Source organism: Falco cherrug, chromosome 2, assembly GCF_023634085.1.
Source record: "Falco cherrug isolate bFalChe1 chromosome 2, bFalChe1.pri, whole genome shotgun sequence".
Classification (NCBI taxonomy): Eukaryota; Metazoa; Chordata; class Aves; order Falconiformes; family Falconidae; genus Falco; species Falco cherrug.
Window position 1 is genome coordinate 27,712,893 of NC_073698.1, and position 53,713 is coordinate 27,766,605.

At 36.8% G+C, this 53,713-nt stretch overlaps 1 protein-coding gene across 10 annotated transcripts; it reads right to left on the reverse strand.

Moving 5' to 3' along the window:
• Window positions 1-7,560: 7,560 nt before the first annotated feature.
• On the reverse strand, window positions 7,561-45,644 carry POSTN (periostin). 10 transcript variants are annotated; one of them, XM_027815564.2, is made up of 24 exons: window positions 45,420-45,644; window positions 43,812-43,910; window positions 36,837-36,901; window positions 35,355-35,512; window positions 34,553-34,717; window positions 33,590-33,736; window positions 30,880-31,021; window positions 29,473-29,685; window positions 29,184-29,318; window positions 28,168-28,316; window positions 27,507-27,643; window positions 26,615-26,745; window positions 23,650-23,780; window positions 23,372-23,474; window positions 22,969-23,036; window positions 22,334-22,379; window positions 20,113-20,160; window positions 16,751-16,846; window positions 16,051-16,140; window positions 14,362-14,439; window positions 13,652-13,732; window positions 11,365-11,451; window positions 9,340-9,381; window positions 7,561-8,791 (listed from the first exon to the last, which is right to left on the reverse strand). In XM_027815564.2, the coding sequence occupies exons 1-24, from the start codon at window positions 45,539-45,541 to the stop codon at window positions 8,751-8,753; spliced, it is 2,574 nt and encodes an 857-aa protein (XP_027671365.1). In that variant the 5' UTR covers window positions 45,542-45,644; the 3' UTR covers window positions 7,561-8,750. The 10 variants fall into 10 exon arrangements, with proteins under 10 accessions (XP_027671365.1, XP_027671367.1, XP_005446551.1 ...); XM_027815566.2 differs by lacking the exon at window positions 11,365-11,451 and having other exon boundaries at window positions 45,420-45,640; XM_005446494.3 differs by lacking the exon at window positions 20,113-20,160 and having other exon boundaries at window positions 45,420-45,636.
• Between the last annotated feature and the right edge of the window lie 8,069 nt (window positions 45,645-53,713).

Consider the following 53,713-nt stretch of genomic DNA (forward strand, 5'->3'; position numbering starts at 1 on the left):
TGGAAAGAGAAAGCTCTCCCATGTTCTCCTGTTCAGGTATAGGTATGATGTTCTCCAAATCAAAGCAGCAGGTTTGTTGTTTTTTTTTAACAGCATAAAGGAGGTCTAGTGTAAGAGAAAAGTGTTAAAAATATCTGGACAAATGTCAATTGTGTTGAAAACTGTAGTAGATAGTAACTTTTAACCAGGCAGGTCTTCAGAGGAAGCTCTGTGTGGCCGTGTGTGATTGCCTGAACAGCCTCGTGCCGCTTGTTTATCAGCCCTGAGCACCTGTGTTTTCTTGGCTCATAGGCCTTCTGACTGTGCTGTTAGCTAGCAGCTATATACAAGTGAATGGTTCTGCTTCAGGGATGCCATGCCATGTGAGGACAGTGGTTGTATCCATGTTGTTCAGGGACAGCTTCCTTTCCAGTGGATTGGCTCACCCACACAGTGCATGAATCCAAGGTTTCTCTCAACCTTCCAATTCTTTGGTCTGTGCCATTCAGCCCAGTGTCAAAACTGATGTGAAGTTTGTGTTGCTACTCACTAGAACAAGGTGTCATGAGACTGAAGGCAGGTGCTGAAGGCATACCATGGGGTATGGTATGTAATCATGTAAGAGGGAGGAAGGATGGAAAGCCCACTGGACATCTGTACATAGGGCAGAGGGAGCACACTCTGCACGCCAAGCTCCGTGGTGCCTATGGACTGAGGACCCAGAGTGAACTATCAGCTGGTGACAGCTAATTTTCATCTTAGAGGGAGTGCCAAAAGAAACTGTAAGAGTAGACTAACACTTCTATGCAATGAACAATCAGGGAACTCAGAGACATCTGCGGAGATAAGTTTTTGATTGCATAGAAATACAAAACAGTCTGCCCATAGTCTACTTACCAGTGATCCTCCAGTTGTCCTGTAATGATTCCTATATGTTTGCCTTCCTCTGAAGTATTTTTTTGCTTGCTTCTGTTTTTTTCCCAGTAACACCATTCATTCAACCTACATAACCCCACCGTAACAATCCCTATAGCAAGGTTGCATCCAGCATTCATAAATTGTTACAGTTCCATGTCTGTCACCTGATTAAAATCCAATATGTTCACCTTAACCTCTTACAAGTAGTTTTGAAAACATAAAAGTGACTTACTGCCAAGCTGCTAAGAGTATCTGACGTGATGAAGCAGATGATTGTGTCAGGAGGGAAAAAAAATCCTAAGAATAAATTTTTGGGGTCTATTCCAGGGGAATCTGGAGGGCTATTATCTAAAAAAGACACTCTTTCTTTGTTAGAAGCAACACCAACAAGTCAAATTCCCCTGTTACACTGCCCTTTCAGGAACTCATTCCCTTGAAAAAAACCCCCAAACATGAGTAATTTACACCAAGCTGTGCTGTAACTAACCAGATCTTAGACAATAACCCAAATGTTCCATTTCTCACGCTGGCATTTGAAGGCCAGTCACTTCTGCAGCTCTGTATAGGTGACAGTCATAACTGCAGACCTTACTTTTTCCTGGATACTGTAAAGACCAAGAACCATAAACTGTTTACTGCAGAGCAGATGACATACATAGACATCTAACCCAGCTTCTAAGTCCAGAATGATATTGACCCAAACCACTCACCCTCCAGGACCTCCCACCCACAGCTTCCTTTGTTGGAGTTAGCAAGTGCTGCAAGCAAGACTATCTCATGTATCAACCCACTGACACCATGTGTTCAAAAGTTTTATTCAGATTTGGAGTCATAGGTCCTCCTTTTTAGGTAATATAGTAAATTAAGATTTGAAAGGCAGTACAAAAAGAAAAGAAAAAGACGATGTAATCCTGCCTCCACTAAAATTAGTGACAAGACTCCCACTGGTGTCTGCAGGGGTAGGATGTCTCCTCCCAGATAATATCAACCTACTGTCTCTAATCTACAGCTGGTAAGTTCTTTGTCCAAGCCACACTTTTTGCATCTCCCAAATCAAGCTTATGAAGTGACCTATCCTTCTGGTACTGTGTGGGTCAGGTAATGAATCATTCCCTTTCAGTCCTGACGAAAGGCTTGTGTACCTGACAGCTTGTCTGTTACTTGCAGCTATAGTCATTGCCCAAGGAAAGTTCTCTTGATTTCCTGTAGATCGTTGAAAGTGACAAAGAGAATAAAAAAGCATTTATGGTATCGTAGTGGGAAACCTAAATGACTAAATCACAGAAATAAATGTTTGCCTCACTGAATAGTGCAGAGATACAAGCATGGGGGGATCTCTGCTGTGTACTAGGGAGCAGGTCAGTTAACCTGATCATGATGTTCTGTGACCAGAGACTGCTTCTAAGGTGCTGGGTTTGTGCATGTCCTGTCATCACCCTCCTGTTCAGGTGAGCCTGGGTCATGCAGGCATTTCCTCCCCACACCGTGGTTTCCCTGATGGGGATGTTGTGACCAAGGGGGAGAGCAGAGCCAGGTCAGCTTCTGATAGTGTTTCTTCACCCACAAATAAATAAAAGAGCATCCAGGAATAGAAGACATACAAAAAGTCTGGTTTGTATCTTCAACATTTGTTACTTCTTATGTGATAATTTTCCACTGCAGAAATATTTTTAATAGCATTCATACTGAAACCACAAAGACTTAGATCATAGCCTCATAATCTGATTAGGCGGCAGTGTGGAATTTTTGATGAAAGAAAACAAAAGATCCAAAATAACTGTTTAGCACTGGTCCTAGGATCTTAGTGTGGAAGGTGTCATTGTTGTCAGTGTAGTGTTTTTTAACAATTAAATCAGAATCTACCACTGAACTATCCTTGAGTAGAAAGGGGAGAGACCATAATAAATGGCTTGGTTGGGTTCTTTAGCATTTCTAAGCCACAGGCACATAGGTAGCATCTGACTCTGGTTGCTTACATAAAATGTAGAGGTTTTTTTTCACTTAGCACTTCAGAGTGTCTCGTTGCTGTCCTAAGCTCATTTAAATCATACTGTAGAACTAGGCTGCAAATTTTGACTTTTGCACTTGCGTACACAGTTAGAAAATGCACAAAATGATCCACATGGTAAATTTGTGGTGACTGGGTACGCAGTCTGTATGGATAGATGAGGCAGACACAATCTTCCCAGTGAACAAACTGCAGATGCATATACGTATGACTTACTTCTCTTTAGGATCAGCTAATACAGCCTGATCTTCTCTTGTTATTTCAGTCAGCTGTGCTCCTACTCACAGGCAATTCTGGCTGCAAAACCCAAAGCCTGGGGCCTTTCTTAACTTTAAACCTCAGGATCCAGATGCCAAGAGCCAAATGACTTGAAATGGTTTTCTTCTGCCTGACTTTTGGGGCAGCCCTGGTCCTCTGGCTGCCTGTGGGTGAAGACTTTCAGACCAGTAAGATTTTCAATGATGAAACTGAACAGAATGCTGAATTTTATAGTCATTCACTGCCACACTTCTACTGACATAACTCTACTTGATTCACGAGGAGTGCTAACAATTACATTAAATAGTTTACCATTGAACTTGTGTTTGAAAAATGCATTTGATTTTGGCACAAGAGAGGAAATACATAGGGGCATTTCCAGCTCATAAGAAATATCTCACAAATGCAATTGAGTCTTTAATTATTTTTTAGAACTCTAGCTGACCCTGCTGGAGTAGGGGGTTTGGCCCAGAGGACCTCCAGAGGTCCCTTCCAACCTTAAACATTCTGTGACTGTGATTTGCTGAACCACATATCCTGAACAAATAAGCCATCATTAAGAAGGAAAAAAAAAAAAAAGAAAAAAAAAAGTCGCAGACCTATGAGGCCATCCACAAACTAAATCAAAGTCAGTAATTTGTTCAACAGCAAAACAGATCTCCAATTGTACGGATTTTTCAGGAAAGTATGAGCAAGTTCATAACTGTGAGATTAACAGGGATGTTCATCCTTGTTATAGCTAAAACAGTTCTATTTTCTACTGAAGGAGTACTTCATGGAATATATCTGCCTAGTCTGATGGCAGCTAAGCCAGGAAGGGGAGCAGAATATGGGAAAGTGGCTTTGAGGAGGGTGTGAGAGAATGACTGTGGGAAGGTACCATTCGCCTGGGCAAAGCATTACAGACTGTAAAAGTGGGGAACAATCCAGCTTTGGCAAGGAGATCGATAACATGATCTAATAAGACTTTTCCATTTGTAATGTCTCTGATCTGCAGCTGGAGAAATAATAAATACACATTTGATGTACAGCTGTTTTGTTCCAGACTTGCTTCTGTTTGGATTGTGGTATGACATCTCCCTGGCTCATGTTTTCAGAGCCCTTTCTGAGGACTAGAGATGGAGGAGAGTACACATTCAGGTATTGTCCATCAGAGTCTGGGCATATGTGGGACACACGTGAAGATCCACTGTCTTGGAAATGTTCCTGTGGATTCTGCAGACTTGTACAGGAGTTTTGCAGTGCCTTGCAGTGGTCACATAGAATTTTGCTAAGGTCTTGGCACTACAGAATAAGCCTTTCAAAAGACAACCTCATCCATACCCAATTTCATATGAAAATGCAAAAGAAAAAAAAAAACAAACCATATATTTTATTTTAAAAAGCTCTTTACCAGAATTCCTCTTTTAAAATTGTACTTACTCTGTTTTCTGTCTCTGACCAGCTGGGATCCAGAAATGAACCTCCATGGAAAGAACAGTCTTTCCCAATTAAATCATAGCTGCTTTTTTCTAGAGATGGAACAAGGGAGCTCAGCAGTCTCACTCACCACTTTATCTGTATCTTCTAACCCCATATGGGCACTTTGTAATCAAGGTCTTTGTAAAAGACAGAAGCAAGTCCTGCTAAGTCCTCCAGACAAATGGATCTAGGTGTCTGTAGACAGATAGATCTGTACTTGCCAGAACTGTGGGGTCTGGATTTGCTGTTCATCATGGTGACAGACTGATAGTGACAGGCAGACACCTGAGCTCTGGGGGATTGTGGGGACACTGATGACCTTAAGAGTTTCTTAGACCTCATTTACAGTACAGTCAACAGCCTGAAGACCCTGGGGTAAACTGCAAATCATACCTCAGGTCACTCCTGTCTATGTCCCTGAAATTTTCCCTGTCTCTTGCCAGTAGTTTTTGCACTAATGTATTTTTTTTTTCAATTAATAAACACACTGATTTAATTCTGTTTAGCATCACATTCACATCACATGGCTTCAATGTGGCCCTGACTCAGGCCACATGTTCCATTGTGGGAAATACAGCTGTTGAAAAAACTGTTAAATATTTTGCTGAGGAAAAAAAAAAAAAAGGTAATTGGACTAGCAATTAGAGGGATAAATGCCTGTGATTCAACACAGACATGACTAAAACAACTCTAAAAAGCCCAGCAGAAGTTACAATGAAATGAATGATTTTAAAGCAGGCATGCAGCAAGCAGCACTCTTCACAGATTAAACATCCAACACACCGTGACCAGCAGCATCTTTCATTTCATAGTGGTGTTTTCCAGGGGTCAGTACTGGGCCCAAAACTGTTTAACATCTACATCAGTGACCTGGGCAGTGGGACAAAGCGTAGCCGCAGCAAGTTTGCAGAGACTAATAAAATGAGGCGATTGTTCATCATTCCGAAGGCAGGCTGGAGAAATTGGCTGACAGGGATCTCCCCAAGTTCAACAAAGGCAAAAGCCAAGTCATGCCCCTAGGGAAGAGTAATCCCAGGCACCAGTACAGGCTGTGGGCTAACTGGCTGGAAGGCAGCTCTGCAGAGGAAGGCATTGGGTCCTGTCGGACAACACATGGACCATGGGTCAGCAATGTACCCTCATGGAAAAGAGGGTCAGTGGCCTCGTAGCTGCACTAGGAAACACACTGTCAGCATGTTAAGGGAGATGATCCTTCACCCCTACTCAGCATCAGTTAGACCACACCTGGAGTGTTGTGATCAGCTTTGGGTTTCCCAGTACAAGAAAGAAATGGAGCTACTGGAGTGAGTACAGGAAATGGTCACTAAGATGATGAAAGGGCTGGAGCACCTGGCATAAGAGGAGAGGATGAGGGAGCTGGAACTGTTCAGCCTGGAGAAGAGAAGCCTCAGAGGGGTTACAGCATTGTTCACAAACACCTGTAGTAAAAGTGTAACAAAGATGGAGCCAGGCTCTTCCCAGAGGTTAGCAATGGAAGGACAAGGGGCAATGGGCAAAAACTGAAACATAAGAAATCCCATTTAAACATAAGAAAAAACTTTTTTATTCTGAAGGTGGTCAATTACTGCCAGAGGTTGTCCAGGGACATTGTGGAGTCTCCATCCCTGAAGATACTCAGCACCTAACTGGACACAAGCCCAAGCAACTTGCTCTAGCTACACTTGCTTAGGCAGGGGAGTCGAACTAGATGATCTCCAGAGGTGCCTCCCAGCTTCAACCATTCTGTAATGCTGTGATGTCCAGGCGAAGCATAAAGTTTGCATTTTTTCCTACAAATAACCTAAAGTATGTGGTTTGTAGGTAAAAGTGATAACCTCTCACACAGATGAATCCCACAGATTTGTTACCAGACATGAATTAATTATTGCAAATTAAAAAGGAAGACAGCAGGGCAGTTGATAAAAGGATGATTGAAAATATTATTTTTTTCTTTTTTGTCTTCTGCCTCCACCCACCCCCCTGCCTCCACATTTCTGTATGCCAGACCTGTACAAATATTACAGCACCTAATTTACACCAGCTCAGATGAATTGAAACATGAGGTACAGTACATAAAAAGAGGGAATTACAACTATCCTAGTCCATAGCTACATCTATAATATAAATAGTATATGGGAATGAGATAAAGCACCAGACAGAGTACTCTGCTGATATAGCACTCCATAGCATGGTTTTGGCTCACACCAGCTTGCACTTTTTGAGCAAATCCCATGCATTAATCTGTGAATAACAGATTCCAGGAAACATTCCAAGAGATAGCATAGACAAAGCTGCACAGATTTTGCTTGCTTTCTTCCTCCAACCCTGCCTCAGCAGGCTTTGCACTCAATGTTAGCTCATGTATGCTTTATCACATTGCATACAATGGAAAACTTCTGTGACATCCTAAAACAGCATCCTCGAAAATACCATGTTATTTCATGCACTCTAAAGTGGGGAGAGAAAAAGAAAGTTAATGCTTTAATGACAGTCAAAGGCCCTGGGGAAAGGTGACAGCTTCAGTTCTCCCCCTAGGCAGTCCTAAGAGCTCTCATTCTCAGCTAAAAGCTACCTAGCTCTTACCCGGGTTAAAAGCTGTCCTTCCACCCAAGCACTAGGATAGTAGATACTGTGGTCACCTTTTTGAGAGATTCTGACAGCCCAGTAAAGCTACACAACATATCAATGCGATTTTTAGATAGCTTTACAATTCAAGGAGTAGCGCTCATGGTATGTAACTATGAAATTAGGGAAGGTTTTTAATTGTGTTTGAGTGGTGCAGTTTAAGTGCATTAGCATGTGTTAAGTAAGAAAGGGAAGCATCAGTTTGTTTCTGTGAAAATATTTTTTTAAATTAAAAACTACACTAAAAGCTTAAGAATATTTAGAGTTTGCTTTACTGCCCAAAAAAGTATTTACAAATGAAAGAAGCACAGTTCAGCCAAATTCTTTATTGAGTATTTGTTTCAAAACAGAAGTATAAAAGCACATTAGATAACTCCTCTGAAACTTTGGTCTGCAGAATAAAGGCACTTTGAACATGTTTTCTCTACTCCATGAGTAATTGTTTTACAACTTTTCTTGAGAAAGGCAAACAACTTTTATGAGTAAAAAACTAGAGTTATAAAATTGACATAATTTACAGACAACTCCACATTAGTACCAGACATTAGCAAAGCATGTTTGATATAAAAGCTTTCAGACCTAGCCTCAGTTTTGTAAAACCTTTTTCCATGCTGAATTAACTGTTTGCATGCATTTTATTTATCCCTTTTATAATTCACTTTTATAATCAAAAGACACATTTAGGGAAAAGTGGAAAAACACTTAGGAATCTCGGTATATGTATTACTACAGGATTCCTTTAATGGGAATTATTTTTTCTTATAAATAAAGAAGTCAACATGATCTCAAATACATTTCAAGAAGCTCATAATGTTTGCTTTTTTTCTTTTTAAGAGCTTCCATTAGCCATGATACTAGAAGGCATTTGGATATGCAATGTAGAACAACAAGAAAAGATACATTTACTATAAGGCATATTTGCTTGTTTAGAAAAGGTAACTTTACTGGTGTCATTATGATATTAAACAAATGATGAATTTTGTCTTATAAAAAGTATACAATACTACTGAACCAAAAGTGCTATGTTAACATCTCATATTTCCTTAGATTACTCTAAAAGTCACATGAAGTGATTTTTTTTTTCTAGAAATTATCTAATTTCATTTATATTTCTTATTTAGTGGAAATAATAATAATAAAAAAATACACTCTGTATTGTTCCCTGCTCTTTTTAAATCCAATCCTGCAAACACTTACTAGCCAGCATAAGAAGGAATCCTGGTTCTACAGAAGCTGATGACCTTCAGTTGTTCCAGGACTCCATCCTGCATAGTGATTACTATAAAGAGTAGTTAAAGCACCCCAGTGGACTACTCCTAGTGAGCACTGTGCTATCAGTATCTGCAGCTTCACATCCTTTTGTGCATTTGTGGTTCAGTTTACATTATGTTATCAAAACAACATCGTTTTCTCATGTTCTCATTTTTTTAAAGAAGTTTCTCTTCCTCTTAAACACCATGCTGTTAATTTGTAATTCTGTGGATTTTCTCTTAGAAAGTTTTTAGTGATAAGCTAGTCTTGTCCTCCTTCTTGCTGTTCCCCCTGGGAAAAATGGAAAAAGAACCATAATTATTACCTATAGCTATATATAATATAGTTACACTATATACTGTATTTACTTGTGAAACAGACATGTGAAGAGGAAAGGTGAAGACTGATGCTGAATCTTTTACTCTTGTGCTGGCAGCTAGGAACTGGCAATGATCTCTCAGCTTCTGAATTGATCAAAATATGTAGAAGCAGTGAGTTAGAAATCCCATGGTGGGGAATTCCAAAGTGCCATTTTCAGTGTTAGACTTCAGAGTCAGAACTCACTTTGATGGCTTTAATTCAGTCTGAAACACTGTTTGACCAAAGTGCATAATTAAGTTTTTTTTCAGATAGAAATATATGTAAGAAAACAATCTAGAAACCCAGTAATTAACAATATCAAGCTTTGTTAAAATTTATTTTTGTAAAAGCATAAATTCAACCCTTTCAATGTCTGTTAAGAATTCTTAAAGGTATTTTTTTTCCCTCCTGACTTTTACCATAACTGAGAGTGACACTTGATTCATGTTAAAATGTTTAAATATATGTTTTGCATCTACCTTGTGTCCTCCTGGTTGGTTGTACTTTCCGTACAGGTGCTTCTAGAAAACAGAAATGTTACAGTCAGAAGTTATTTGTAAAAGCCTTTGAATTAAAACTCATTAGAAAAGTTGGAAACCCACTGCTGATTTATGAAGTTTGTTCTTTATGGTTTTCAGCAGATTAAGATTTTTTTCCCATTAGCATGTTGACTTGATCACCTGAAACATGAATGCTTATAATACAATTAACGCATTTCTGTCATGTGCAGTCATTCATAAAAAATTAGCAACATTTCAAAAGTACTTTTACATTTTAACAGTATGAATTCATTATTCACACTGATCTCCTAACAGATGGTTACATGGTGTAGGCAGGTTCCGGGATGTTTTGCCCGTGGTCTTCATTCAGCAAATACCATCTGACACTGTCAGTGACATACAAGCTCAAGTTAATGTACAGGCCAGGACTTGGCCTCAGCTTTTGGCAGAAGGTGGCCAGGCCTGCCATATAGACATTACTTCAGGAATTATAAGTGATATGCTTGAAACTCAATCATTGCAAGATGTTGGCCACGTTTCCATCTGAATTTGAGGCTTGATGTGTAATTGCATTGTGAGTCCACAGTATGATTTCCACATTTAGAGTTCAGTTAATTTCTCAGAGATTTCCGTTTTGAAGGGTAGAATAGAGCAAGGGCTATTGAATAGGTATCACCCTCATTAGCAGATACATCTGTTTTCCAAACTATTGACTGAGTGAAACTACAGACACTTTTTCCACTTTCTCATCAAAACCTGAGAAATTTTTTAAACCAGATGTCTCCTCATTGGAAGGAAAAACATTTCACAAGCATAAGAGATAACTCTTCTGTTACTATCACAGAAATGTTACCGAGGTATTTTTCCTTCTTTACAACCACGAAGTGCTTGCATCTTCACTTAACCAGCTGCCATCAGTTGTCTTTTCATCCTAAGGTACAGCTTATATAAATGCATAGCCCTGAGACACAGGCTTTATGTCATTACAGCTGATACTAAACACTGAGTATCTGCAGCAGTGTGATAGAAAATTTCAAGCTCTGCACTGCTCTGACAAGGACAGAACACGGTCCATCCAAAGTATGTTTTCTCTACTTACATGCTCTCTGACAATTATGCTTTCAGGTAAACCTCATGGTCAAAGATCACACCTGTCTGTCATTTTCAGGCAATAGTTGACTTCTCCAAACACTATGGTATACCTTCAGTATTTAGCACAGACTTCAAAATTGAAGAAGCAGAAACATATTTTTTTAACCTTTTTCTTTACAAGCCATAATATTTTTTCCTATGAATTCAGTTCAAAGGCTGACAGAACAACTTATTCTGCATTATTAGAATTAGAATTGGAAAAGGACATACGTACAAATAAACAAAAGAAATGTGAATAACAAATTTCTGGTAGAAAGCCAGGCTGAATTGTATTTGGGTCCTTTAAGGCATTAATTTTGGATCTCGACATCTTTCAGTTTTTTTCAGACTCAAGAGCTTTCCTCATTTAAGCACAGGGTAAAGGTAAAGAAATTTTAAGATCCTGTGAGATATTTACTCAACCCCAGAGTTATACTTCCTCCACCCCACCTCCCCTTCACCAAATTGAGAACCCCTCACATCAACAGATTGCATTAACACTGACAAGAAATAATTCAAGTTAAAAACAACTCACGTGGTCTTCTTCTGGATATGCTGCTTAGAGAAAAGGCAATTCTTATGGCGCGTGTTCCTTCAAATGTTTTACCTAAACTTTGTGGTTAGACATTTCCTCTTGTCCATTATGCTTGCCAAATCTTTTAGTTACTTTTAGCCACAAAATAAGCCTCAACATTTTTGTCTGCAATGTCAGGGAAAGAATTCTTTTTCCAAAACAATTATGAAACTCTTCTTGCTAAAATACTGGCTTCAGATCCAAGTAATTTTTGTGAATAGATAGTATAAAACCACACCTGGAAAGATCACTTCAGACAAAGCAGGTCTTAGTGATACTGGATTTTTAGACAAACTAACCTTCCAGATGGACCTTCTTGATTTCTCTCTCGATAATCTGTGGCTCTCCCTCAATTACTTTAGTAACCTTGGTGTACTCAGTTCCAGCTATGATAAGCATCAAAAACAGATGAGTTAAATCTAGCAGAGCATTTCTCCATATGCGAAGAGCCTTCAGTGGAAGCAATGTCATTTTGCAGGTGTAGGTTTATGCAGGCCACCATGTTATTCATGACGTAAGGTCCTGCTGATTTCCTCAGCCCTGCCACAGGCGATTCCTTCTCTAGGGCTGGGACTCGTTCATTGCAATCTTGGCTTGAAGTTTTGTTTCAGCAAAGACTGCCAGTGGTAATAAGCAGTGCTGGATATTGTATGAGTAGAATTACAGCCCATATGAAATCATTCCTTTTACTTCAGACAGTGGTAATACATTTGCCTGTGACTGGACTCAGATTTAAACGCTTAGGAAATTTCAGTAAAAGAGAAGTAATTTGATGTATACAAGAAGGCCATAAAGCATAATCGCCATTAACACCAACAGCCATAAAGCAGCATGTGTATCTGCTTTTATTGGCTAAACATATGGTAAGGTATTATCAAGGCAGCCAGGGGTAGCTGACTGCATAAATCATGGAAAAGATAAAGAAAAATCAAATTAAAACAAGAGACAAATCTGCCTATTTGGTCCGTTCTGTAAAGTAGGATGCTTATGCAAACTAACATATAATAGCAAGGAAAAATAGCAAGAATTCAAGAGACAGTATTCTTTTCCAAATTTACTACAAGGAAACTATTCATCATCTTTCCATACACCTATAGGGTCACTGTAAAATGCATCTTTACAGATTGTATCTGTTGTATATATCTGAGGTATTGTATACCTCTCTAACTGAAGTTGGTTACAATTACAATTGCAATCGTTAGATTCTGGCATCAGACCTGTCACCAGAATTTTGAACAATTCTAAAGATGAAGTTTGATCCTGCTCTTTATTGCCTGGTTGACACCAATAGAACACAATCCAGTACATGGAAGGATTTACTTGCTATAATTTCTTTCATTTTCAACTTTCCTTTTAAATATTCAAAACTGAAATAGGCATCACCAGAGAGCAAGTCTATTCACATAGTTGGGACACTTAAGATAGGAAAACATGAAAACCCTCTGGAAGTTCCTATTTCTCTCCAATTATTATAGGTGAATCCTGACTTAGATCGGTAAAACTAAGACTTAAAGCAGAAGAAAGAAATATAGTCAACAGTATTCATAATGATATCTTGGCATTCCTCTAAGACTAGCTATATTATCAACTAGCGTGGTTTTGTTTGGTGGAAAGCCATCCTCCATCACTATATTTTTTACTTAACCAAAGTAAAGGTTGGTATCAGTCATATCCACAGAATAGTGCTGTTAAAGGACTACAAGATAGCTCAGTGAACACACAGCTGGCTGTGAAGTACTTCACAGGTATTCAAGTCTGTAAATTACTAAAAAGTGAACATAAAATGAAGTGGATTCACTTAATTTATGCCACGAGAAACATCTATACATATTTTTGAGCTTCTGACTCAGGTTTACACTAACATGTACTAAAACCACACCACTTGAATTCTCTTTTTTTATTCCCCATTGCTATTACAGATAGTTTTTCTAATCTACATGAAGCAAAGGACATTCAAAATTCATAGATAAAGATTAATTTCATAAGCAGAAGTTCTTTTGCCAATTTTCTACAGCTACGGGTTATTTATTGCCAAAACTGTTAGATATAAGAGAGCAAGAAGGAAAGAAAACCATTCCTTGGAATGCTATATTTGAAGAGAATTAAAGTTAATGCCTTGATATCCATCACCTGTAAGCATTGAAAGAAGGATGCTAAACATGCCTTTGATTATTAACTTGAGGGCAATGAATATTCATTTCTGAAGAACTAATCAGATGAATTTGGCCTACTACAATACTTTCCACTTCATTAGTGTTTTTCACAAATTTAAATTTGCTGAAAAAATGTTCACAGCTAGTGGAATAAATCTTCATTGCTCCCCTGAGTTTTAATTAGATAACTTTTTAAAGACTGAAAAAAATGATTTTTTTTTCAGGATCAATATCATAAAAATTGATTAATCAAACTTTGGTACTTATTTCCATTTCGCAGGCATCTGGCACTTCATATACAGCATTTTATTTTTTCTGCCATTAAAATTACACTTCTGCTAGGTCAGTCTTTAAAATGTGATCAACGTATCTGAGAGGGGTTTCAGGTATCATAGCCTACTGCAAAAAGGTTAGTTGTTATACACTGTATTACCTCCCTGCAGAAGTCTTTTGATTTCTTCATCTTCAAGTAAATGACCATCACCTTCAATAAATTTGGTCACCTTGGTAACCTCTGATAGGATACAGGTTATGGCAAAATTGATTTACAGAAAACATTTGACAATCCTGTAACAGCATACTACTGAATTAATCCTGTCACAGCATTTTGCTGAATTAAAAAGTTCATCTGTTATGATATTAAATTCCATGTAATCACTAAACCCACCATATTTTTTATGACAAACATAGCATAGTATGTATTAGACCAGGGGTCCTCAAACTTTTTAACCAGGGGGCCGGCGCGCGGATGCAGTGGCAGGCAGTCATCTGCGGCTGCTTGGTTTCCCCCCCCCAATCCCCGGCGAGGGGTGGGGTGGGGTGAGGTGCGGGGGGGTCTGTAAATACCAGGAGCTGGATTGAGAACCCTGGGGGGCCGTATCCAGCCCGCAGGCCGTAGTTTGAGGACCCCTATATAATTAGACTCAGGCAGCCTCAACTCTTGCTGACTGAAATGTGAAGATCAGACTCTCAAAAACAGAATGTTAGTTTTGGACATTTGTCAGGTTCTGAGGTTTAATCTCTAGGTATGATTGTGCAGTATGAGCACCTTTGCTGAAGACATCGACTATCTATTCAGTCATTACTTAAGTAATATATATGTTATTTTTTATTAAAGGAAGGAAAGAAAATAAGGATACTAACCTTCTTCAAGTAATTTCTTTAACTTTTCTTCATTGTCTGGACTACCTGCAGTAATTCTGGTATATTTTATTTCAGGACCTGTAAAAAAGATATGTAAGACAGCGACTTTAATTAGATAGGATTGCCTTCTAAGTTATTTTTTCCTATATAACACTTAGGATGGTTTCATGGTTAATATGCTTTAATCTGTTTTTATGGTCGTTTCATCTCTCACTGTGTCCCAAACTAAACTGAAAGAGGGTTACAAATATTATTTAAAGCTATTCAGGAAAGTACTCAGACAAATTTAACATATTTATAGTAAATATCTGCTCACATTCTTGAAGTAAGACACAGTTTTCAACACTTTGTTGTATTAGGTCATAGATCAGATACTTCCTAGGTGCAAAAAGAGTTTGGATCCACTGTTGTAAGTATACATTGTTGCTTTTACTACTGCTATGAGTAATTTCAGAGCTTAACATTTGAGATTTTTTATCAGTTTCTACTACAGAGGGATGATAAGGAAATATCAGGTCTCAAACTCTGGCATTTTACATTATATTGAGCATTTTACATGGGATAATAGTGAAACTGGAAATTGAGAAATGAGAATATGGTTGGGTTTTTTCCTCACCAAGAAATTTTGAATTGAAAAATAGTCCTAGGTTTATTCAGAAACCACCACTGTTTTGCATTCAATTATTTCCATTGTAGTAAATAGCTGAGTGAGAATAACTTAAGTCTGGTTCGTTACTTCTCTCTTCCTTGAATGCCTACTTAAACTGAATTTTAAGATTTTCTAAATAAACTTAATATTAAGACTTTCTACTAAGTCAGAATGTTCCTGTAACACTGTCTTTTCTTTACAACTTCTCTGGCAATCAAAATTTTAATGGCAGCATTCCAAATGATATTTTAAGCAAGGGGATCAAAACATGTTAGCAGAGAATTTGTGACTGCTTAAATATGCCTCACTGCACTTTCCAATTTCTGTGAAGTTTCTAGGTTTCTTAAAGAAATGTCTCTGTAGTAGGTCAAATGAAATTGGACAAAGAGTTTTAAAGTTACTGTGGGAGAAGATCCAGGGACACAGATTCATGTAAATTTTATCTTATATTAGCTGAATACAAATCTCTAACTTGTGGATGTCAGACCAGTCAAGGCCCCTCCTTACAGAGAAACAGAGAAGTTTGGGTGGTTTTTTTTCTGAAATGATTGTCAAGGGACCCAGGCCTGGGATTACATACAAAAGTAGGTATTTACACACTAAAGGTCTACCTTTGGTCAAATGACACCTATCTTGAGATATAAACCCCAAAAGTTCACACACACGGAGTGGGTGGGGGTGGGGGTGGGGAAGCCATCTTTCTAAAGTAAGCCAGACTAAAAGAATTCAGTAAAATCAGTCTCATCCTGAAATGGTAGCAAGAAGCTTTCAGAAGCAGACATTTCACAAATATATTAAAAAAAAAAGGGCAAGTTTTCATTGTTTTGCATGCTGTTAAAATATTGTTGCAGTTTCCATATATGTGTATGTAGCACCCACAGCCAGAATTTTAGCCATACATAGGCAGCTCTCTAAGAAATGTAATTTAGGCATTTCCCTCCAGGCAATGCAATTCAGGCATTAGGACAGAATTTAAGATGCATTACTTTTGTACGTAATAATGAACTTATACTAAGTGTGAATAGCTCAGTGTAATTTACCTTGAATAATTCTTTCTTCTGTTACTTTTTTCTCTGTCACTTCCACAGGTCGCCCATCAATGATTTTGGTGTATGTTTTAATAATTGGTTCTACAAGGATTTTTAAATCGAAGACATTAATCAAGCAGTGAATAGTGTTACAAGTGCTGTTTTTGAGATGGAAACTTAATCAAGCTTACACAAGGAAATACTATTGCATATTTTATGAAAAATAAAAATGGTCAGAGGAGACCAGAAACTAAGTTTCCTCAAAACTTAGGATGGCTACATGCTGGTTTTCCCTTAAAAGCATCCTAGATGTGAACTTCTCAATGTCCCTAGCAAAGCAGAAGGCAAAGTTTATCTCTCTGTCTGATAAAATTGCCTGTCACAGAATTATCTACTGCATTTTTGATGCAGGACAACACCAGCAAATAATTCTTAACAGAGAGAGATCTTATGTCAGCATGCAGAGCATTTCTAAAGCTGTCTTGGCTGTAGCTATGGGACACAACTAGACAAAAACCCTAAATTTTTAAATTCATGAGAAGTAAGAATGAATTGATGCAATACAATTACAACACTTCCAGGTCTTGTTAAAAACAGAACAGTTGTTTAACATAACACACATGAATCACCTACATAAAGTAGAAACAGACTGGGAATAATGAATGTTTCAAATTTTAACTAATACAAATTGAGTTGCTAAAAGTATACCAACCTCCATGAATCACTTTAGTTATTGTCTCCCCTTCCCTGACTATTTTGAACTCAGGTTCCCCTTCAATTAATTTAGTGATCTGTGTGATAGATGGGTCTGTGACACAGGAAAAAAACAACACATTACAAATAGTCATAAAAATATTTATGGTGTTCCATGGGGCTGAGATGAAGCCAGAATTATGCCCCCTTATCCTAAAGAAACCCAATGACTGTAATGGAGGATTTTTTAAATCTGCAAACCCATTTGCAGCAATGATATACAATCTTGTACTTCCTCTCATGCCATCTTAAATTTAGATCCTATTGCACACTTACTATTTACCTTTTTTTTAAAAAAAAACACTTTTGTGTATCTGATATTTTTAACATCTGTTGACAAGTCTCAGGCAAAAAACAGATCCTCAGCAGCTGAAAGAAAGTGTTCCTCTATATATGTAAGAAGGATACTCTGAGGCACTGTTGGAATATTATTGCTATTGTTCCACTAGTGATCAGCATGCAAACTATTGTATGAAAGCTTAAAAAAGGACTAGAGAGAGGAATATTTGTCATGTTGTTTGCTACTAACTGTATAGATATCCAAGAGGAAACTAGGACTTTTAATCAGAATTCCCTTATGTTGTTTTGGGTTATTTTTATTTGTTGTTTGGGGTTTTTTTATTTGGTGCTTTTTTTTTAGGCTACCGAGACTTGGCCAGTTGTCATCAAGCTTAAAGAAAAAAAAAAAAAACACGCTTCACATATCAACTGGAATTGCTGTAAGGATATTTGTCAGCATTATTCATTTGAGTTGCATGGGATTGGTCATCTTGATTGCAATGCAAACACAAACCTCTTAATATTGTGCAATCCCTATAGACCACACTGATCCAAATGTATCTCTGTCTGACAGGCTGGAGCAGCAGATAACAAGCAAATTAGGAACACACTATTGATGCAGTCTATTAACAGGAATAATACAGTTCTTCTGTAACAAGTGTTCAGCAACACCTGCTTAAGAAGTTGCTGTAACGCACGCTTCCCTTATTCCCTATTCAGAGTTAGAAACTTAAGACAGTTCATCTCTCCCACTTTCCTTAAAAATCCCTTAAAAATCTTTCTTCATATAAATTTATGTAGGATTAGATACTGTATATTTTTATTTTTATTTTTCCAATTACTGATCAGGATTTAACAATAGCTTTTTAATATGTGTGCCTGGTGTTGATTGTTGAAAACAGTACAATTTAGGCTAACTAGTGTCCTTCACTAATAACAAATCCAAGCATACATTTTTGTTTGTTTTTGCAGCAGACTATTGCATAGGTTAGCTAGAGCTGAATAACTCATTTATTTGCTGCAGTTGAGATGATATGATAGGATCAGAATGATGCCCAGTTATTATAGAGCTCTATTCATCTACTCTTAGTTTTAAATAGCTGAATAACCCATTGCTTTTCCTTTTATTTTCTAACAATTCTGGCTGAAAAAAACATTCATCAATATTTCAAAGAAGCATTCTTACAAGATTCATTCACTTGCTTGTGTTTTAAATTTAGAGGCATTTTTGTGTGTTGAGAATACATACATTGATGCAAGTGATGAATATTACTGAAAATGTCAAAGGTATATTTATGAATATTTATCAATCGTTTTACATTTTTTAATATTTCTAAATTACTTTACCTTCCTATGTGGTTGATACAGCAAATGTATGCAAAACAAAAGGCAAAGCCATAGTTTGCTATACTGCCTAGTCTAGGATCAATCTTTTGAACATGTAATCCATTAAGATCTGGGTTTCAATCAGATTTAACTATTTAGATCCCTTTAACTTGCCTATGCATGGACAATGGAAGCACAACTAAAGTACAAAACATTGAGACAGGCATCACCCTCTAAACGTGGGGGTGCTGATGATTCTGGTTTTTTACTGAAATCTCCTTTCCATCATGATCTGCTAGAACTTCCTGACATATGCCGCAGAAATTAACGTGCAGCGTTGCCAGCTTTTTTCTACAGATAATTGTGGGCTTATATGGTTTTGATGCAAGCTACTGCTTACTACCGTTACTACTAGCAAGCTCAGAAGGACCAGAAATTACTTTATTTGGTCTATTTCTGAATCATCAGCAGAAAGGCTGTATTGGCCAGGAATCATTCCCTGGAGTACATCCCAAAGCAGAAGTACTGTACTGGCAATGGAAAGGAGTAACTCTTCAATACTCACTAACATATTTTTTCTGTCTGTGGTGAATAAAACTTAGCTGTATATATAACTGTAGAAGTGCTCAGACATTTCATTTTTTCCTCAAAAGAGGGGCTTTTTTTCGGTTAACTATCAATTTCTGAACAACATGTAAATCACCTAAATTATATGCCCTGTTTCTGGATTTAACATAGAAGAACAGGTACTTTCAGAGTGATTCACCTTCATCACAGGAAAATTTCCAAAATATCTTGGGTAAATTACCGTGTGGAATAACCTATCCATTTATATTGCTCTGTGGATCTGTTTTAATGATGGAGACTAGGCAACAAAGATCAATATATATGTTGGATGATGTCTAATCCTAAATGAGATTGAAGCACAGGCAACCTGCAGAAAACACAAGCTCATGTCACTTCTGTTGGGAGGAAGTCCTCCCAGAAACAATGATTAAAAAGGCTGGATAAAATTGTTGTTGTGAAACATTTTTAACTGCTTTCCTCCTCAGTTGAACTCAACCCTTTGAGCATTTTTGTTTCAATGAGAAACTGGAGCTCATTAGTAGTGATCTAGTGAAATCAATGGATGTTTTAATTGTTATGAATCATATGAGGTTTTGACAGTCCCAGCCCCACTTTTTGATCTCTTCAGTCCCACCACTAATCTTCAAGTCATGCTTTTGCCTCGAGAAATTAAATAAGTTTGGCTAACTGCCCTTTCCAGGCATCTGACAGATATTGGTATTTAGAACTGATTGAACACTATAGAAAAATTAACTGATTGGTTTTTCCTTCAAATTATAAGAAACAAATCTACTTAATTTTTTAAAATAACAATTTTAATTTAAAAAACGAAATTATTTTATTAAAGATATAGTAATATTTCAGGCACATAAAAGAAATGGTTTTAAAAAAGATTATTTAAAACGTATTTTTAAATGCCCATAGAAAAAGGAGAAAATCCACTTGGGGAGAAAAACTGTAGGAAATCTTTTTATGTAAAATATTTCAGCCAGTTCTAATTGCAATATTTGTATCTTTGCTTTTTCAGCAAAGTCTTGAATGTCCTGGAGTTATTTGGTACAATTTGCTATTAAGGAAATAGATACAATATATATTCTGTATATGTACATGAACATATACAGAAATATATATACTAATTGCCTCATTTACCTTCCTTTCTGATGATGGGCTGGACGTTGCTTTCAATTATATTAATTTCTGAAAGTATAGAAAATGGAATATAAAGTACATTCCATTTGTAGTTTCCTTATAGTAATGATCAGTTAGATTTGGTCTGGCCATTGATGTGGATAAAATCACAGATATTAATGGATGGAAAAGTAACTCAAAAGGTTTTAGAATACAGATCTTTGTTCTAGTTACTAAATGGTGGTGTATACAAGTCATCTGCAGGCAAAGTCTGTTGGCGTGCTCTTTGCCTTTCTGCCTTATGAAACCCACTGGTCATGAAACCCATGATTATGAAAGCTACGTAATAATAATGGCTCATACAATTCCCTGCATAAAGAATTGCACAATTCCCTGACACAAATTAAAATCTTGCCCTTTTCTTTTGATTAGGGAACCAACCTGGTAAACAGAGGAAACCCTCTGACATTCAGAACTACTCTTACACTTGATAGAACATCATGAAGAGGACAAGTGTGGTGCCCTTGGAAGATGGAGTTGTTCCTCTATACCTAAGACAGACTCTAGTATTCATTGAACATCTCTGATAGATTGTTATTTGACTCATATCCATTCACTGGTAGAGAAGTCTTTACTGGTAGAGGTCCCAGCTTTCCTGTTCCTGCATTCAACTAAATGAACAGTTACAACTTTCCTCATGTCTGACATTGACCTTCTTTGCTTCAGTTTACAGACATCGCTTCTTGCACTACTCTCGCTGGCCATTGGAGATAGAATCATAGAATAACTCAAGTTGGAAGGAACCCATAAGGATCATCAAGTTTAACTTCCTTCTCCTCATGGGACTACCTAAAACTAAATGATATGACTAAGACTGTCCAGATGGTCCTTGAACTGTGGCAGGTTTGGTGCCATGACCACTTCCCTGGGGACCCTGTTCCAGTGATGAACCACCCTCTCGGTGAAGCATCTTTTCCTAAGGTTCAGTCTGAACTTCCACTGACACAGTTTCATCCCATTTCCTCCTGTCCTATCACTGGTCACCAGAGGGAGATCAGCACCTCCCCCTCCGTGGTTCCTGTTGAAGTTGTAGACTGCGATGAGGTTACCCCTCAGCCTTCTCTTCTTTAAGCTGGACAAACCAAGTGGCCTCAGATGCTCCTTATAAATCTTGCCCTTGAGACCTTTCACCACCTTGGATGTCCTCTTCTGGACAGACTCAAATAGTTTGATGTCCTTCTTGTATTGAGGTGCCCAAAACTGCACACTATACCCAAGGTGGGGCCACACCAGTGCAGAGTGGGACAATCACCTATCTTGACTGGCCAGCTAAACTGTGTTTGATGCACCCCAGGAAACACTTGGCCCTTTTGGCTGCCAGGGCACACTGTTGACTCATATTCAACTTGCCATCAGAATAGATAATTGCATTTTTTGTTCCAAGCGTCTTTTAACTTTAGTGCATCCATTTTCTGTTTTCAAAGGTCTAATGTGATGGTTTCCATTTCTACAGAGAAATGTGAGTAGATCCTATAGAAATTTTATCATGTACCTAAATTCAAAACTCAAAAACCAAAGCTTCAGGAGGACCTTTGTCTTCTAACAGTTGTTTTAACAGTTCTACTTTTTATTCAGAAACTAAATGCAAACCCTGAAAAAGGCTGCAAAAGAACAAGTTATTCCTTTTTTACATTTACTTCTTAAAAGGAAAATGGTCAGAACAACTGCCTCTCATGCAAGCCTCATATTTGCACATATGGGAAACAAGTGGAACAGGTGCACTCTGTCCCTCTAGAAACATCAATGAAAAAGAAAGCATCTCATTGCAGAGTTTGGTCAATGCTACATCTTGAAGAGTCAGCACAGTACAATGTTACATCTTGGAGAGAGAGACAGTACAAGTCTGTTACGCACCAAACACTGAACCTTGGCTAAAAACTGGAAAACAATATTTTCCATATGTATCTTGCCTACCCCAAAGAGTTTGAACAGCTTACTTCAGGGTTACTTTCCTGTCAAACATCTGGAAAGGAAAGAAAATGCATACAGTAGCATAACTGCCAGAAACATTCTAATTTGAGTCTTTCTCTTCCTGTGATTCATGGGCACATCTTACTTTCCCAGAATTCTCTTTCTTTTTAATTGAAAAAAAAAAAAAAAAAGATCTACAATTCAAGATTGAAATTGGCAAGATTTAAAAAGCAATCTCAAACCCATCTGGATGTATTTAGAATGAACTTACTGTAAAACGTCAGTGGAATCTCTTTGAAGGTACTGTCACGAACAAACTATAAATACAGAAAAGTAATTTTAAAATTTAAAAGAAAGTATACTTGGCTTCTAGTTTCCTAATGAATGGGGGTAGGATTCTCTGCTTCATTGATGTAAAAGTTAAGCTATGCTATTTTTCAAGGTCTTTTCATTCGTTGTTGAGGGAGAATATAATCTCAAGAGGTTAGCTGAGTTAGATAAGAGTGCCTGTTTTTCTCCACAGGCTATTGAGGCTGGTGGTTTTAATGCCATAGCATTAATTTTTTTTTTACTCAATATTTCCTTCAAAGACAAATTGCCTCAAGGATTTAGAAGTGATTTATTTTGCTGGAGTGATAAAGTGTACTTGAAACAAAGAGCAGATTTGGGCCAGTTCACATTGGAGTTATCCAAATACAAATATTCTACAGATATGTGGTGTTAAAAACATACATTCTAACTACTGAGTGCAGTGTATCATTCATTTTTATATTTGGGTAACTGGGAGCTATTGAATATGTTGTCTGCTGAAGAAACATAGGGACGAGAGAATCACTTACGAATTATAATGTACATGATTTCACAGATCCTGCCAAAAAGATGAAGGGATAATTATTTAAAGAGTACCTTAATTTGAATGTACTTAATCAACTTCTTCAGGATTGTAAGCAACTGATCATTTCCAACAGGCAGATCTGGCAAAATAAATAGGCATATAAGAGTAAACATACATCTGTGTTCGTTTTAATTCCATTTACAGTGATCAGGAGATGTATGTGTGCACTTATACCACTGGAAAAGATAGCCTACAGCATCTTGTCTTCCACATATTTAACTTTCACAGAATTTCAGAGTTGCCATGGTTTCAAGCAAGGCTCTTACACAAAACAGTAGTGAGGTAAATTTGCTGTTTCTTTTTCCACATACGAATTGTCTTTTTACAGGAATTAACATTTTTAAGTTATTGCACCTGCATAACTTGTAAATAGATTCAGAAGAGTGTGTATAAATTACATGAACTAATACTCACCTGCTGGATATAGGAGTTTATCAATAACATGAATGACACCATTGGTTGCCATGAGATCAGATTCTCTTGACTTCAGTTCATTAACCAGAAGAGTATCATTTACCTGGGATAGGATGAAAAGAGACCACAAGTTATTAGCGACATTAAAAAATATCCCCAAACCTTAATATAGCATTCATAGAAGTGCAGCCCACTCTGCAACATGGATAGACGTGAAATGTCAAATCCCTGTTACAAGGCTGTATCAAAAAGACTTTTTTTTTTTTTCAACACGTAACTGTTTTCAAGTAGAGTTTCCCTCCTTGGATGGTTTTAAGAATGTTTGTCACCTCAGGCTCAAAGCCACTTCCAATGAATACTCCTTGTGTCAAGTGGTAAAGAAGAATATTCCTGAGAGCATTTTTGTCTCCTATTTAAAAAGAAAAGTAGAATTAAAAATTAAATGGTAATGTATAATTCTTTCTGGAAATTTTAAGGATTCACACAGACTTGAGCCAGAACTAGGCACAGTATGAACGAAACTATCATGAGCACATACAATTTAGTCTGTTAAGATGATGATAAAGGGGAAAAAACAATCACATGACAAAAAGGTTCTTAGAACATAAACATAGACATTATGAGAACTTTCAAGCAAAAGAACAGAAAAGGAGTCAGCATTTTCTTATTTTTCTATATTATTTTCTCTTATTTGCTTGCACATCTAATCAGATTTTTTGCCCTTTTCTTAACTATGCTTCACAAAGCATTCACAAACACAATGATTTCAGGACCACTAAGCAGTGAGCAATATGAAATTTCACCAAGCTACTAGACAAACTCCAGCCTTAACATAGCTGCAATTAAAGGTAACCATAGCTAACAATTAATATAATTTTTCTCTTGTCGTAACATGCTTTTGAGATGACTGGGGATAACTCACAACTCTTTATATACACACATCTTTTCCCATCTGGGGAAGGAGGGAGTTGATATTTACTTCAGGCAGAAAAGAAGTCTTTTAGAGTGCTGTTTTTCTCTGTTCTTACAGAGACCAGATGCAGCTTGGAGAAGCTGGGAAAAGGGAAAAACCTCTATTCTAGGGATGTTTCTCATATTTCAAAGTTTGACATTTTTATTTAGGAAGAAAAGAAAAAACTCAACATTTCCAAAATTGTCTTAAATGGAAATGGATTCTGGAGCCCAAGCTGGTGTCCTGACAAGGCTGTCTGGTGCTCTGGGTCCATGGAGATTCAGTCATAGGATAGGCTGTAGGAATACCCATAATCTCCCCAGGAGGCAGGGTACCAAGCAGAGCAGTTTTGAAATACATGTGCCATTACGTGGAATATTGACTGTTCTGTTACAAGTTTCATGTTAACATTACATGCTGATGTTGATTGTTAATAGGACTTTCAGCCTTGATGAAACTGCAGTGGAAATACTGTCTGGTTATAAGTTTTTCCTGGTATGTCTTTCAGTGAACATTTTCCTTTTTCTGCTTTTTGCTTTGATGACTTATTTTACTGGAATTCACTTTACTACTGAAATGAAATTAAATGCTCTTTTTCTTCCTACTAAAATCAGCACTCAGATTTTGTGACTGGACCATTCATAAACAGCATCAAGTTATACACAAAGCCTAAGCATGACCATTCAAAAGCTGTTTTCACAAACTGCTTACCTTTGTTTTCTGCCACAATGGTTACTGGCTACAATAATCTTTGTTTTCTGCCTGTCTTACAAATAAAGTATTTCTTTATAGTCCTTCAAAATTTACATATTCTAAGGTTTAATTTTTATGGTGAAATCAACATAATGCCTTTAAAGAAAGCCGAGACAGAATTCCAGAAAGTAATCTCTGCTTACAAGAATCTCACTTACAAGACAAGAAATGGACTTTCTGCTGCAAAAGGATAGGGAGGTAGACTAAAATCTCATCTACCAAGGAAAGTAAGTAGAAACTGAGTCAGAATCATAGGAAAAAGTAGAACATAAAGCCCCTTGAAAAGCAGAATGGCATATAAGTGTATTTTTAATTATAGAAATATTCCAAAATACCATGGCACTTGGCTACAAAGTCAAGTTGTGAACCAAAGATAAAAATAATAGATTTGATAAACTCAGTCTTAGTTAGTAACTATATAGTCCAATAAAAACAGAATAATAGCATTTATCAAGTTACTTCACAGCCTTGAGACAAGCTTAAATTCATTATGTAGCTATCTAACATTAGTCATTTAGGCTATCTGCTAATTCACTGTTAGTCACTAGAGACACACTACACTGGAAGGTAATTTATATGACTATTGTAATTTTAAATGGCTGAAGAGATAATTCAAAATCATAGTGACTCATTAGTGGGTTAAAGGCTGTATAGAGCTGGGATTTCTGCTTATCGGTGCTTTGAGCTGGACTCTTTGAAGTCATTAAGGTTTCATGTGATTCGACTTCATCTCTTCAAACTTTGATCTGAAAAGTTCAGGAACAGAAAATGCGACTGACCTTCTGGATGTGGGATTCAAGGCAACCACTCCTGCACTTGTGAATCTGGCATGGGTCTATTACTCTCAAATATACTAAAAATATCTATAGTGCTGTGGCCACAGTCTACCCCTCTAGTGGGAAATTCTATAGGAAATTTAAAATATTCACTGTGCATTTCTTAACTTATGGAAATAAAGCATGACATTAAAGAAATTACTTTTAAATCTTGTGAAAAATCTACATAATTCCAGAGTTGAAAAGTGTAAGATGGAAAGAAATTACATAAACTGGCATTTAGCAAAATATATTCAATATTTAACTTGTAGTGCACAGGTAATATCAGAGATCACTGGGTGGAGGCAGAAAGCAGAAAGTAAAGGAAAGAAAGGAAAGTCAATACTACATAGCTTTTAATGCAATGGTCACAACCAGAAAAGAAATCTGATAGGAAAGACTTTTCAATTTAAAAATGTCTATAGCAAGGTTTAGTGATGAAAAGTTGAAGCTAATTAAATGAATGAAGATTTTTAACTTTGACGATAATTACACCTTGGAATAATACCTTAAGGATTGAAATTTAATTTTAAATTCAGGTTGGATGCATATTTCCAAAAAGATATTTCCTCTAGCCCCCAAGAAAGAATTAATTTAGGGAGGTCCTATGACCTGCTCTATGCAAAAGGTAAACTGTTTTATCAGATAGCTTTTGTGTACAAAGTGCACTAGCCACTTTTCCTATAGATCATACATTTGCTCTAGTTTTCTTATGGTACTTACTTATCAATATATCCTTATCGTCATCAGTCAAACCTTTAAAGGCATCGTTAGTTGGAACAAAGAGAGTCCATTCTCCAGGCCGTGACAGAACATCATCTAAATCTGCAGCTTTCACCAGACTGAGGAAAGTGCTGTTTACAATAGACAGACAAACCACAAATATATTCTGTTGAAATGTGGTAACTATACTCGGATCCAGGTGCTTTTTTCCCTCATGTTTTCTGATAGTGCATCAATCTTCAAGCACTGTCATTATTTCCCAGAAATAGACAGTGGGGGAGGGGAATGAGAAAAAAGAGTAGCAAACTGAGGAAAATGGATTTGAGAAAAATATTAGAAGCCTGGATGAGAGCAGAATTCATCAAATAACCCCCCCCCCCACGCACACACATCAAAGAGATGAAGCAGGGGGGTGCCAAGGGTTGTTGCTGTCTCTAGGAGTATCGAGATACTTGCAGGAAGGGAACAGAACTATGTACTGGAAGGGTATGCAATCATGTTGCACCCATATGGAATTGTACTGATTAATTAAACCTCCAGGCTCTGCGGCATTTATAGTTCTGAATGTATCATGCAATCCCGCTAGTCCTCATACTCCTCTCATTCTGGCGTTTTACTGACTCCTATGTGCTGCAAACAACCATTCTAGCATAAAGTCTAGGAACTCTTTCAGCACACAGCTGGAGGAGAACCATTTTATTTTTTCTTTCCTACCCCCTCTTCTTTTTTTTTTTTTTTTTTAAGAGGAGGAAGTAATAATCCCTTCCCTGACCTCCCTGCCCCCCAAAATCCAACAACGCACAGTCCACAAGTCCATTTCTCAGACTTGCTGTGTCGTACACATAATTACACCTTGTAGGAAAGTCTCAGTGCTGTCAAAACTGCTACTCACCTAAAACGTTTATCATTTCTCAGCATTTCATGCAATGTCTTTTCTGCTGGATTGATGATCTGTCTGAAGATGTGAATAAAACCATTCCTTCCTTCTTTACTTCCTCTGACCATGCATGAATTTTCAATACATACAGCCTGATTAAAAGAGAAACAAGTGGAGCTATTCACACAATGATAATCACTTATATATATTTGATAATATTAGATGGATGCACACTTCCCAACAGGCTCCTAAATTTAAAAATTATATTCATATGTACTTCCTACAGTGAAATTGTGTATTCTTGACAGGCAATAGCTTGAGAAAGCAAAAGCAGCAAAATTTGGACTAAGTTTATATGGTGTAAACATTTCCAAACAAATTTCCCTTGAGAATGTTCTTAATTAGTTCTAAAAAATAGCTTTAAAAATTTGTTGCTATTGGAGTGTCAAATCTGGAATCCTGTTTCCTTTTCCTGAAAAGTCTTCCATGCAACCAAAGTTTCCATCAATAAAGATATTTATTTTTATTTTTTTCCTAGCTTAATGGCTTGAAAATTGTTGCTAGATAGTCATAGCACTAAATGTTGGAGGTTTCATTCAACTTCACCATCTATTCTGTCACGATTTTCCATTCTCATGGTTGGGATATGTGTTGTTAGAAAGCCCCATTCACTTACTGTGCGATACACAAAGACTCTAAGCACTTTTCCTCCAATTGTCTCCAGCTCTTGTCCATTGTACAGTTCATTGAGCCCAACTTTCACTTTTACAATGTGATTCTGCAGGATCGTTTTAAGAAGGCGTTGATCCATCCTTAAGGTGTCATCTACAAAGCCATTTAAACATTAATATATAATGATTTATATAGTGAATTGTCATTTAAGTAAGGTTAACTGTGAATGCTATATTAAAAGACCATGGAAATACTGACTCTTTCTTTGAAATGCTTGAGTTAAGGTTTGTACTTTCTTCTGTGTACACAGAAAATGAATTGTTAAGGGGTTTCTGCAAACTGTCATTCCTTAAATTCAGTCATTAACTCTTGACATAGCTCTGATTAATTAATATAAATAATATGGCTAATGATTTATATGCGGGCCTGCTCCATCTTCTGTATTACTGCTGAAGTTCTTATTACAACTTTTCCTTTATGTATGTGCACCTTAAAACCTTTCCAAATGCACTTCTGTGGTGATGAGTCAACACTCACATTCTTGGGGGAAGGGCAGGATGCCCTTGTGGTCACTTATTCAAATATGCAAACACCTTTTTTTTTTATAGTATATTTGTATGAGTTTTTCTCTGCTTTAATGTACTGGAAAATACCAAACTTCTTGTATAAATTTTTTACAAATACATAAATTGTGAATTTAATGATTAAGGGAACTGGCAGTTCATTAATATATTTTCTTTCCCACAATCTGTCTGTGCATGCATATTTTCTACCTTATTTTAGTGATACTATTTCCATTAACAAACAGTATCACTAAAAATAAGCTGTGCGCCCTGGTAGTTAGGCTTGTTTTGTCTTTCTGCATGGTATGTATTTTGGAAGCATGAAGTATCTCTGTTTCTCTAGGGCTCTTTCCTTGGGACTTAGAACAAGTACTGGGGCTTATTTGGAAAACTATCAGGGTAGCAAATATTCTTGTTTATTTTGACATTCAAAGCATAATCTTTTAAGGCTACTAACCTGAGAAAGCACCATTCAGAGGTGCCAGGAGAGTGTATTGGCCTTCTGGTCTTAGAGAAGATGCCAGTCCTAGCTGTGCTACCAGGTCTGTAAAAGTAGTCTGCTGGGCACCCCCAAGCTCAATGACTTGCTTGGCTGCAAATAAAGGAATAGGAAAAGGTATTTTAAAACACAGTTTATTCCTTTTCCTGATTTGGATTCTCATGCTTATCCATACCAATATAACAAGTAATTTAGGTAAGATCATAGAAAACATCTTCAGTGTAAGATTTTCATACACATCACTGACCAGAATCAGGAATTAGCACTTCATCAATGAGATGGATAACACCATTGCTTGTCACAATATCTTTGCGTTTCACCATCTTCACTCCATTCACAGTCAGACTTTCACCATCACAACCAACTTCAACTGTGTTTCCTTCCAAGGTTTCATAGACAGCTCCACCTGTGATGGCTTCAGAGCACTGGAGAGTATTTAAGATATGGAACTTCACGAGAGCTGTGAGAAAAGAGCAGGAAATTCATATATAGGTGTTTGGACACATATATTCATATATATACATGTATAATATTCATATATAGGTGTGGAATAAATTATTACATTATTACATTTACACTATTTTCAATAGCTTACTAGCTTATCCATCATATTTGCTTATTTACATTCATAGATATTTTGTTGGAAGTTATTTATATGAGAATTGATACTGTAGGCCTTTAAACAATATCTATGGTAAAAAATCTTTGGCATCCCTTGCATTATGAGAATATACCGGTTATGCTGCGATCTCTGTGTAACAGAGTATATAACTGGGTGACCGAGCATGATATGCTCCAAATGGGCCTGTGAGTACAAAACTTTATAGGCTATGCAATGTCGACTCCAGATTTATTTTTTGTTATGACTTACTATACAAGTAAGATTCAGTGTACTCTGTGGGTACCAAAATAATCAGCCAAAACCTCCTGAAGATAAAGTGGGAAAAAAATAACCAAACCAAAAAACACACCACAACAAAAATGTCATGTTTTTTCAGGATTCTATTTTTAGTTATTGTCTCACATTAAAATTAGTCCAGACCCCCCTCTTCATCATTCTCCATTGAGATACTGCACAGTGACTTAACCAGGCTACAATGAAATGACGGAGAACTCGTTTAGCGCAGTGGAACTCATAAATGAGCCTTCCATTTCTAAGTGGTCCATTGCCTTACTGTCCACATAACAGACTGATTCAGCTATTAGTTTTATTGTAGTTCTCAGAAGAATAAGTGTGCTGACTGTTACAGTTTGTCAGAATACATAGTATAAATTCAGTTCAACTTGCAGGGCAGAGCTTGCCTTTTAGAAGAACATGTCTTTTTTGTATGAAAAAACTGTTCATAAGAAAGCTATGGAAGAATTCCACATTCAGATATCCCTGCATTGCTAGAGACAGGAATCTCTATCAGAGCTATGCAGCTGAACTCTTAAAAACATCGATGTACCTATATTTTCAGTTTCTTTTCAACTGTTTTGGAAATTAAGTTTTCAGTGACTTTGAATCTTTAGTAAGTGGAAAAATCAGACAGAAGAAATAATTCTTCCTTTATATATGAGAGTACAGGTGCTCAACTTCAGTCACTAGGATAATGTAGTTTTTATCTTCTGATCCACTCACCTGTATTTCTCATTTGCAAAAAATGTTACATACCTTCAGAAGCCACCTTGTCACCCATGATCCTTTCTAAAACCCCCCTTGGAAGTCGTTCAAAAGCTTCATTAGTAGGAGCAAAGAGTGTGTAATGACCAGGCTTTCCAAGAATATCCAAGACATCTGATGTGATGGCAGCAGCCTAGAAAATAAATTTATTTTAATATTGGTTGTTTAAAATATTACCAGAATACATTGTCTAGTTTCACCTAATGACCACAGGTACTAGACTGAGATCAGTGTTACAGAAAGATGAAAAAATGAATTGACAAAAAGTAATAGAAAGTTAATTTAGTGGGGAAAATGCATCTTGATACACTGAGTTAGCACCTTAATTTAGCACTTAAATTAAATAGCAATCAATACATTTGCATAGGGGTGACAGCAGAGTATAAATTTTTATTATGGACTAAATTTTTAAATGAAAAGTTTGAACATAGAGGTTTTAGCAAATTAGATGAAAGCAATAGTCTAGCAAAGCTAATGATTTGCCCCATAAATAATAAAAATTTATTACAGGTGTATGACTAATTTGTTTAAATACTAGGAGGAATTTTTGAATCACAACAGGAGGCTGAGGGGTGGTCTCATTGCTCTGTGCAGCTTCCTGAGGAGGGGAAGTGGAGAGCAAGGTGCTGAGCTCTTCTCCCTGGTATCTAGTGCAGGGTGCATAGGAATGGTTCAAAGCTGCATCAGGGGAGGTTCAGCCTGGACATTAGGAAAGCATGGCAAAACACTAGAACAGGCTTCCTAGAGAGGTGGTCAATGCCCCAAGCCTGTCAGTTTAAAAGACATTTGGACAATGTTCTAATACCATGCTTTATCTTCTGGTCAGCCTTGAATTGGTCAGGCAATCATACTAGATGACAATCATAGGTCCCTTCCCACTGAACTATTCTATTCTATCTTAAGATTTGAGGCCAGGAAAATTTTTCTCCAGGTTTTTAATCCCTAATGTGGTACACAGGCCTGGACATTAAAAAAGAAAAGTTAAACACAATTGATGAAAAATTTTCTACCTTCTTGTGATGAAGAGGTAAGCAGTCAGAACTAAATAAAACCCAATTCAATGTTTTTCTAAAAATGTAATTTCTCTCTTATTCCTTAAATAAATTTTCTTAAGTTGCTTATAAATCTCATCTGTACAACCTCACAATTTGGGTGTTTCCATTATCAGATCAATCTTAAAAGAAAATACTATAACAATATGTATTTCTTTGGCAGCTACATCCTGTGCTCATTAGAATCGAATTCTGAAGAAAAAGAACTATGCAGGAAAAGTAATCAAAGATATTGTGAGAATATATGATGCTTTAAAGGGTTATATGATAGAGTATGCCAATATAAATTATGAACAGATTTGCCAGAAGAACATATGTAAAACTGAACACATGTGGAATTGACTAAAAAATTTGCTGAGTTAAATTTGAAATACTATTAGCTCAATGTAAGACAGAAAGATAAAGTACATGTGAGAAATCCGCAATCTGGAAGATGCGAATAACCATCCTCAAAGTAATGTCATATTAGTCTTAGGACTGATTTTGCTTAATGGTTTCATTAGCACATTATCTTTTGGGGCCAAAGTCATCAAAGCAGTATGAAGTGCAAAAGCATACACACAGGAATTAGCAGGTATATGTGTTATAAACAGGGGCTTACATCCTTTGAAAAGTCAGAAAGTTAAGTGCAATGTGATGCAACTGAAAAAAACCCAAGCATGATGATAGCATGTATCCTGGAAACCAGTAAGATTTTTTTCAAGCAGAGTTAGGGAGGTATGCAAATTAATGTAATAGGAATAGGTAAAACCTTATCTAGGATTAAGTGATAATGTCTGCTTAAAGTTCACAGAAGTTAAATCCAAATAGAAGAGATACAACAAAGATTACACAGGAAAAAATGAAATAGATAGGGCTTCTTTTTCAGCTGGAGACTAGAAATGCTTGGTTTTTATATTAATTTTTTTAAGGGGTTTAAATGATGAGGTTGCCTATGACTGTCATGGGCTTGATTTAAAGGATTCAGAGGATCTTTTCCACCTTTATGCTGTTGCATTCAATTTTTTTTATTATTATTTTTTGAGGACATGGAAGAGGGAAAAGAATAAAAGCTATCTGCAAAACTGTGGCTTTTTTTTTTTTTAATATGTGCAGCATGAAATCCCATTACACTAAGCAGATACATTCTCCAGAAAGAGAAATTAGAAAATTGGACAGAAAAATATCTACTTCCTCTCTGCAAGAAAAATCCTTCCTACACATTATCTACTGGTGTTCTGAAAGTTGTTGTTAGTTAGGTTCTGGAATTTGTTTGGTTTTTTTAAATTTTTCTGTTGTTCATTGAAATTATTCATATTTATCTAGCACCAGACACTGTAACTTACGTTCACACATTTCATTACCTTTGTATTTGAAGGGAAGACACTTTTCCATGTAGAGGGACACATCCTGTCCTATTGACATAATCTTCTCTGATCCACAAAAGATCAGAAGCAGACTCCCTATGTAAAATATCCTTTGCTTTTTTATATAGCTAGTCTTGCAATATTAACTGGAGTTCTTAACTTTATTTCTGTCTCTTACTGAACTAATCCTTCTTACTTCCAGGTATCATACACATATGGGGGGAGGGGTGGGAAACAAACACAAAAAAAATAAAGGGAGCAAAAACCTAAAAGACCAGAGAAGCATTTTTATTCTTGTCTTACTCTAAGAGATGAAAGATCATCCTCAACTTCAATGAAATCTTGAACGGTATTTCCAACAGCCGTCAGGACACGATCAATGACATGAACAACACCATTGGTAGCAATCTGGTTGCCATGGATGATCCTGGCACAGTTAACGGTAACAACCTAGATTTGAAGAATCAAGTAGTAGAAGATTAAGCATTAATTTTATTATATACTTGGAATTTGATTCTTACAGATTGGCAATTCATGTACTGTATATTATATATTCACTATTGTTCTTTCAGTTTTTGGATTTTTTAAGTAAAACCTAAGATTTGAAAGGCAAACTAAGCTTCTGGAAAGCTAGTAGCAGATTTATTCAGGCTACTCTGATTTCATATTCATGTTTTATTTCTTATTGCAATTATTCAGATTTGTTTTCCCTATCTGGTTAACATGGTGATTGTATCAGTTTTTACTGATGTAAACTGTATCCAACATAAACATTTAGATGCACTTAAGGCAAGAAAGATGAGTGACTTAACAGGGACACTTATAACATTTATAAAAATGAAGTTTTTTTTCCAACCAAACACTGAATGTGTGTTCCCTACAATCTTAAATGCTTCTACTGTGCATCCAATTCAAATAAGAGATCTGATTTAATATTATTTTGTAAACACATGAAGATTAATAGTAGATTTTGCTCTCAGAATTGTTATGATCCTTTTTGGCCACAGAAGGCTTAGTCTTTTAGGAAGAGTTTGAACTTTGATTTCTAAACAGCAAACAGCACATGTTCATTAATTCTTTCTCAGTGATTAGTCTACACAGCAGACAAAATTTCTTCAGGAGAAAATGTATTATCAGTGGCAACTGACTTGCTAGATGTTGAACTTTGTATAATGGATTTTCTTAGCTGTACAAGGAAATAGAGGAAAAAATTCAGCTATAACTGTAAAATTATATTAGGAAAAAAGAAAAAGAGACCAGACTTACCCCATTAGGATAATGGTTAATAAGCAATTTCTGGTCATTATACATAGACACCAGAGTCATGCCATTCTTAAGATCTTTTGTTAACATACGCTTGTTTACCATGTGGTGGTGGAGAGCATTATACAGTTCAATATTTACATTGTCAATCAAATTCCTGTGAATTTCCTGAAGAATAAAAGAATTTAATGAATTAGAAGCTTCAAAACATTCTTCCAGTAAGGAAAATGTATCGATTGCTTTACCTTAACGTATGCTTTCAATATTCAACAATGGATATCTCCTGTTAGGAGACACAACTTTGATACCTAGCAATCTGGCTCTACTTAAACGATGGTTTAGTCTGATTTACTCACAAATAGAAGATAAGGTCTCATCACAAAGTCATTGGAGGAGCTTTGATTCAGTATTTTTTTAAATAAAAACATCACTAAAGGTAGGACACCTGAATTGCTGGCAAAGTACAATTATACTCTACATCATGCAGTTGCTGGAATTCCAGTCTCTTTCCTCAAAACACAGCAACACTAACAATATTAATATTTGTCATGCAATAATAATGTCATGCAATAAATAAGAAAAAACTTATAGTTGCTTAGTACTCCTGAAAAAAATTTCAGACTCTAGCTTCAGCAATGAGTTAAACATGCAAATTATTTTATTATATGGTAATGTCCTTTTATATCTAAAATATCAATATTGTTTGTAGTCTACCTTATCATAGGCTAGCTGTTACAGCTAAAACATTAGGTGAAAGACACTTTAACACATGCACATGCACGCGCACGTGCACACACACACTTACTGTACTTAATTGCTCCCAGGCTTCATTGCTTGGTGCAAAGAAAGTGAATGATCCTCGTCCCTCAATCTCTTCTCTCAGCTTTGATATGTCTGAATACTGCTGCGTGGAGGTAGCTCCCACAATACCAAGGGTACCGTAAACATGATCAATAGGAGCAACTAAAATAAACGTGAGATAGGAATACTGTAAACTCTTCAGTCACTCAGTTTCTCACAATCAAATCTACTTTGTTTCTTTTGGTTGGACAATAATATTGCCTTTTAGAAAATGTTTAATACAATATTACAACAATGTGCTTGGATTAAAATTCCATTGTCAACATACTCAAAAACCATCCAAACATATTTGCTTGGGTTTTTATTTGTTTTATTGTTGTTGGTTGTTGGCTTTTTTTTTTTTTTTCTTAATGAAAAATTAGATCAGATGAAACCAAATGCTGTAATGTTTTCTTTAGAAGAGTTGTCTTGGTTTGTGCCAACCCAACCTGAAATGGAAGGCTACCTATTGAGGACAGGAGTAACTTCCATCTAAATCACAAAAATTGCAATGAAATAAGTATTATTTGGTCATGGTGGACCAGAATTCTTGTGAGACCTCTTGCTCTTCTGCCAGTGTGTTTGTTTTGTGCATGTATCGTTTCATCCAGAGAATAAGAATGGCCATAGTCTCACAGTTGAAGCACTGCTACATGGAGACAGGCATCTAGAAGTGAGGAATCTGCAAGTGAACTAGTTTTTCTTGGCTTTTCTTATGGTCATGGAGAGAAACAGGCAATTCTAGAGTGTGACTGACCTCACCCTAATGTAAACATCTACAGTGAGATTAATTCACCTGAACAAACTGAACTCTGCCTTAGGTTTGACTAACTATCATTGAATTTAAAATGATTATTTCAGATGTAAGGATCTAAAGTTATAAACTATATTCTTTCTCAGGGTACTCTTCCCTGCTGCAATTAATTTTATTTATGCAAAACAGAATAGCACAAATAGAAGAAATCAAGAATTCCTGTCTTTATTTTCACTCTTTAATTTAAAGGAATAAAAAATTATTTTAATGTTTATTTAAAACCTATAACACTTTCGGTAAATAATATTCAAGTCTTCTCAAGAAAAGGAATAAACAGAATTTAAATATGCCACACCTCATGCCCTGGGTTTCTGACCTCACTGGTATGCTTTAGGTTATTCTTGAGTGTGATGGGAATAGGAATAAAACTTCAGCAGCTTTGGGAACTGCAGACACTATAATTTCTCTCCAGTCCAACAACTGGAAGGAGCTGGGAAACTTCAACTGCATGATGAAATTCAGTGCTGGCTGATTTTTAACGGTGTGCAATTTAACTGTATGCAAATGAAGCTGTGTATTCTTAGGCAGTAAATCTTTAAAAAAGGCAATTATTTCTCAAGATGACCTTTGAAAGTCTCCTATATTGTAATGGTTCTCATATACTAACTCATCCATATGAAAATAAACTTGTACCTGCAGGACATCCTCTCATACCATCCATCTTCATATAGCCAGGACAGCACTCATACAAGACAGTTCTGTGGGATATAGATAAAAGCACAATTAAATCATATACAGGACAAGTGTATACTTTTTTTAGCTAATTCTAATTTTTAACTTTTTATTATTAATTTTTCATTGCTATGTACACACTCTCCAGACCTTCATCCCTTTTTTATCATTCAGCCTTTTCTTTATAGACCAAAAATTGGTTATATTTTACAAATTGTAAGGCTTTTGAATTTATGGAGTGACTGTCATCATTAAGTTTAAGTCCTAGGAAGGAACATGGGAGGGGATGTGGAACTCAATTAGAGTTATTAAAAGATTATGTGACTAGAACAGCAGCTGAAGAAAAGTAAATGAACTGTCTATCTTGAAAAGATTCGATGGGATTGAAGAAAGGTAAAAATAAAGAAAGTGAGGACATTGATAAAACCTAGTGGCAGCAGGGCTGTAAAGGAAAAAGAAAAAAAAATAAATTACCCAAACAGAAATTAAAATGACAAAAGTACATATTGGATCTAGGGACTAAACAGGTATTTAGGACAAGGTCCTGTGGATTGTATGGTGATAGAAAGTAGAATGTTAGAGCCTCAGTTTTTCAAGGAAGTCTTTGAAAAAGCTCAGGAGTGAGGGAGAGATCTAGTAACGGACAGACATAAAGCAGGTTATAGAGAAGAAGACAGGGTGGATGGACACAAGGGGAAGTTCACTGTAGATGTAGTGAGGGTGAAAACCAGAATACAAGTCAAAAACAGAGTTAAAAAAAGTATGTCATCACAGCATACATAGTATTTAGCAATACCAGGGACCAGGAGCTGTTATATAATGATGCAAATAAAGTATTCTTCTTTAATAGGTATAAGCTATACATAACAGTGAACCAGGGCTAACTGATAATTCTATATTGTAACATTCAATTTAGCATTGATAGTCTTATAAGTTATAATGTCTTCTTGATTAATATGACAGAAATAAAAGCTCTACCATAGAACTGCTTGACAGATTCTCCTTTCTTACATGAAAGTGCAAATTCATTAAAGTTATCACAGAGCTGATTTTGGCTCCTTGAGAGAGGGAATGCCAGCAAATTATACATTACCAAAGTTTAAAACAGAAACCTTAAGAAATTAGATTTCTGATATTTTCAAATTATGCTACACTGTGGATGACAAATTAAAACATCATGGTTTTACAGAAGTTATTTTTATAGGTATGGCCAATGCTGGCAGTGCTAGAATTCTGAACACTAATTCCTTGACAGTTTTTGCTACCACAACATTCCAGTTTTTAATCTGTAGGCTCTTTCGTGGCAGATGAGTACACTTCTTTCATTTTTCCTAAACTAACAAAACATTAACCACAAACACATTAAAATGAACAGCTTATTCAAATGAAAAGTTGGACTTAAGACCTTCAACATCCAAACTACTTGAAGACATTGAAAAATGAAAGTAGACTGGAAGAACAATAGCATTACAAAGCATTCTTTTAAAAGTGAGGATTGTAATTCTGTATTTGACAGCAATCTGATAGAGCTGGTGAAGATTAAAGAGTTTTTTTTAAAAAAAACAACTTAGTCTTTCATTTCTCTGTGCTATGAAAATATTTTGTCTCCATTCCCTCATATACATATACACAGATGAGATATTCATCCTTCTGCCATGTGCATCTTTTCAACTGAGGAGCCATATACTGAAAGCATTTGTATAGTACTTTTCAATAGATCCCTTTCTTTAAAGCAATTCACTGAATGGCTGTTGCCTGGCGATGGAAGAATAGCATACAGTTTAGGCTAAGATTTTCTAACTAATAAGGGAATTAACCTTATACTCTTCCTTCTTGTTGCATCCCTGCCAGAAGCTAATAAAAAAAAAAAAGGTCTGATTAAAGAAAACTGTGTAGTAAAATAGGAGTCAAAATGTTCTCCCAGCTGTGTAAAATGCTTTGTCATGAGAAAATATTTCTTCCTTCCATGGGATAGAAAATCTCTCCCACTCACCCCGTGAGCAGCTATGAAATATTGCAGTATTACTTAGCTTTTGGAAAAAATAAAAGAGGAAGCTGAATTATAAGCATAGAATAAGACATGGCAAGTTTAGTCTTCTTACCATGTCCAAAAATGACACAATTAATGAAAGGCAGAAAATTGGCTGAACAACACAGTTAAGAATGAAAATGCTACTTCAGCCAAGCATTACAAGATCAGTGATTTTTTTCTGCTATCTAAATTGTTATGTACAACTCAGGGTTTTGTTGATTTTTTTTTTAAGTCAGCAAGGGTTACTGTAAGTTCCCACTTACAGTATTCATATTCCCTTACAACTGACTGCAATTAGAAGGTCCATGTATCAGCTGTATTCAAAATGTAGTGAGAAGCATGGAATGGGAGAAAAAAGATCTGTATGGAGGATCCCACAATAAGATTAGAACCAGCTAAAACTCAGTGCAAGATGCAGTTCCTCAGCACCACCTGTCTATAGACACAGTACACAGGGGAAGTACCATCTCACCCCATGTTATCCTCATCTGTATCTCTCTGCTAGTTCAATATAAGATGGTGCCCAAGTGAAGAAAGCAGTAATTCAGATAACAAGCAATGCTTGATTTTTGGTGTTTTGGTTTTTTGGGGTTTTTTGTGTTTGGTTGGTGGTTGGTTTTTTTTGTTTGGTGGGTTTTTTTTAAAAGATGTTTGCAAAAAAGCATTCTTGAATTTTTAGAGTTTTTGGAATTTTTTTTTTGGTGGGTGTGTGTGTTTGGTGGGGGTTTTTTTGGTTGGTTTGTTTTTTTTTTTGAGTGGTGTTTTTTTGTTTGGTTGGGCTTTTGTAGCACAAAATTGTTCTGACCTGATCCAAAGAAGTATATTCCAAAGGAAAAAGGGGGCATGGCAACACTACCTTAAATCCTTGTTATTCTTGGCTAACAGAGCCAGTTTTCAGTTTATTCAGATCAGCTCTGTGACTCATCTGTTTCTACTCCTTGCTGGCATGGAGATAAAATACTACAGTGAAACAGTGGAAAGACTTCTGGTCCCATAGACTGATTTTAGCAAATCTTTAAGTTGCATCCCAATTGGAAATTTACAGTAGAGGATAGAAAGTGTACAAATTAACATTTTATTGACTATATATTACAAGTTAGGGAGGACTTGTTAACATGGACATACTAACACGAGAAGAACCATTGTCCTTTGGATTAGCATTCGTGTTACAGTAACCTCTTGAGTCACGTCTGCATTTCTGTTTTGCATACAGAGTATAAAACTCCCATTAACAGTTAAGACTAAGTTATAACAGATGTTCCAGTACATCCACACAAAAAAAGCCCCTTAGGAGTTTTATGACTTAACTCACTCTCTCACACACGCTGTTTTCCACCTCCAGCCTTGCTCTGTGAGTGCTTGTACAACAGTAGGAGTGTTAAAAGAGGAAGAAGAAGGTAGGTGGTGTGATGCGTAGATTCTCATGCTCAAATCCCCCCAGCCTCACTGCTCAATATTTTCCTGCAGTTGGCTGTAACAGGCTTCTTGCTTACAGCCTTACACAGACTCTGTAAAATGTTTTACAGCTTACATTCCTCTAAATTCTAGTCAGTGAAGAGAACAAAGTCACCACCTGACTTTAGTTCAATAAGTCCAATCTGCCTGTTGCTTCAGGCTACTTTTCCTGACACATGAAGGTATCTACCACTGCATAACTCATTTTAGTTCTGGAGCTCACCAAAATAATGAATTCCCTGTCAGATTTGTGCTGAGAGCAGACTCTCTCTCATGGGAAGACGTGACAGCTATCTAGGAATAAAACCACAGGAGTAGGTTGTATTCCAAAACTGACTTTGAGAATACGCAAGTTTCAGTCTAAATAATCCTCAGGAAATACCCTTCTTTCCAATATGTCTGCAGCAGAATAAAATGTAGTGCCAAAGAAGTCAGTGGTATGGCAGACTTTGCTCAAAAGGTGAAGTATTTTGAATGACTAGTAGCATGTCCACTGAAGTAAAAGGGAAGTCAGTATTATAATGCCATCTGGAGGAGAAGGAATGCCATCTGGAGGAGAAGGAAAGATTCTGATAAAAACTATAAACCTATGGGTCCTGAAAAAAACTGAAGGTAGAGGTGGGGCAAATAACCACACACGGTCTAGTTTGACTGGAAATCGATCATTATTACCATCATCAAATGCATAAAACCCTGCAGTCAGTATGAAAAATTACTTCTAATCTGCCTGGATTTGCTTATAAAAAAAAAAAAATCAAAAATCAGGAGAGGAGAGACTGGTTAGGATTCCAGACAGTCAATTACATTCCAAAGAAACTTCTAGGCATTTAGAATAATCAGATTGCTTGTGTGGGTAGGATGTTCATCATGATTTATGCTATGTCTACTCTAATTTACTGCTGTTACTTTCTTCTACCTCCTTAAACACTATTTAGTAACCAATAAAGTTTACAGTAACAGAAAACTAAATGTGACAGCTTGGCCCATGAAAATCAGGTCTTTCCCTCAGCTCTGGTGGGGCCATGGTATCATTCTTCATGTCCAGACTGACTTTAGAGTTGAGACTTCAAAGCCATAGCAGCACTTGAAAGACAAGACCATGTGCTGGAATCAGTGTCTCGCTGTATCAGAAGTATAACTCAGCTCTATTTATTTATGGAATGCTGTCAGAGCACTGAAAACATTTTCTTAGCAAGAAAATGGAAAAAAAAACCACCTTCCTACTACTACATCTTCCCTTGGTCTTTTTCCTAAGGATCCTTTGCAACACTGTGTTATGACATGTAGCATCTTTCAGAAACCTCAAAAAATGAAAAGCCTAAGACACCCAAGAGGAGCTGTAGAAACCACAATCCAAACCCATTTCAGGTCCTTGTCTGACTACTGTCTGATTTACATGTTTGATTTTAAAAGTGATAAAATCATTATTAGAGCCATTTTTCTCACAAAAGTAATAATTTTGGAATCTTAATCGCTTTTACATTAGTAAGTATAGGGATCATGCTCAAAAAGGACCATGAACATAATTGTCAGCCAGAACAGCTGAAAAATGAAACAAAACGTAAAGCTGGCTTTAAAAAAAATGAAAATAATAAATAGGAGAAGGAGACTTTTTTAGTTATGAAAGTGTCATATATGCAGACACACTGAAGAGAGCAGGAGAGACTGTAGCCATATTAGCACTGCTAGTGATGCATACATACTCTGCATCATTTTTTGTGCTCCCCCCCATTTCCCAGCACAAACTTAGGTTGTGTCTGGACTTAATTCTTTGTCAACATAGAATTCTGCAACTTGCTGTAAAGAACTGTTCAATGAATTTCATACATTTAACAAATTCTTGTAGTTGCAGTTTTAACTTGAAAGTATTCTGTTTGGAAAAGCTCAGTTTGACTCAATGTGAGCTATGTGTAATTGTTTAAAGTCAAATATATGTAGAGATACATTTCCCAGAATTTATTATTGCTTCTATGTTTAGAAACACTTTTTTTAACCTAAAGAATGAACTGGAAAATGTGGATCTTATTTACTCATTACTCTGACAATCAGGAGAATAAAATTGTGACTAACATTGAAAATTATCAGTCGCTTCTTGTTCCAGTTTTTCTGTCTAGTTTATTTAATGAATTATTGTTGATCAGAAAAACGTTTTCAAGAGAATTTAAGAGCTTGTTTACAAAGCGAATCACCTTCAACTGGCTTATGTTGCTAACACTGTGGGTATTTTTCTTCTATTAAGCTCTGTTAAGGAAGCCTTTGGCACAAACCCCAAAAAATCTCTATTCCACATTACATTAACATCTAAACCAGTGGTTCATGTTCATTGGGAAAGTTTTAAGAGTACATCTTACTTTTCAGTGGAGTTAAGCTCTTCATACTTATAATATGCAACATGTATCAACATATGTTTATGTCTTAGGGCACACAATCTCTCAGTGACTATTCAAATTCTGTACTGAAATATTACTTGGGTGTTTGGAAGAGTTTTATAGGCTTTGACTAAGAGACTCCTAATATCCAAAGACAAGAGCTGGAATTGAAGCTTGGACTCCCTGTTCACTCAAGCCTTTCTGAAAATGTCACCCCAGACCTATTTGGACCCTGTAAGAGGATAGTGGAGGAGAAAAATAATGATTTCCTGTGACAATTGCTGAGAAAATTATCCAAGTAATTGCATAACAGCAAGAGAAATTGTGGTACATGAGAAAAACATCAGTTTATTATATTGGGTAAACAATGTCAGTTCCCATTAAATTACTTCATTCTAAGTGGCAAGTGGAGTAGATAAGTTCAGGACTTGGGATTTTGCATATGTTTACATTCTGAAGCTGCTCTATAGCTGACAAAGCAGCAGTGACTTCGACATTTTATCACAGAGAAGGCAATGACGTGTGTTCTGAAAACTGACAATTGAAATACACACACAATTTCAAATGAATGCCAAACTCACCCAGATTTAATCTGTATCCACAGCCACATTCTGATTTCTTTTTCCCTTGTGGATACATGGTCTGAGCACACAGCTCTGTTGGGTAGTGCTGAGTTCTTTTCACAATTGGCCTATTAGATACCTCTGTGGTTTTGGATATGTCACGTAAACTCAGATCTCTTCATGTTTAAAATAGAGCTATAAATACTTGAATCAGAGAAGTACTGCCAAAGCTAATACTTTGAACTCCTGAAACCTAAAAAAGGCTATATACTATGCTGTCACTTTCAATCTTCCTACTCCTTTTGTGATTATTTTTGGCGATAATTATTGGATCAGTTATCCAGGTGGTTTTAGAAGTAGCTAAAGAGAAGCTGTAACCCTGTAAAATTATGAACTGAATTCTTCCTGTGTCTGCATTTGAAAGAAACAGTTTGACTCTGAAAAAATGAGAGTTTTCTAATTGTACATTATATTATCTCAATGAATGGGGAATAGTTTTGAAACAAAGCATACTTACGCTTTCTTTCCACAGATGGCTCCCTGGTACCAGTTTCTACAGGTGCTGAAGTATTTCCTTTTTGTTCCCATAACTTGCTGAAGGGCACAGACATGTGGGCTATGGGTGTGAGTGAGAAACATTTTAAAAAGAAGTTTCTGTACATCTTTGGAAACGTTCTATATAAAATCACAGCAAATACTATTTCTGTTAAGCAACGGTAAGAAGTTAACATCTGGCTTCAGTTCCCAGGGCAGGTGTGTTTTCAACCAACCACAGTGCAAGGTCCCAGTACTGCCCAGTTGGGTTCCTTGGCAAGCCCACCCTCCCAGCAGGGACAGAAGATTTCCTTCCATTTTGGTTTGACCCTCTGTCTCTGATGGGCAGTGACCACCAGCTGTGCCTAGTCAAGTCTCAATATGCCTTACATTTCTCCCTTCCCCCTGTAAAGTGAATTAATTACCAGCCACCAGGGGCTGAGCTGTGAATACCATCAGGCTCTTTCCATTACAGTTTTTGTCTTGTACACATCTGTGCAGCTGAAGGTCATGGGGAAATAGGAGGAAAAAAAGTGCTTTGTTCTTCATGTTGAGGAAAACCCTGTCTTCTGTAAATCTATCAGCTATTTTGATTACCAACCATTTGGAGTACCACAGGCACCTAAGTAAACATTCTGGGAATTACTGGGGACCAAAGGGTAAATTGGCATGTAAATAAAAGGAGTCACAGTTTTCAAATAAGGAATACTTGCTCCTTAGCATGATGGTGTACAGAAGAGGAATTTCTTAAGGTCACATTCCATAGAGCAAAGGCATTTGTCACTAGTTTCTATACTTCTACAATTAAAACCATTCATTAGTTCAAAACTTAGAACATATATTTTACATCAGCAGGAAGCCAGTAAACTTTTTCTATTTGAAAAGCTCAGTGTGTGAACAGCAGGCAAGAGGGAATTCAACAATGGACGACAGGATGGTAAGCAATTGTTATTCACAGAACGTTTTTTTATTTAAGAAGACCAAAGGAAAATATGTTTAGGCACATGTGTCTCCCTGACACCAGCTGTTCAAACTATTTGCATGTCTCTGAGCAGCCTGGCTTGTAAGCATTGTCTTTTGGGTACCCTGCCGAGCAGCTTGCTGCATTGCCTTAGTGGGAACTAAGTTTTACAAGGAGCTCCCAGTATACATTGCCGTGGTAGAAAGCATTTAAATAGAGTTCATTATTTCCTTTAGGTTGGAATAAAGAGAGAAAATACTGTGGGATAAGTGTCAACTTTATTCAAACATTTGAAACCATATATTAAACATTTCTGACATTCCATCATCTGTGAACTGTAATTAACTTCACCGATTCTAAAATGCATGTATTTTATTCATTGAGAAGTAGTGATTTTAGATTTTTTCACATTTTATGACATTTTAACAGTATTTTGTCTCCTTTTGAAACTCCTCAGAAAGCTTTTTCTTTAGGAACAATTCTTGTAAATTTAATTGTGAAAGAAAGTTCTACTTGAATAATAGTAAAAATTCATAATGAAAAATCACATTTAATATAATGCAAGAAGAAAGGAGATAATAAAGATTAACAAGCTCCTTTTAAAAATAGAAATAAAACCCAGTTACTTACCCTTGATCACGCGCCCTTATTCGACTATGAGCTAAAATCTTGTCATAGTGAGCAGAAGCAGCTGCTTGTTCAAAAGCAGACAACAAAAAAGTGGAAAAGGTGAATAAGAAAAAGATCGTCATCTTTAGTCCTCTGTTGCTTCTGGCAAGTCTAGAAGAGAGAACTGGCAAAGGGTCTGGAGAACTGACAATTTATATACATGTTGGAAGGTGGTGGGAGGGAACCACAGGATCAACCTGAAACTTTGTACCACCCTCCTTAGAACAACAGCTTTTGCTGCCAGCTTCAGTAACCTAAATTAGTACCATATATTAACCACATAAACCAGTCTTTTTAATCCCCTATTGACTGATTTCGTCCTTATTACAGAAGGCTTAGCATTTTATTCTGCTGACACAACAGCAGAGAAAGTTTGAGAAGTTTAGATTTTTGACTTATGATTTAGTATTTATAGCACTGAAGCATCCAGAGGTTGTGATCATTGCGTGTGGTTTTGTTCAAACCCGGAGGAAGATGTGGCTGTTCCCATAAGAACTGCACTGCTTTCCTTTGTTTTCCATATCCTCGCAGTTATCAACTATGAGCTATTTAACTAGTGAAGCTGATGAAAGTTCCAAACAATACTGTTGCCAATAACCTGGAATAGTATTTTTTGTCTTGAGAAAAAAAAGCTGTATTAACACATTCTGATTGTGAAGTAATCACACAGGCAAATGCGGTATTTGCTTAAATATTTGGTTTAATTCTAATAATAACAGTTGCTATTACATAATGCTTTTATTCAGAGCTTTATGCAATCATTTAAATATCATGGAGTATCTGAAAATTGGAATATATACTTTTCTATACTTACTAGCTGGTCCTTGAGAGCCTCTTGTGAATTAAGTGGAAAACGTAATTCTGAGCAGTAAATGAGGAATGAGGCAGAAGGGTGAAGTGACAGGCTCAGATCTCCAGTGAAGTGACAGTCTTAAGGCTCCAGGGACAGCTGGTGCTTGCACTGCAATCCAGGAGTTTGCAATTTTCATGTCAAGGAAAAAAAAAAAAAAAAAAAAAAAGCCAGTTAACTATAGAAGTGTTTGCATATGAATACATTTCACGGTATAGTCTATAGATCATTTTAGATTTTTATGAAAAGTGAGTTCTAATGGCAATAATGTGCTGCAGTTTCTTTCTCCAAACCAGAGCAACTAGTGAGGTGCATAACTGCAAATGGCTGCAGCATTGCACTGACATACCTGGGACCGACCTCTTATTACAGAACAGCCACAGACGGGGCAAACTGCAGAAAGCAGAGACAATGATTATTTCCTATATACCATCATCGGTAAAGGTTATAATTAGGCATAGGTATATAAACATTTTTATATATATTAAAAAAAAAAATATGATTAAGGTCACGTCTTACATAACCATAGCACTTCATGGTTTCTAAGGTTAAGAGCAGAGACATTTGGTCAAATGGTAGGTGGACTTCTTCTGTACTGTGACCAGTACACATTCTACCTGCAAATGACTCGAGACAGCTCATGGAAGTATTGGCATCTCTAGACTCACTGTCTGTGAACTCAGTAAAACTCCGTGCCTGAAACCATCAATGTTAGATCAACTGATGGAGATGACAGGTCAACTCTGTGATATAATATTACAAATTTTAGAAGAACATCACTGCTGCACTCCTTCTATTCCTCTCAGAGCTTTTTATCTCATTCTGGTCTTTGCAGCAAGAAATATAGTGGGAAATACCACCTCTTAGAAGTCTACCTGTGACATTTCAAGCTGTTAATTGTCCTCAGTTGATTACCCTTTGCATTTCTCAACCTACAGATGAAAAAATTTAGAAGATATTTTGTTAAAGTAAATTAAGAAACTTCAGAAAGTCCCCGAACTGTCCCAGTAACTTGTCTTCTCAGGAGTGCCTTCCTTTTGAGTCTCTGAACTCTCAGCATATCTCATGCTTTCTTCTACGCTTACCATGTAGCATCAAAAAATTAGTAGAAACGAATACTGCTGCAGGCATTGAGCTCCTGTTGCTTACACAGGTATCTACCGCAGTTAAAGAAGGGGCAATCTGAGCAAGGCAAGTATTTTTATTTCCAGATTTTTCTAGCTTTCTGATTAGTGACCTAATCTCAAATTACAGAGAACCCCATTTGTTTTCTGTGTAGAGTACAGTAGGCTATAATTCTTAAACTTGTAGTTCTTATTAACGACCTTACTCTGTTTCCACTTGTCTTTGTGATAGGAGCTGGACATAATGTGAACAAATAGTGATCCTAAGATGATTCAGCTTCCCATTTCCATACATTACTGTTACAAAGCTCCCTGTTCCACTTCAGTGGTATAGAAGAAAAGATCTGAAGGATTATTATATGTTAAACATTATATCAACCATGGTGGCAGGGGTAATAAGGCAGCACAGAAACTGGTGAAGAAATACGCAAACATTAAGTCATACTAACTAACCAAAGGATAATCCACATTAAACCTTATAGCAACCCTGGTGACATCATTACAATTAATGAGACAAATGTTAGTAAAAAGGAGTCAACGCAGACATAAAGTTTGTTGAAATAAAGTAGTATGAGGAAGAAAACTAAATCATAAGCTTGATTTTCTGAGAAAGCTCTAAACCACTGAATGAGTTGTTATGGTGAGTAGTGTAAAAATACACAAATCCTGAAATGGATAAAGCTCATCTTTAAGTGGAAATTACTTTTTTGAAAATCCCCAACCCAACTGAAGTTGTACAAATTTATAATTTAAAAACTTTCAGTGAAACAAGTAAAAAAAAAAGCCAAAAAACCAAAACCCAAACAAACCACCAGCAAAAAGCATCAAGAAAGAAAAAAAAACCCAAACCAGTCCAACTATATGAATTGTATTCCTCATTTATGTTTATGTTATCCTGGATATAAAAACAAATAATGAAGCCATGCTCTGATTTGCCTGTAATATAATGGTGTGCACCAGAGTAATAATTTTCTAATTTGCCAGCTAAAATACTGTTCTGGTTAACTAACACTTTATTCAGTTGTGGTAATTGCTACTTTGTTTATTTTAATTTGATCTTTATTTAGCAAGCTGCCTACCCCACCAAGTAGCCACCTTAGGTTTTTTTCTTCCTTTGGCTAAATTCTTTGTGCAATATTATACTTCCTAAGGGATATGATGTTGAAATTCTAATTATTAAATGTTGGAAATCTAATTATAAAATACATTAAAACACCTCATGGATCTGAATAATTATTCTAGTAATAAGATTTTTTTATTATCCACAGCATAAGAAGCATATCTAAAGAAATACCTGGAACAAGAATAGAACAAGTGCTGATTTTCACCTCACCTCGAAATGTAAATAGTTTCAAGATGAAAAGGCCAAGGGGTCCGCTATTCTGAATTGTTTCTTGCATTTCTCTAGAGACCTCTAGTGGAGACAACCCTGTAAAAGTAATTTTCTCAAGGCTGCGTTAAGTGTTTACTTTAGAATTTATTGTATGATATAGAATTTATTTTATTATTCCTAAAGAGGATTAGTTTAATTATATGATGCAATAATCCTTGCATTCAAATATTTAAAAGTTTGAATAAGTGTCTTTACATCAAATTAAAGAGGAAAAAATAAGCATCTATTAGTCACTTGTGGCTAATTGTACTCACAATCTACAGAAACTTATCAAATAAGAATAGAAGGAAATTAAAGTTTTTTTCAAATACTTTCTTCCTAGTTAAAACGTGCAGATGTTTTAAATCATTTCAACGTGTGTTGTGTGCTGTACATATTCTGATTCTTTATTTTATAACTACGTGTTTATTTTTTCTTGTGTGAGTGGATGCTCAGTGTGCTTTGTATGTACCTCTCCTTTAACAGCAGAGCAGAGGAGCTGACTAGTTTGAACTCAACTGATGTTTAGACAGCCCAATGTCACATGAGACGAATCCCACCCTTTGCATCCTTTGTTGGGTGGTTTGTGTTTCAGGGAATAGACACTTAGAAATACACTACGTTGAATAAGATTACAGTACCATATGTTTTCTGGTAATCAGCTGGATTATTACCCTTTTCCTCTGTTATTTCTCAACCTAATGGCTAGCCCCACAGGGCCTTTTACTGGTATTCTGTCTAAATTTTCACTTTTATTAAGGTCATCTTATTAAACATAGCTACACCACACCTGCAGAAGCTGATTAATTTTCATCCTACTTTGGTTTATTTATTCAAGACTTTAGAGTCTTCTCATAAATCTCATTGGGATTCTCATTGCCAAGCTATACAATTTTAATGTTCTAATGTTTCCCCATTACTCAATTCTTCTGATCATTACATTGCTTTTGTCTGAACTTCACCTCCCTTGTCAAAGATCTTTCAGCCAACAAGATACACAAAAGTGAAAACAAATCTCAACATTGTTCTATTATGGTTCCAAAGAACCCAATACTAATTCTGGATTAATTTCTCTCTGGTCATTTACTGCAGGACTTAGACAAAGGACGCTGCTTCTAAATATAACTTATTTCTGTTTTATATTTTAAATTTCGTATGACACGCTTCTGCAAATGTTTTTTCTTGCTATATTTCCACTGTTTTTCACTAAGCTTATTCTATACTTTAGTGTGTCTTCAAAAGCTTAACCAATATATTAAGGTGTTTAACAAAGTAATTTTGTATTTATTCTTTCCCATTACATCCCCCAATGAATGTATGGCATAGCATGTGTATGTATATGGGGATTAAATCACAGAAAGCACTGATAGATGGAAAAGCAGAGAGACAACTGTAAGCCATGTGAATTTTGGACCAGAAGGGAAGGAGAAAGGAATATTTAGAGTTGTTATTGTGACTCAGAGTTGGAGTTACCAATCAGTACTTTGGCTCCTGCATTATATAAGGAAACACCCACCCATCCTTGGATATCCTTGGAAGCTATAGGTGTCTAATTATTAGACAAATCAACAGAAGTCGCAAAATTAATCTCAGCCCTTGGAAAATGTTATCTTACATTCTCATGGAAGTAGAGATATTGCTAAATTTTAAAATATCATGGTACATACTACAGGTTTTGGTTATTACAAAACTATTCTATGATGTTTACACATAATTATTAAAATTTAAATGTAATGTTCCTAGAAATGATCCTACACTAAGACTTGCAGTATCTAATATCACAGAATCACAGAATGGTTGGGGTTGGAAGAGACCTCTGGAGATCATCTGGTCCAACCCACTGCTAAAACAGGTTCACCTACAGCAGGTTGCACAGTCGCGTCCAGGCAGGTTTTGAATGTCTCCAGAGAAGGAGACTCCACAGTCTCTCTGGGAAGCCTCTTCCAGTGCTCTGTCACCCTCAAAGTAAGATTTTCATACTAATCAGAAAGGACTTTCCTGTGTTGCAGTTTGTGCCTGTTACCCCCTGTCCTGTTTCTGGGCACTCCTAAAAAGAGCCTGGCCCCATCCTCTTGACACCCGCCCTTAAGGTATTTGTAGACATTGATAAGGTCCCCTCTCAGTCTTCTCCAGGCTACACAGGCCCAGCTCTCTCAGCCTTTCCTCACTGGGAAGATGCTCCAGTCCCCTCATCATCTTTGCAGCCCTCCGCTGGGCCCTCTCCAGTAGTTCCCTGTCTCTCTTGAACTGGGGAGCCCAGAACTGGACACAGTGCTCCAGATGTGGCCTCACTAGGACAGACAAGAGGGGAAGGATCACCTCCCTGGACCTGCTGGCCACGCTCCCCCTAATGCGCTCCAGGATCCCACTGGTCCTCGTGGCCACCAGGGCACACTGCTGGCTCATGGGCAACTTGCTGTCCACCAGAACTGCCAGGTCCTTATCCGCAGAGCTGCCTTCCAGCAGGTCAACCCGTAGCCTGTGCTGGTGTATGGGGTTAGTCCTTCCTGGGTGCAGGACCCTACACTTGCCTTTATTGAACATCATAAGGTTCCTCTCTGCCCAGCTTTTTAGCCTGTCCAGTTCTTGCTGAATGGCAGCACAGCCTCTGGTGCATCAGCCACTCCTCCCAGTTTTGTATCATCAGCAACTTGCTGAGGGGACACTGTCCCTTCATTCGGGTCATTGACAAATAAGTTGAACAGGACCGGACCCAATACTGACCCCGGGGGGTCCTGATCCCTAATACACCAATTTTAATTTTGTTTTTCCTTTAGGGTATCATTTTAAATGTTGATTTACAAACTTAGGGAAGGATTATTTCTAATAAGTCCCTCATAAGCTTTTTGTCATATGGACTGCACCTTCTTACACATTTTGGGGAAAATCTACAGCCCCAAGCATCAATATATTCTGCTTTCTCTGTGTCAAAGTGACTCTAGAGATCCCAACATAAGAATTGTTATTTACTGACAAAGTTATGTGTGTATGGCAATATTTTATAAAAAATTACAATTCAGCATAAGTTACATGGTCTTATTCCTCAATCCTGATCCCCATATTCAGCTCAGTCACCCTGGAAAGTAAAATAAGCATTAGGCAAACTCCTCACAAAATGGGAATATTGATTCCTCATCCAACAGCAGGTGATGCTGTTGCCATAGGCAAATAGTTCTCCTCTTAGAGAACAAGCACATCGTCTGATAAGGCTGAGATAAGATCCACAATGGTACCGAGTTCTGCTTACACCTTACGCAGCACATGGTAAGCGTCCCTGCAATACTGAGATGAGTGAACCAATCGATAGGAGTTAATAAGTGATTCAGGCAGCAGTGGCATGTAGTATGTGGTCCCCGGGGAGGAAACAAAAGCCCACGTCAGGGGTGCTTGTGCACTAATGTTTCAAGGTTCCCTGGTATTAAACGGTATGACAGTGAACTACACTGTGTGCCTACAATCTCTATTCTTTCCTGCTTAAAAACAAAAACCAGACAAACAAACAAACATAAAATCCTACAAGTCAGCCAGTATCATCCAGTTTATTTAGTTAGGTAAGAAGTCTCCTTACAGATATTATTTTTTTTTGGTTGAGGTTGAAATAAGAGCAAATTATCAGTAATATGCAGCTAAATGGCCCAATTAAATGCTTATTTACTCTGCTGGAAAGCTTTTACAGATTTCAAAAGTCACTTAACCTACTCCAGTGCAGGTAAAAGTTACCACACTTTTAGTTAATCAAAAGACCATTTATTGCAGTCTCTGCATTGTTAGAAACACTAAGGAGGGGTCCCCATGATATATATCACAAAAAAATGGTAGTTGTTTCATCTGTTTTGAATTTTGTGATGGTGACGGCCAACCTAAGGTAAAATTCTAAGCTTCTTGTTATTTATAGACTGTACAGTCCTGACTGCCATGAGTCCTTACTGTTACAGCCTGGCTTTGTGACCTAGAATATACAGCTTCTAAGCATGAGAAATCGCTGGTGAGATCTTATAGCAGCCTTCCAGTGCCTAAAGGGGGCCTACAGGAAAGCTGGAGAGGGGCTTTTTACAAGGGCATGTAGGGACAGGACAAGGGGGAATGGCTTTAAACTGGAAAAGGTGGATTTAGATTAGATGTTAGGAAGAAAGTCTTTCCTGTGAGGGTGGTGAGGCACTGGCACAGGCTGCCCAGAGAAGCTGTGGCTGCCCCATCCCTGGCAGTGCTCAAGGCCAGGCTGGATGGGGCTTTGAGCAACCTGGTCTAGTGGAAGGTGTCCCTGCCCATGGCAGGGTGTTGGAACTAGATGATCTTTAAGGTCCCTTCCAACCCAAACCATTCTATGTTATGATTCTATGAAACCGCCTTGAAGGAAATCAAACTTCTGCCTTTAACTGCATGCCATATAGATTCAGGAAAACACATTTATAGAAAAATAAGTGTTGCTGTGGTAGTTTAATGTGAATTTCAGGTTTAGATTTCAATTCAGCAAGTCATATGAGCATATTTATTGCATTTTAGATTTTGAAAACATGCACACTCAGACTTGATCTATACTATGTGTTTCTGGATGCTGTTCAACATTTGCACATCAGTCTTATTTTCAGTACTTTCTAGAATATGTGACTTTTTATAGGAGGTGACATCTACTGTAGCTTTTATTATTAAACTGAAACTTTGTTCATTTTGAAGATCATGACTTCTCAGGCAAAATTACACAAACAAAATCAGGCAGAATATAATCTATCTTGACAAATCAGTAGATTCAGTGCTGCAAGGTCAGAGAAAACTGATTTTCTCCTTAAATGGGGAAAGGGTTGGGGAAAAGATTAAGTACACTAGTGTTGTATTTTGGAGGGAAAACGAAATCTTTGTATCTAATGTCAGGCACAGAATTATCATTTCAGTGGTTCAGTGGGTTACCATA

Excerpts from the sequence above, each read along its gene's own strand:
- POSTN (XM_027815564.2), bottom strand. The coding sequence starts at position 45,541 with ATGACGATCTTTTTCTTATTCACCTTTTCCACTTTTTTGTTGTCTGCT. Across the intron at positions 29,319-29,472 it reads AGTGCTAATTCCTGATTCTG|CCAAGCAAGTCATTGAGCTT; the intron begins GTCAGTGATGTG and ends CTTTATTTGCAG. Across the intron at positions 20,161-22,333 it reads GATTCCACTGACGTTTTACA|AAATTAATATAATTGAAAGC; the intron begins GTAAGTTCATTC and ends CTATACTTTCAG.